Source organism: Callospermophilus lateralis, chromosome 10 (genome assembly GCF_048772815.1).
Source record: "Callospermophilus lateralis isolate mCalLat2 chromosome 10, mCalLat2.hap1, whole genome shotgun sequence".
NCBI lineage: Eukaryota > Metazoa > Chordata > Mammalia > Rodentia > Sciuridae > Callospermophilus > Callospermophilus lateralis.
The window spans coordinates 94,519,931-94,592,019 of record NC_135314.1 but is presented as its reverse complement, the minus strand read 5'-3'; the positions used below and the strand labels follow the sequence as shown (position 1 = coordinate 94,592,019).

The 72,089-nt window shown below is 37.9% G+C and overlaps 2 protein-coding genes and 1 non-coding gene across 3 annotated transcripts in view; 2 read left to right on the top strand and 1 right to left on the bottom strand.

Annotated features, from left to right (window-relative positions):
- The first annotated feature begins 33,130 nt into the window (after nucleotides 1-33,130).
- On the top strand, nucleotides 33,131-53,695 carry Skil (SKI like proto-oncogene). Its single transcript, XM_076868239.2, has 6 exons — nucleotides 33,131-34,404; nucleotides 42,738-42,835; nucleotides 44,447-44,679; nucleotides 47,633-47,853; nucleotides 48,378-48,602; nucleotides 49,363-53,695. The coding sequence occupies exons 1-6, from the start codon at nucleotides 33,307-33,309 to the stop codon at nucleotides 49,519-49,521; spliced, it is 2,034 nt and encodes a 677-aa protein (XP_076724354.1). The 5' UTR covers nucleotides 33,131-33,306; the 3' UTR covers nucleotides 49,522-53,695.
- A 306-nt stretch (nucleotides 53,696-54,001) lies between these two features.
- Trnav-cac (transfer RNA valine (anticodon CAC)) lies at nucleotides 54,002-54,074 on the bottom strand. Its single transcript has one exon. It is a non-coding gene; the product is annotated as a tRNA-Val (tRNA).
- A 16,021-nt stretch (nucleotides 54,075-70,095) lies between these two features.
- Cldn11 (claudin 11) overlaps nucleotides 70,096-72,089 on the top strand; it is a 14,436-nt gene continuing 12,442 nt past the window's right edge. The window contains exon 1 of the mRNA XM_076868719.2: nucleotides 70,096-70,321. Within this exon, the coding sequence (XP_076724834.1) occupies nucleotides 70,096-70,321 (226 nt within the window). The remainder of the gene's footprint in view (nucleotides 70,322-72,089) is intronic.

Below are 72,089 nucleotides of genomic sequence, written 5' to 3'. Positions count from 1 at the left end.
AGACTCCTAGAAGTAGATGGTACTACTGCACCTGGCTTACAGAAAATTTTTTAAGTGAATTTTTTCTAGTTCCTAAATTTTTATTTAAAAATTTATGGATCACTAAAGGTTGTGCATTTGTAAACAGTTTGACTCAACTTTACTCAGTTTAAAGCTGTTAATTTACTGATAGATCTGAATCAGTGTGCCAAAGACTTGATATTTTTCTAAATTATTTTTTCTTTTTTTATTGGCACATTATAATTATACATGACGGTGGGGTTTGTTATAATATATTCATACATGCACACAATAAAACCTAAATTGTTCTTACTTTTTTTCAAACATGTTTATAGGGGGATTTTCGATTTGTCTAACACTGATAATTTTGTAGGATCTGGAAAAGTGCCATCTTAAGGAATTTTTTTTCCATAATACCTTTATTTTATTTATTTATTTTTATGTGGTGCTGAGGATTGAACCCAGTGCCTCACATGTACTAGGTAAGCACTCCACCACTAAGCCATAACCCAGCCCAAGGAATTTTTTAATGTATATAAAAAGTAATAAATGTATTCCAGAAAAGTTGGCTTAAATTTAAAAAAAGATCCTCTGTGTGTATCATTCCTTTATGTAGGAGACATTTCCTATGATTAAAATAAAAATGTTCTTTCCCCAGTAGTGTTGTCTGGGTGAGTGAGCAGTAGGTGGGGGCAGACAGCAGTAGGCCTGGTTCTCTCATAAGGGTGATTCTCTGCTTCACTACCACCAGGGGCCACTCTTACTGTAATGAAGGTCATAGTTACCAGCATCTTAGCCCACTGGAGGAGCCAGATATTCACTGTAGATACAAATACCAAGAAGTTCCTGGATTTTATCAGTGCTGATGATGTATATTTTTATTTTACAGAACTACTACAAGTCAATGTGCCATTCGAATTGCTCTTTAGAAGGAAATCACTGTTATCTGGAAGTCCAGCAAGTCTTTTAATAAAATTGCTTTGCCCTCTAGCCATTTTGAAAATTATAACTTTCATATTGCTCAACACAAATGAGAGCCTACTATGTGCCAGACACTGGGGATATAGGAAGCCAGAGTATAACCATGTCATGTTCTATCTTTGAAGAATACATTTAGTTGAATGTAGAGTTGATTTTGATCATTTAAACATGAAGAAATTTGATTAAAACAAAATTTAAAAATTATCCACATTTAATTGTGAACGTTCCATATGTTGCATAGCACTAAATTAGTGTCATTTTCAGATTTAACCCATGACTTTGTAGACTGTCATATTATTCATTAAAAACATGATTTTGGAAGAGTTTTAACTGTGTTACTATTTCATAAACATTGAACACTGTTGTCCTGGAAGTAAATAGTGAAAATCATCTGTTTGCCAAGAAAAGACATCTTTCCTTATAATCCTGTTGAAACTTCCACCATTCCTTAATTCCAGGTAGTTATTTACTTCACTGCCCAAAATAACTGACTGTACAACATGCCATAAATTGCATTAAATAACCTCACACCTTCTCCTTCACAAGTTTTTCATCAACAAGTTTTTTAGGTTTGTTGTGTTGTTGACACCACTTTATAATCCATGCATTGTCACTTTGTAGTAAGAGTAACTAGTAAACATGAAATCTGTTCACTTACGAAGTATTCTTGGAAGTATAAGGATTTTTCTCTTTTGGATTTTAAAATAGTAATAGCTGTAATGAGTCCTGATGTTTTTAACTTCTGTTTGATTTTTAGAAATGCTAAAGGCATTTAAGTTTCCCAAAGGAAATTGCTCCCCATGTCAGGTCTACCCAAATAGGATTATTATTTATGGGTTGTCATAGGTAGCCGGGCCAGCACAATCTAAATATTTTGTACATATTTCATTTAATCCCAATGATCCTGACAATGTTTTCATGCCAGAACTATTGAAGTATTAGAAGGTAGGACTGAGGCCTAGTATCTCAGGCTAGTCTCAAGTTAAATTTCAAGAGCCATAAGCCGCATTAACATTTACTATTATGCCCATTCAACAGATGGAGGAGCAGGGGGAAGATGTAAGGAAGTTAGGTAACTTACTCAAAGTCTAATATGGCTCCAGGGGGCCTATTACTCCCCAAGACAGCATATAAAATCTGCTCTAAAATTTCAGTCTCCCTCTGAGAAAGTATATACACAAAACTGGTGCACTGTTTTCTGTTTTTTGTTTTTTTAACTGGAGCTTTATAGTTACACATAGTAGTTGGATTCATTCCAACAAATTCCTACATTCATGGAATTTGATTTCAGTTCATGACCGCCCCCCTTTACCTATCGCCCTCCTTCCCCACCCCCTGGTACCTGTTTTTTAACTCCATCTTGCTTACTGCTTGATGGCCATCTCTGTGAGTCTTTTTAAGGTCTTTCTCCATAATTGTCTACATTGACTCAACCCTCCCAGCCACTTCAACCCTGCTGTATCTTTCAGTGCTTTGAGCTTCCTTTGTCAGATATATATGAAATACACATTCTTGGACAGCTCAGGGCCCCTTTCTCTCAAGCACTCAGAACTTTGTGCTAGCCCATCAGAAACTGTTCCCATGTCCAACAGATGGTACAAAACCACACAACAAAATAGTCCCATTGCTGACCTCCACATCCAACTATGCCCTCCTGGGCTAGAGAAGTCTACTAATTTCTGGGAAGCCAGGGAGTGCCCCCGGAAATACACATACATACCTCAGATCCACTAGGTGATTGTTGGCATTAGTTCCCTTAGACACCTTGGAGGGATTGTACCCTTATGCCGGTTGTCCATGGTGACCGTCTAACCTCCCTGGGGCCCTACTTCCTAAATCAATGTTCTCAGCTTGTTGGTTGGGCTTTCCTTCCCCTCTGACTGTCCCCTGAGAGCACTGCCCTGGAGAAGAAGCTGCTCCTTCTCCTGATGCTCCCCAGGGTGCAGTCTTCTTGTTCCTTCCTGCTGCTTACCTACCCTGACTCCTCCACCTTTGTGTAAAAGCCCCACTTCTGTGGGGTTCCTGCTTTGTGGCTCTGCCTCTGTCATACACCACACTCCTGTTTGTTTCATCTCACCGCAATATTTCAGCACCTTATTTATTAACTGCTGTACCCTAAGCTCTTCCATCTTGACAACTTCAGTGTCTACATGAGCTAGGCATCCAACATCCAAACACCTATTCACTTCTTCACAGTCTTTTTCATGCCGCACTCATTCCTGTCTAAGAACCCTAACACATGCAGCCCCTGTACCTGTAATTCTCCCCTCCTTTCTCAGGGGGCGCTGTATAGCCTCAGGTGTGTGGTCACCTCCCCCAGAAAAGCCTACACAAAACCACCTTACCTAGTGGGTCCCTCCTCTATATCACTGCACCTTCACAACATCTTTCACAATGTGGAACGATGTATTTGCTTGTTTGTCCTCTGTCACCTTTGCCACAAGGTCAGGAGCCATATCATTTCATTACTCCTCTAGTCAAGTTCCTAGAATCATATGATTATGCTTAACACTTAGAACCTCCAGATATTTTTTTCCAGAACTGGGTTTTGAACCCAGGGGCTGCTCTACACTAAGCTACATTTCCAGCCTTTTTTATTTTTAAATACGGTCTTGCTAAATTCCCCAGGCTGTTGTCAAACTTGTGATTCTCCCCCTCAGCCTCCCCAGTGGATGGAATTATAGGCGTGTGCCACCATGCCCAGCTTCCCAAAATACTTATAAATGCATAAATAAATTAGTGAATGGGTAAACATTAGTACTGTACTTTGGAAGGAGGGCTCCCATTGTCTCCCTGTTCTGCCTGAGTAAAGGTTGATAGGAAATTTTTCCTTTCTTCAGCTGGGTTGGGGCTAAGGAACCAGCAGTTTTAATAGACCACCCAGATGATTTTGATGCTTTGATAAGGTTTGGAAAAAACTGAAGTAGGGAAAAGCTTTCAGCCACACACTAAATGCTGACCTAGGCTAGAGAAACTGCTGCAGCCAGGAAGGTGATTCATTCTGGGGTTTTGTGGGATTCCCCAGCACTGATGTAAATGGAAGCTTTAGCAAAGGTCCCACTTACGCTGGTAATAAACAGCATCAAGAGAAAGGAGCCTCCTGAAATACTGTAGAAACTGGAAAGCATAGACTAATTTAGTCCATTATTAGTTTTCTGTTTTGCTTTGTAATAAGAATTTAGGAGAGGAGCATTTCAATGGATTGATGGCCTTGGATTCTTTAAACAGGTAATATTACTGAGAATCCTCAATGGCAGCACATTTCATCCTTCAAAGGTAGATGTGCTTCTTGGAAATACTCAAAAGCCACTTAGACTCAAGTTTAATGTGGGTGGCAAACCAGGGGAATGTAGTTCTGGGAATCTGAACCGCAATCCCCCTCTTCTTCCAGGAGCTCCTGGCAGGATGACTTCTCAAGACGATTTCTAAAGGGAAACAGGACATTTTGCTCTTTCTCTTTGGCCCTCAGAGGAGGACTTCAGTTCTACTCAGGGAAGAAGAAATGGTGACCCAGAAAACAGTATTTTATCCAACACAGTGATTCTCAGAATCTGTGCCTTTTGTCTCTGCATTGAGCTCACTAGCCACACCTCAGGTGCCTGCTGTGGCAAAGGGTGTGGAGGGGTCTAGTTCTGAAGTTCTTTTGGCTAATGTGCACAGAGCCCAGAAAAATATTCAACTGATTCTGCACTTCACATTCCTTGAGATACAAAGTCAGAATCATTTTGGGTAATATTTGGAGGGCTGGGGGAGAAATGGGAAATGTGGCACCCGGGTTTAGAATCTTTGTTCCTAGGAGCTTATTGAATTGCAGGGTCCCTTCTGCAGGCCTTTGGGTGTTCTCATGCTGTAACTTTCTAAGATCACAGAGAACGTCCCACGAAGAACCACTTCCTCCCACCACACCCTACCCTCCCTTCTCATTGCCCACCATCGCTATTTTTTCCCTATCTCTAGCCCTGCTACCAGAATAGTAGAGGGGAAAGAGTGGAGATTACAGGTGGGTAGAAAGAAATGGAATTATCTAGCTTTTGTTTTGTTTGTGAATTTTCTTTCAATTTGGTCTCTCTCAAAAAAAAATTTTTTTTTAAATAAAATGGGCTGAGTGTGTAGCTCAGTGATGGAGTTGCCTGCCACATGCAAGATCTTGGTTTGACTCTCAGCATAGCAATGTTAGTAAATAAATAAACAGACAGCAGACATCTTTTGTTGTGAGGAATAATATCCCACATTAGCTATCTCTGGGCTTACAATTAAAATTCGTGTCTCCTACTAGTATGCTTATTGGGCCTTTGGGTCTTTGGACCTTACAAGAGTGTCTATCTCTTTTTAAACCTAGAATAAGTTTACAAAGTCCCCGTCTATTAATTTTGATTTGATGGAAGCAATGTCTGATTATTTTTCCTTCCCAATTTCCTGTTTCCTTCACTCCTAATAGCAGGAAGAGATTTTATAAATGATAGTAGACTACTGAACTGCTGCTTTTGGTATTGTAGGTTAATAAGGTATAGGAGTGAGGACATCACTGTCATTTCTAACACCCTCTACATGGAAAAAGATCTGCTGTGTTCCAAACAAAGGACAAACAAGCAAATTAGTGGACCAAGCATTACCATGGAAACATTCTTTATGTGTGTCTACAAGTGGTTATATACCTAAGACACATAAAGGTGATGACTTGGGACATTTTTCTCTATGATAACCCTCTCGGAGACTTGAAAAATCTCTGGTCACTCTGAGTGGGACTTTGGAGAGTGATTTTGTCAGCTTTCCATTGCTGTGACAAAATACCTGAGACATATTTTTTTTTACTATTTTTTAAGTTGTTGGTAGATCTTTATTTATTAATTTATTTATATGTGGTGCTGAGAATCTAACCCAATACGTCACACATGCCAGGCAAGTGCGCTACTGCTGAGCCACAGCCACAGCCCTGAGACACATAATTTAAAAGGAGGAAAAGTTCATTTGGGCTCATCATTTCAGAGTTTTAGTCCATGGTCATTTGGCTCTAGGTTTTCCTGGATCTGTGATGAGGCAAAGCATCATGGCTGGGAAAAAGTGGAAGAAAGAAGGTACTTACCTCATAGCGGTTGGGAAATGAAAAGAGAGGGAGGGATTCCACCTCTTGGGTCTCCTTCTTCCTCTGGGGAGAAACCTTTTCTACTGTCCTTTAATAAAGCTTCAACTTTCCACTCTAGAAAAAAAAAGAAAAAGAAAAAGAAAAGAGAGGGAAAAAAGAAAGGTGCAGGCATAAGATATGCCCTTGCAAGGCATACCCCCAGTGACCTCCTCCCCCCACCTCCTGACGTTTCCACTCAATAGTCCATTATTTTATGAATTCATCAATGGAATAGTCCATTGATGAGTTTAGAGCCTTCTTGAACTCACTTCCTTCCCAAGTCCCCACCACTGAGCCATGCTGCCACTGTGACAAAGCCTTCAACACAAAAATTTTTCAGGGACATTTTAGATCTAAACCATGAAGGAAGCCTACACTTCTCTAACACATACCTGTCAGGTGATGGAAGTTTATTTCTGCCTCTCCTAACAGTCCAGGACACAGACTTTGCTCCTAGAACTGGGAGAATGGGGCTTTGCTTCGCTCTGACAATTGGCAATGGCTCCACCATCTTCAACACATGGTTTCTGGGAAGTGGAGGGGTGGGGAGGCATCCTAGTGGGGTGGGCAGGGTTTACAGTCCAGGTCTAGAGGTAACTTGCCTCATTTGGGCTCACACTTTGGCTAGAGCTTTTGTTTTATTTGTTTTGTGATCTGGGATAGAACCCAAGGCCTTGCGTATGCTTGATCCCCAGGCCTTTTCTAAGCAAGAGAGGCTGAGGAATGTCAGCTAGCTATGTGCTCAGGATCAGGAGGCAAACAGATGTGGTCCTGCCAGGGGCCTCATGCTGCGGCAGTTTCTCTCAGATTGAGTGGGATCAGAGCAAAAGACCTGCATTGACCCAAGGGTCACTATGCCCCACTTTGACTTCCCTCTTTAGTCGCTGGCTCAGGTGAGCTTCCAGCTCCCTCCTTTGCTCTCCTGTACCCTGCCCCATTCAGCATGGCCCTGCCTCCAGGCTCACACATGCCTTTTGGGGAACATATGATACCCAGGATCCACCAACCAAGTTCCCGCCCCCTTACTAAGCTGCCCACTGGTCTTCTTGACTGTTGGCTCACAGGTCTTATGGAACATATGAACTCACGTGTGTCCCATGTACTCATATGTGGTTCATGAACTCACACAGCTCCCATGGCTTCAGTTCTTCCTAGTGTGGACAACAGTGCTCAGGGGAGTAACCCTGCCATGGCACCCCATGCCCAGTTTGCTGCCCTTATGGCCTTGCTTGGCTTTAGTACTTCTTTTTCCTCTTTCATTTCTCTTACCTCCATCTGACCTCCCTCCTGGATGACTGCTGGTTTCAATTTCTTTAATTAAATTAATCATTTTTTTTTCAGTGCTAGGGATCAAACCCAAGGCCTTGTGCATGGTAGACCTCCACCCTTGATATGACTTTCTTGAGGCTGTTCCCTTTACAATTGAAGACACTCAGTCTCCATCTCACCAGTTAAGTTGAACCCTCTGATAACCTTCTTGGCCTTTAGGGGACATTGAAGACCCAAACCATAATGTATGCTAATGAGATCACTGATGATTGGAGCCCACAGATAGCTTTGGGATGAGGACTGGTTGCCAGAAAGACCAAGGCATATGTCCCCCAAAAGGCATGTGTGGGAAACTCAATCTCCAACACAACAGCGTTGAGAGATGGGGTCTGATGAGAAGCCATTAGACCCTAAGGGCGAAGAGAGTAGACTCATGCCATTATCAAGGAAGTGATTTCATTTATCCTGGCAGTGGCTTCCTTATAGCAAGACAAGTTCAGCAGTCTCTTGACCTCTCTTTTTGACCTTTCCGTGCACTTCCACCATGGATGATGCAGCAAGAAGGTCCTTGCCAGAGGCCAACACCTGACTTGAACTTACTAGCCTACCAGATGGGGAGAAATAAATTTCCGTTCATTATAAATTATTCAGTTTGTGGTGTTCTGTTGCAGCAGCACAAAACAGATGAAGACAACTTGATCGGAGGGTTGTAACTTTCAGCTCCACCCTTCAACCTTGAAGGAAGGAAGTAGGGGTAAAAGTTAAGTTGATTACCTGGTGGCCCATGATGTAATCAATAGTGCCTTGAAATGAAGCCTCCATAAAAACCCCAAAGGGCAGGGTTCAGAGAGCTTCCAGGTTACTAAACGTAGAGATGCCTGGCACACCCAAAGAGGGCATGGAGTTTTCCAGCCTTCCGGTAAGACTTCCCCTTATCTCACAAGAGTTGCCCTCTGCAGTTCTTCCCTCTGACAATTATTTGTATCCTTTGTAATGTCCGTTATAATTCATGGGGAAACTTGAGTGTTTCCTGAGTAGGCCATCCTAGCAAATCAATCAAACTCAAGGAGGTTTGGGAACCCCCCATTGATAGCTAGTCAGACAGAATCATAGGTCACAACCTAGATTTTGCAACTGGCATCTTAAATGGAGCAGTTTGATGGGTCTGGGCCCTAAACCTGTAGGTAGTGTCAGAATTGAGTTAAATTGTAGGACACTCAGTTGGTGTTTGATGGAATATTGATTGATGGTTGGTGAGGAGAAATCACCACACATTTCAGTGACCAGGGGTGAAGTATTTTGTGTTGAGTATTGACTATATATTGACTGTGTGAGACAGTAGAAAAAACATTTTTCCCCCTCTACTTTCAAAGACTATATCACATACTTAAAAGAAGAAAGACAATTTAAAGACTATATTCAGTAGAAAAGAGAAAGTGGGATATTTTCTATTCTGAAGCTTGCTTTATCAATTTTCTTTTTTTAAAAAAAAATCTTTTAGTTATAGATGGACACAATACCTTTATTTAATTTATTTATTTTTATGTGGTGCTGAGGATTGAACCCAGTGCCTCACATGTGCCAGGCAAGCACTCTGCCACTAAGCAATAACCCCAGCCCCTCAAATTTCTTTTTAAATTTTATTTTATCAGTCCTGGGGATGGAACCCAGGGCCTCATTCATGCTAGGAGAGTGTTCTACTAGTGAGTGACACCTCCAGCCCTTGCCACTGAATTTATTCATATTTTTAATAACATGTTAAACTACATTTGGAAATGAGAATCTGTCTTGATAAAAATATGGAATATATAAAGCAAAAGTTGGCCCGATCAAAAAATTCTTTAGAGATTTATTTGTGTCTTCTGACCAAGTGAACTTAGAGAACGAATTGTAAGTTACAGAATGATCGTTCAAATTTGAAAGGAGGAATCTGCTAAGTAAGAAACAAATTCTTCTTTACAGAACCCAACTCATTTAAAATGAGAGGCAAAACTGATAGATGGTTTAAAAGGAAGTTTGACTGAAGCCTGCCTCCTGTACCCATAGCTACCTGCCCACAAGAATGTGGCTCCCTGGTGACAGCTGCACTAATTATAGAAAAATGAGTGGAAGATGAATTATGTAAATTTACATTGACTGAGGATCCTGCTGGAGCATTTAGGAATTTTGATTATTAAAATAAACTGAGGATTTTCTTACATTGAAAAGCAATTAAAAGATGAAGAATAATTTGCTATGGGCTTAGAATGAAATTTGAATCAGCTAAAATAACATTTGCTAACATTACTGTAAATTATATGCAGGTAACAGCCATTTTGTGGATTTGAGAGGAAAAATCATGTGACTTTCAGGTGGAAAATTTATCTGTATTTTGTTTATTAAAAAAAGACACTAAAAAAAATCACATTTTTCATAACTTTTAAGTAAAATAAGAACCTACAACTTTCCCTGCTATATTTCAAGTAGTTTTCTTATTTTTTAAAAAATATTTTTTAGTTGTTGATAGATCTTTGCTTTTTAATTTATTTACACGTGGTACTGAGAATCGAACCCAGTGCCTCACAAGTAGTTTTCTTATTTTAAAATATTCTCCTCGCTTAAAAATTGAGGATTAGAAAACAGGAAGTGGGAAAGAATGCAGAGTCAATCTTCTGCAAGAAAACTTTTTGTGTGTGTTTATAAAGAGGAGCTATTGAAATAAGATACATTCATGAGGATGCTTAAACTGATTTTTAAAACTCATTTAGAAATTTGATAAGCTTAACTTTAGTGAAGATGTTAGTAAAAGAAAATGAAACCTGTATTTAAGATTTTTCTTAGTGGAACGTTATTCAACACTTAATTTAACATGCTGTAATTTTAAATGAATCTTTTTAGCTGGAAATACAGCTAAATTGTTTCAGTCACCCACTCACTAAAGAACAAACAAAACAAAACAAAATCCCAACCATATATTACTTGCTACATGTCAGAAAGGCTAAGGATCTACTCCAAGAGCAGTACGATTCATTCTCTGCATCAGCAAAGAAAACACTGTAACATCAGAGTCAGAAAATCATGTTAATACATGATTTTATTGTCATTCTCAGCCCCCAAATATGTATACTTCAGTAATGTGCAGCCTAGGGGGGAGTTCCCAAGCCTTTTTCCAAAGGCAACTCTCTCAGGACTGATTTGTATTGTACCAATGCGGACAGACAAAGGACAGCTTGAGGATCCCCTAGTGTTCACATTTAGCACTGACAGCACTTTCATCTGTAACGTGCCTTACAAACAGTAACTAATTAAGAGGAGCAACACCCCTGCAAGGTATTTAGCAGGATGTAAAAATGAAAATCCACAAGCAAGACAGCCAGGATGATGCATAAATGATGAAGTGTTAAATCATCATGACCTGAAAACCAGCAGGACTCCCTCCCTCCCTCTTTTCTTGCCATGGTGTCTTTGGGGAAAAGTAAGAAGTTAGGTTTTATGCCAAGTGGGGGAGGGGCTGATGTCTGGGTAGGGGGAGGTGAGAGGTTGGTGATAATTCCAAGTATCACATTTGCAAAGGGGAAATGTTCTACGAACACAGAGAAGGGGCTTCAAGACTCTAGCCCTTTTAGAAGTACCCCTAGAGAATACAAAATCAATACAGAGTTTAATTAATCTACTACAGATTGACTTCGCATATCGAAGCCCCAGGTAGGAAAGTGCCATGCTGAGAAGCCAGACAGTGCACAGTTATAGACTGTGAGAGGGAAATAGGAAGGACTGTAGAACCTGCATTTTTGTTCTCTCAGGTGGAGGAGGGCACTGTCACTGCCCAGGGTCTGACTGCACAGACTTTGCTGTCTTCTTCTTCTTTTCATTTTTTTCTTCTTTAATTCCTTCCTTCAATTCTTTTTCTTTTTCTGTACTGGGAATTGAATCCAGGGCTTTGAGCTCTTTATCACTGACCTACATCTCATCCCTTTTTATTTTGAGTCAGGCTCTCTCTCGATAAATTGCTGAGGCTGACCTCAAACCTGTGATCCTCCTGCCTCAGCCTCCCAAATAGCTAGGATTACAGGTGTGCACCACCACACCCAGCTTTGCTGGCTTTTTCTATGAAAGTGTTCTCAACAGGTTAACAGCATTACACAACCTTGAGTGAAATGAGTTCAGTAGCTTTCAGAGCAGGCAATGGAGCTTCACTGCAGAAGAATCTGCAGTTCAGGGCTCTGAATGAAGAATTTAAAATTGTTTATCACCTGAGCCTCCATTTCTTCATCTTTGATAGGGTCTAATAATTTCTCCCTGAAAGGGGGTGCTTGAAAGTTAAATGAGATGGATGTAAAAGTGCATATGTAAAAGTATATGCTTGATGAATTGTAATTCTTTTTGTCTAATTTGCCTGAGTGTGCTGCAGAGATGAGGCAGGGATATTCGGTCTCAGTCCCAGGAAGGCTGCCATTGTTAGAAGCAGTGCCAGACTTAGGACTTGCCAATGATGCGCTCTCATGTCAGGAGCTATGTTGCCCAGAACAGTGTCCACAAGCAACATGTGCTATTGAACACTTTCAGTGTGCTAGTCCAAACTGAGATGGGTTGGCATTGGAGATGATGAATTCAATTTTGAAGTCTTAGTTTAAAAAAAAATAAAATATTTTACAAATAATTTCACATTAACCATATGTGGAAATTAGAATATTTTGGACAAATTGAGTTAAATAAAATATATTATTTAAATTGATTTTGTCTCTCTTTTAGTATATTTGGCTTTAGAACACTTCAGGTTGTATATGAAGCTTTCGTTGTGACTCACTCACATTGTTTTTGTTGGATAGCATTGTCCTAATATATTTAATCAGTTAAAAAAAAACAGTTTGAGGCTTAGGTATGACGCTGGCAAGGAAACCAAGAGGTAGCTAGGACAAGGGTCAGGATTTTGCTCGTTGCTGTGAGACACGAAGGGCCTCGTGGGCTATGGGATAGCCTGCTTCTTTGATCACTGAAGCCACATCAGTGGTCAGAGCTGGTGCCTGCAGTAGGTAGGGATGAACACCAAGTGACTGTTGCTGGAGGGTAGACACAGGGTGACTATAGGACGAGGATTTAGTGTCACACACCAACTGGTATCAGAAATTTTCCCTCTAATGATTTCTCACAACCACTGTGTCTTGAAGCAGAATCCTGAGGGTCAGTGGACAATTATGGACAGCAAGACAAGGCTACAGATAGGAAGAAATTTGGTGAGTCAAAGACAGTTTTGTGATTGCTCCTTCTACCGTGACTGCGTGAGTGTCAGCTGAGAGAGTCTCACACTCTCGGTAGCATTCATTCAAGCCGAAACACTGAGGAAGAAAGCCACACTGAAGACACAAGAAAAACAAGTCAATCCAGTCTAGAGAACGACATTCAGGGAAACGGTACCAACACCTTCTTAGAACATGGAAATGAAAAATAACTCCATCAGCGCTCCCTCGCCAAGCAGCATGTTGAAAGTCCAAAGAACTCTATTCATCAGTGCCTCGGGTCCTGTGGAGCATCTCCATAACTTACCATAAGGAAGCAATGAATTTAAAACTACTTTTATACATCGAAAAGAACATGGATAAAATATAGAGCTCTATAGATAATTGATGAGCATAAACTACTGGAATTGTTACATCTATATGAAGAAAAAAGGGGGGACACTCAATCTCTGTAAGAAGCAGTGGGGAAATGTGTGAGTGGAAAGGGGGGGCAGTTTTGTGAGCGCAGTGGAGTGTGAGTTGGAAGATGCTTGTAGTGAACCAGGCCTGAAGAGCCATCTGTAGGGATAGTAAATGTGGATTCACAGTGTGAAATTCTGAGCATTTTTTCACTCCAGTCAGAATGATTAAAAGCTGTGCATTGTAAATTCTCTAAAGCAAGGCTCAGAGTCCCATAGTTTCTTCGTATACTTGATGATTTACACAGAAAATTAAAAATCCCATATGTGATACCATGACCTCATCAGTACCCACATACCGTATGTAACACAAATGGAGGTGTTGCTGTTCAAACGAGTGACTGATAAACGAGGTGACTGATACTTGGGGAGTGGAGTTCATTGCTGTCCCCTTGTCAGGGGGACACTGTTGGTCTCATTGATCTTCTTGTCATTCACTTCCTTTGGGATGTGAAACCTTCTCTTAGGAAAGCTTCTCTCTATTTCCTTGCCTGCAAACGGTTCTTGACTGACCCAAACAAAGAGTTCTGGGTAGTGAACAATGTGGGAGGCTGGAAGTCCAAACAGTATAGCACCAATTCTAGTGAGGGCCCCCTGACTACAACACATGTTGGTGGATGGTGTCACAGCAGAAGCACCTTCACAACTTTGGAGAGCCCTCACAGCCAGCTGCTACTGTGGGAGTTAGTGTCTTGGAGGAACACTGTTTTAGTCTGCTTTCTCTTTGCTGTTACCAAAACATCTTAAACATGAATTAGAGTTCCCATCTATTTGTGCCTGTGGGAAGTCCTCGCACATTCTGCTGGTCTGGAGATAGAGAAAAAGAGCCTAACGTGTCCTCTCAAGTCAAGGTGGTAGTCACTTTACCCAGGGGTGCTTAACTACCAAGCCACAGTGCTTTTCATTTTTATTTTTAAATTTTGAGACAGATTCTTACTAAATTGCTTAGGGCCTTGCTAAATTGCTGAGGCTGGTCTTGAACTTGCGATCTTCCTACCTCAGCTTCCCGCGTCACTGGGATTACAGGCATGTACCACCCAGCCCTGCTAACTTTTTTAAAAAAAACCTTATGATTGTGACAGTGAAATATGTACTTTGTGATTATTCATTTAGTTGTACATTTATGATTTGTGCATTTTATGTGTACAATGTTTTGCTTTCCTTACTTATCTTTAAAAAGGATGAAAATGTACTCTCAAATATGTAAATTTTTTATTTATATACTTCATATACATTAGAAAACCTACAAAATGAAAAGCAAGAAAGAATGACAGAAAACATGACTAGAAGCCCTAATCCCTTCCTCCCACACCCAGCGATCATGCATACCCCTGGGATGTGCACATGCCTCTTTGAAGATTGTTACCTTAGAAGTGGCTCTTGTCACACTCCTGAGGAACTACACTGAGAGGAACTCAGTGATTATAATTGAAGAGAAACAAAATTACAACAAAAATTGCAACAGTACACAGATTAGCCATATGCAACCAAAGTGAAATATTACAAATGTAACAAGTAAGAAGAAAAGGCTGATTTCAGCTGCCCCCAGCTACAGCATTTTGTTATGAGTCAGGGCAACTATTTTTCCATTCTGAGCAGGAGGATGGGAGTCCCATTCCACGTAGGGGCTCCCAGAGGTGACAAGACCAGCCTTTCTGCCTTCCTTTCCTATTTCCTGACTTCCTTCTATGGTCAGCTATGTTGCCCAGGCTGGTCTTGAACTCAAGATCCTTCTGCCTGAGCCCCCAAGCAGCTGAGATTACAGGCATATGTCATCATACCTGGCTAAATATACATCATCTTTCTGATGAGACTTGTTGGGACACTCCTGTTACCAAGCTTGAAGAGACCATTGACTTGAGCAATGTGTCGAGACTACGTGCCCTGGAGACTAGAAGGTCTGCCCTGCATATTCTAGACTAAATGAGACCAACTGGGACTCTTGCATGACTTTAGAGAGGGTGAAAACCCCATTAATTTCTTGGCAGCAGAATTATTTGAATTAGAAGCACACAAAAATGTGACAAGTTTTTAATTAAAAAAATGTCTTAATTAATAAATGTATATAGTTACATAATTAAAAATGTCAAATAAAAATAAAAAGCACCTTGCTCCATCTCTACACTGCAGATTCCCACCTCCCTGAAATGATTACCTTCAATGTTTTTAGTTATTGCTTCTAACTTTGCCTCTGTATTTCTTTTTTGGGGGGGCTGGGGGGAGGCTTACTGGGGATTGAACTCAGGGGCACTCAACCACTGAGCCACATTGCCAGCCCTATTTTGTATTTTTATTTAGAGACAGAGTTTTACTGAGTTGCTTAGAGCCTTGCTGTTGCTGTTGCTGAGGTTAAATTTTAACTCGCGATCCTCCTGCCTCAGCCTCCTGAGCTGCTAGGATTACAGGCATGCGCTACCATGCCTGGCCATATTTCTAAATAATGTATTTGAGTGGCCTTTTCTGAAGTTTTTGTGCTTTGACAATTTATCAAAAGAATCCTTACTATGGAAGATGAAAATTCAACTCTCTCTCTCTCTTTTTTTCACACACACACACACACACACACACACACCCATTACCTTCCCTCCTTTTAATCAATATGGTTATATCACAGTTGTTCATTATCAATAGAGTGTTTGCATTAATATGATTATGTAAGATGCACAGCAGAGCTAGGTAATGTTACTATAATTTTCCTTTCTTGAATAATGTTTTATTTTATTTTTTAGAGTTAGTAGTACCTTTTGATAACATTGCTTTGTTTTCTATTTGCCTAGTTATCACCCATTCATCTTCAAACCTTCTCATTAAACAATATTTCCCTCTCAATATGTCCAAACATTAGGAAATCTATCATTTTCGGTCATTTTGTATCCTCTTATACTAATCTGGATATATATATATGGTTGTCATTCTGGGGTTCCCCTCCTCTATCACTCTTGCATTTCCATTTGTCCTTATCTCTTTCCTTCCTTCCTTTCAGTGGGGGTTTATGGTTATTTTATTCATTTACTCCTTTTTGATGAGGATTCAGCAACGTGCAGGTGCTACTTTTTAAATCATTATTATTTAAAGGGAGACTTAGCAAGTACTGGGAATGTGACAATTGCTAGCCTGAGATAATTCCAACTATCTGCATGATGGTGGGACTTCATAGAGGAAAGTACAGTTGTCCTCATAGTCTTTTTTTTTTTTTTTTTTTAAACTGGGGATTGAACCTGGGGGCACTTAACCACTGTGCCACATCCCCAGACCTTTTAAAATATTTTATTTAGAGACAGGGTCTTGCTGAGTTGCTTAGGGCCTCATTAAGTTGCTGTGGCTGGTTCTGAACTTGATGTCCTCCTGCCTCAGCCTCCCAAACCACTGGGATTACAGATGTGCACCACCTTGCCCAGCCCTCATAGTCTTTAGTAACACATTAAATTTCAGTCTACAAACATCAAATTTAAGTTACTCATTTTTGTAAGTTCTGGAAAGTAGCTCTTAATCTTATAGGAAAGTGACTGCTTATGTGATTATAGGTCATTCATCTTTAAGAACCAAAGGATTCTACAAACAGGATGTTTTAAACTATAAAGAACTGAGACACATAAAATATGCTAAAAAAAAATCTATGAGGTCATAAGGAACCCCCCCCAAAAAAAAAAAAAAAAACATCTTGACCATCATTGGAGGATATTCACTGTTGTGAAAATTGGCAAATAAAAAGAAATAATAAAATATCCTGCCCTACCACCAAAAAAAAAAAAAAAAAAAAAGAAAAAAAGAAAAAGAAAAGAAAGAAAGAAAAAGGAAAAAGATGCCTGAATATAACAAACAGAATTTGAGAGTGATCTAGTATGTATGACCTCTGTCACCCCACTGCTCACTAGGGCTGATCTGGCTGGCTAGGTGGGTGTGTCCCCTTCCTCCTTCACTGCTCCACATGTCCCTCCCGAAGCGAAGCTGTGCACTCTGTCCAAAAGGACAACCTTCCAGATAGGGGAGGACTGTTCTTCCCTCAAGGGTAAATGAGAATCTGTGCTCACCTGCCTGAACCTCCAAACAAGCTCTCAAGATAACCAACAGATGATAAGGGAACGTTTCCTTTAAAGAACATTTCCAGTGAATAATGCAGAAGGAAGAAATGATATTTAACCATCCTTAAAGAAACAGTGGATGCAAGCAATGATTATGGCACAGCTCTAGGCCATATCTCTGGTCCAACCCGTGACCCCTGCCTTAGAACAAACCTTGTTCTTGAGCGAGACCCATACTTTTCTTGGAAGCACGACTTTTGTGCACGTTTGTTCCTTTGATCGTCAGTGGAAAACTCTAGTGTCTAGCCAGGGTGGAATGAGAAATATTACGCTTATCAGACTGACCAAGTAAGAACGGGTAGGAAACGCTCTACCAGGAAGACGGCAGTCACTTGGGGAGACTATGTTGATTTAATGATAAGAATCTGTACACTAAGGGTGTCAGCCAGCACAGGAAGTCCGTACTGGTGGAGAGTCACAAGTGCCCCAGTCAGGACAGCCTGCGGCCACATAGACCAAAAACTCCAAAGGGCATTCCTTAAACACAGGCAAAGGGCAGCATGTCTAGACTTCTCTGTGTCAGGAGACTTTTCCCGTCACTGAAAGGGAGTGAAGGGTGGGGATTAAGGGCCTGAGAAAGAGGCTGAAACCCTGCCTCTTCTTTCATCCCTGTGATTGGTTGATTTTATTCGATTTTAAAATAATTCTGAGAATCTTCCTAAAACACCAGAGAAACATCAGAATGTGGGAGAAAATAATCATTAAAAAATAGATTTTTTTTTTCTGTGTTTCCATGACTTGCTCATTGAGTAGGATTATTTTTATTTGGTAGGTTAGTGGAAAAGTTCACTGTTTAACTTTGGCTTTGTCAAGATCAAATACTGATAGTACCATAGAAAGGAACCACATCAAGCCCTGGGGACGGGGGTGGGGGTGCACAGATATGTAGAAGATGAAAATGTAGTTTCTGCCCTGCAAGATCATACATTGTAGAAGATCTAAGTATTACATAAAATAAACATCGAAGACACTGTAACACATGATGTGGTAGTTCTTGTTTTTGTTTTTTCCCTCATAGTGCTAAAGTTTGAACCCAGGGCCTCCCACATGCTAGGTAAGGACTCTACCACTGACCCACATCTGCAGCCCTGGGCAGTCATGTTTTTAATGCTCATGACCTCTTGTTCCAGTAGGTTAGGCAAGAGGTGACCAACTGGCTGTCAGCCCTGGCATGGTCTGACCAGTGTGGTCTGGCATAGAAAGACATTCTGAGCCAATGAAAGTCTCAGCGACAATTAAATGCAGGAACATGGGAACAACTCAAGTTGAAGGATTCCATATGAAAGTCAAAGTTATAAAGAAAAGAAGGTGATGCTGGGCTGCCTAGGATCCTAAGGACTTTCTATTTCCAGTTATAGGTCCCTTTATAAACGCCCCCTCCATCCCCCAGTGATTTGAAGTAAATGGAATGGATTTCTGTTCCTTTGTCAAGATGATCTGATTAAATTTTAAGGACAGGCTGAGTGTGGTGGCTGACTACTGTAATCCCAACAACCTGGGAGACTGAAGCAGAAGGATCAAAAATTTGAAGCTAACCTCAGCAAGTTAGTGAGACCATTTCAAAATAAAAAATAAAAAGGGCTGGGGGATGTAGCTCAGTGGTAAAGTGCCATGAGTTCAATTCCCAGTACAAAAAAAAAAAAAAAAATTACGGACAGAATAAATGGAAATAATAGTAAGGTTTTAGTTTTTTTCCTCTCTCTCTCTCTCTCTCAGTTCTGAGACTCTCTTGGTACAAGACTTCTCTGGAAGATCTTGAGAGACCCCCTCCTGAAAGTCATCTTTATATTTATCAGGTGGGTGTTGCCCTTATTATATTTGTATTTAAGAGGAACAAACGAATCATATATTAACTAGAACTACTAGTTTTTTTTCTCTCTTACTGTGGGCTTTTCCCTCCTTCTGTCCTTCCCTTCTGTCTTCCCTGTCTCCTATATGAAATGAGAGTAATGAGAAATTTAAGGGGGGAAATAAAATCAATCCAGCGGTAGTGTCAGCACATCAGTGTATCTGGGAGGTAGTCCACAGTTGGGATTCTGACATTCTAAGAGGCTGGGGCAATACATGAATAATAACAACCATTAGAGTATTTGAAAGACAGAAGCAAAATAGTTGATCCTCAAGAGAAACTTATCCCAAGGGTTCTCATAAAAGGAACACTGAGTCATCCTCAACTAACAAATTATAGGTGGTTCTTTCTCAGAAAATCCCTGTACAGAGAGATGGAGAATATAATGCCAAAAGTCCTCCTCAGGAAGGGAACTCTTTTGTGTTTTGAGTATGAACATTTCTGATGGCCTGATTTGATTCAAGGGGGAAAAACCCACAAGGAAAGCTATAACATGCTTAGAAAAGCGGATAGCCTTACAGTCCATCAGGCTACCTTTGATGAATACCATTTTTCACAATCATGCTTTCATGTGTCTAAAAAGCAGAGAGCCTGCAACCTGAAGTGCAGACGTTTAACACAGTTGATTAACAGCAGTTGCACAATTCTGATATTTGAACAATCAGTGGAGCAAAGGTTATGGTCAGAATCATTTTCTGGAAGCAAGGAGCCAAAGCTGGAGAGGCAGCATGAGAGTATCTTCCAGTTTAGGTAGAAATCTCAACTGAACATCCAAGCAGGTGTGGTCCTGCCCTCAGGGTCAGAGAGGTCTGCGGGAGACTGGGACTCTTATTTCTTATTTGTTTTGGCTCACTGTGAGCACTTTCATAGATGGTTTAGGCTCCCATCTCTGTGTCAATGATTGTTTACAACTAAATCATTTTTAACATTTATTAGCAAGTTGTTCTCCACTTTCCTAAAATTAGTGTAGTGCAGTATTTGTCTTAACTATTTTTGAATGTGTAAAATATTTGAATATTGAATACTGAATGCCTAGTCCTTGTCCATCCAGGAGATGGTGACTAAAGCATTTAAGAAAAATACTACAAAAAACTTTTATTTGACAAGCTATTTATTTAAAAATCAATAATGTGACTGATGGAACTTCAGGTATTAATTTCATATTTATTCTACCTAATTAGAATAAGTTACACTCCATGTGAGTATAATATGTCAAAATACACTCTACTGTCATGTATATCTAAAAAGAACAAAAAAAGTTGATCATGCAGTCTCGGGTCACCATTAGAAAGTCACACTAAAGTCATTAATAAACGAGTCCAATTACACAAATTAATTAATAAATAATTTCATAACATTGTTCAAAGTAAACCACTGTAATATAAATGAAGAAACCTAAATCATACCTGTAATAAACTAAATTAACATGCAAAAAGATTTCAATTTATCCTAACCTTAATGAGCCCATATGGTTTGTTTTTTTCTTTTAAACCTTTATTTTATTTATTTATTTTTTATGTGGTGCTGAGGATTGAACCCAGGGCCTCACACACACTAGGCAAACACTCTACCGCTGAGCCACGACCTCAGCCCCACCATGTTTTTTTTTGTTTTTTTTTTTAAGATCCATATTACGGGGGCTGGGAATGTGGCTCAAGCGGTAGCGCGCTCGCCTGGCATGCATGCGGCCCGGGTTCGATTCTCAGCACCACATACAAACAAAGATGTTGTGTCTGCCAAATACTAAAAAATAAATATTAAAATTCTCTCTCTCTCTCTCCTCTTTCTCTCCCTCTCTCTTAAAAAAAAAAAAAAGATCCATATTACCTATGTAAAGAAACCTATTTATTAGAAATTCAGTGTCTGATTTGAGTAACAGAACCAATATTTATTTCCCACAGATACCAGTTCTAGTGAGTTTAAGAATTCAAGACAGGTAATTTTGTGAATGTAAGACTTTTCTATTAACAGGTATTTCCCATGTTGTCAATTGAAAGAATATGTTGGGCACCTTCTGTAACAAATTTAAGTAATGATCAAGACATTAATAAAATGACAGCATTATTAATATTTTTCTCAGTAACTTTTTAAATTTATATTAAGCATATTTGAAAACAATCATTTTATTGCCTGAGGTTTTCATATGTAACTTATTTATAAAGGAAAATATGTACATCAATTCCAATGACTGTCTTTTTTTTTTTTTTTTTTAAGTTTTAGAAGGAAAAGTCTAATTGGCATAATAAATCACTATCTGCCCTCTGGGCCAGGCTTTTGGGTTAGATTATGTGTAGGTCATTGGCCAGTCTGTGGTTCTGGTCTCTGCTCCTGATCCTTTAAGTGATCATCACTCTTTGCTCAAGGGATGCCCTGAGGCTGCAGCAAGGGACCACGATAAGGGAGGTTCTGTTAGAAGAGGCTGGAAGAGTTGCATGCATCACAGATGGATGTGTTCCATGTTAGAAAGTTTCTAATTTTTCTCTGACAAACAACAGGATGTGCTTCTTTGTTACACATCTTTTTGCTTTTGTCCATTAACTTTGTTAGGATAAATTTTTGGAAGAGTACCCATTGAATGAAAAGGTATAATAAAATTTCATTTTGATACCTATCCTGCCATGTATTTACCACTACATTTTTCTTGATCTGTTCATATTTCACTTACTGAATATCATTAATATACTACTAAATAACCAAAGTTTCACCTTTTTCTTTTCTTTCTTTCTTTCTTTTTTTTTTTCCAGTGCTGGACATTAAACCCAGCCCCCACCCCATGCATGTTAGGCAAGTATCTTATCACTGAGCTGTATAAAATTTAATTTTTATAATCAACTCACAAACATGTTTGAAACTTATAACCTTTTTCTGTTCCTTGTTTTCCTGTGGAATTGTTTATGAAAGAATTTTAATGTTATTTTGGGAAGTATTCATATCTCCAGAATGTTTTTTACCCCAAGAAAAGATTAGGGCAGATTGACTACTGTGACAGAGGCTAGAATCTGACAGAGGGAGAAGAAATTCTAGGTCCTATTTTTACTTAATTTTGTAAAAATATTGAACAATTGCTGTTGGGGTAGCAGAAGAGCAGGCACATCTGGGAAAGTTGGGCCTGTCCCTTCTCTCAGATAATTCTACATTTGGACTTCGATTCTGTCTGCCCCAGTGGCCATCTGAGTAACCCTGCAGTGGCAAGCAGTCCTTAGTCATAATTCAGGTAGGTCCTTCCTCTACTGTCTCTTTATACTTCATTGGTGAGTGCAGAGAAGCACCTGGTAGCTTAATCTGAAGTGCAGATTCCTTCTAGGAGGTGTGGGCCACATCTGTAATCCCAACTACTTAGGAGGCTGAGGCAGGAGGATTGCAAGTTCCAGGCCAACCTGGGCTACTTAGGGAGACCCTGACTTAAAATAAAAAGGGCCGGTGATGTAGCTCAACGGTAAAATGCCCCTGAGTTCAATCCCCAGTACAGGAAAAACAAACAAAATTGCAGTTTCCTTCATCTTGAGATTCTAATTTGGATGTTCTTGAGATTCTAATTTGGATGTTCAAGAATCCAAACATTTAATAAGATTCTCAGATGATTCTCGTGCAGGACCTTAGTCCCACTTTGAGAAAAATTGTTTTGGGGACTTGATGGGTACTTTTGAATGGGAGGAAATCAAGATGAAATTTCCCTACTTAAAAACATTGGTTGTTAGCTGATGAGGTGGCATGAACTTATAGTTCTTGCTACTCAGGAGGGTGAAGTAGAAGGATCCTTTGAGCGCAGGAGTTCATGGAGAGCCTGAGCAACATAGTGAGACTCCAGTTTTTAAATTATTTATATATTTTTTTGTGGTACTGGGGTTCAAACCCAGGGGCACTTTACCAGTAAACTGCATCCATAGTCCTTTTTATTTTGAGACAAGGTCCCACTAAGTTTCCCAGCCTGGCCTTGAACTCACTACCCTCCTGTCTTAAAATCCTGAGATTACAGGTGTGCACTACCTCATCAGGCTTACTATCACCCTTTAAAAATAACTAATTTCACATAGACTTACGTTCATAAACCCCTCTTATTCCCATGTTCTTACCCAGCTGTGCCAGAATTCCTTAAGAATCTTTAGTTTCTCTTGCTTCCACTTTAGGAACTAATGTTTTGAAGATATGTCCCTGGGACAGGTCATGGAATTGGTGGGGAGGTCATTTGGCAATCTGCCATGGGCCTGACCAGGGCAGTGTTATCTGGGTTAATTAGAACCTGGATCTTTGCCCTGAAGGTTCAGACACCTGATTTTGTCAACAAACAAGATTGGATCTGGTCTGTGAGCCGTTTCACGTTAACCAAACTCATAGCACTGAAAGCACACACCAGCCCGCCATGTATTTGAGTACAGTTAGAAAAGGAACTAGAACATTTGCATTGGCACAGAATCTCCCACATGCAAGCTCCATTATAATCAGAAGGTTGTTCCACGTAAGAAATAAGAACAAGGGAGGTTAAAGACATAATTTGCTTTCTGAATATCTTGGTGCTGATTCATTAATCACAATTCATTTTCACAATTGAGATAACCTTGCTAACCTTGCTGACCAATTATGCCTTCTGAGGGACACATTTGTTTTCCGGATTTGTTAGTACAATCAGTTACATTTCACTGTGAACAGAAAACCACTTTCTCTCTTAAAAGTTACTTTGCTTCACCTTCCCTCCCTTCCCTATTTTATTCATTTCTTTCTTTTTGTTTGTTTTACAGGTGATTCTCAGAGCACCATCTATTTTAGTTCAATTTTCTGTTGCTAAAAACAAAATACCATGAACTGAGTAAGTTATAAAGAAAAGAGGTTTATTTGGGCTCACAATTCTGGTTGAAGGGCAAAGGGCCACATCTGGTTGATAGCCTTTTTGCAGGCAGAGTCCTGAGGCTGTGCCAGGCATCATACATCAAGAGACAGTGTTCTCAGATTTCTCTCTCTTCTCGTAAGAAATCTTCAAACATGAGGGTTCCAACCCTGATGATTTTATCTAATCCTAATCCCCTCCCAAAGGTTCTCTATCCAAATACCACAGTTGGATAGCTGGATTCAGTTTTTACCCTCTTAACACTCAGCATGAGTTTCGGAGGAAATAGACAAATCATATTCAAACCATAGGACCATCTTAATACCTGTTTTTCCAAGTTATTGCATAAAGTGAGAAGTAGGCACTTAGTTTGCATTTACTGGGTCAAGTTCTTCACAGATGTCCCCTGGTGTTACTGCAACATTCACTTCCAGTTTTCTTTTGATTCTCGTTTTGACATTGCAAACCAACTTTACTGTTTGCGTCTTCGTCAACTTTTTCCAGTGCTGGGAGTTAAACCCAGAACACGCCTCACTCTTACCAGGCAAGTGCTCTACCACTGAGCTACATTTCCAGCCCTACTGTGTGATTCTTATCACAGAAGAAACCTTATTTTCAACAATTAGAGAGCTGTGCTGTCCAACAGAGTAGCCACTAGCCACATGTGGCTAAAATTAAATTAATTAGAATAAAATAATCAGTTTCTTAGTTTCAGTAGCCACATTTATGGACTCAACAGTCACATGTAGCTAGTGGCTACACTGGACTGTACAGAGATACTGAACATATCCAGTTATTGCAGAAGGATCTACTGGATAGCATTAGAGACTCCTACATTTATTTATTTTTTAAAATTTTGTGTTTGTTATTTTTAGTTATACCTGGCAGTAGAATGTATTTTGACATATCATACATACGTAGAGTATAACTTCCCATTTTTGTGGTTGTACATGATGTGGAGAGACTCCTGCATTTAAAAGATGTGAGTATCCTTAAATATTTCATATTCTATGCTAAAAGCAAAAGTGTATCATGTTTTGTTTGATTGCTTTGGTTTTTATTTAGGAATCTACTGCTAGCAAAATTTGATATTTATACTTAAATCCAGTAATATATAAAATTGAAGTGAGCAGGCTTTTCTGTACTCCCCCATTCTTACACTTCTTCCTCAGAGCCAGTCTCCCTTCAACTGCTCAGGACTCTAGGTTGCAAATAGCAGAAACTCACTCTGACTAGTTCAAGCCAAGAAGGGAATTCAGTTCAAGGTTGTAGTAGTAGCATTCAAGGACAGGAATTCAGCTCAGCTTCTGGAATAAACTGGAACTGAAGTTTGAGTTTTATCAACACTCCATCTATTCCTCTCTAGGCTCAGGCTCATTTTGCTTTCCCTTTGCAGGCCGGCTCCCTCTGCTTTTCCACTCCACAATACAGCTAGTACAACTGCCAAAAAGTCTTGAGATTATATTTACTCCATTCAATACACCGCCCATGCTGAACCTAGACTCCTTCGGTGTTCATTCCAAACACCTCTGAGAATGTGCTTATTGGTCTAGATTGGCTCAGGTGTCTATGCCTGGTCCAGTTGGCTGTGACAGGGCACAAGGTCAACACAGCAGCATGAAGACCTACTATTTGTGGCCAAGTGGTTCAGAGCTCGGGGCAGGAGCCAGGAAAAGAATTGGGGATTGGTTGGACAACCTGTGGAGGCCACTACAATTCTGCCTCTGTTATTTGGGGACCTGTATTCCCATTTGGTCTTTCACCTGAGTTCTCTTTCTTTGAGCTATATCATGTGTATACTCTATTTCTACTCTTCTTTTAACCAAACTTTCTTTTTTTTTTGTTCTACTGCTATAGGACTCTGCTAGGTGACTAATCTGATGTAGACAAAACACTATAGCAAAGATTTAAGTAAACCCCTGAAATCAGTTTTCTTATTAAGTGGGGATAATATTTTTTAGCTTGAAGTATTATTGTGAGATTTAGAAATAATAATAATAATAATAATAATAATAATTATTATTATTATTATTATTAATTATTATTATTATTATTCCTTCCAAATAACACATTTTTAGTTTAACCTGGATATTAATGGAAATAAAATGTCTCCTGGGAATTTCAAACAATATGTCATAATGCAGTAAGTGAGATAGAATCTTTTGTCATATAATATAAACTTTCATATCCTTTTTTTTAAACATCAAAATTGAACCTGCTTAGAAATCAGATTTGAAAATCAAGCATAAATCTTTCTCATATTCCAAGGGTAAGAATTTATCAAGTTGTGTGATCTTGGGCACAACTCTACGCCAGTTTTGGGGGTAATAACAGCCTCTACTTCATAAGGTCAATAGTAGTAAATGAGTTATTGTATGTAGAGGGCTTAGAAAAGAGCCTAGCAAAATTAAACACTATATGAATATTAACACGGGCTATTCTTTCAGTCATTGTTTCTTTCTCTTTCTTTCCCCTCCCCCTTCTTTCCTTTCTTTCTTCTTTTCTTTTCAGTATTGGGGATTGAATCCAGGTCCTTGCAAATGCTAGGCAAGTGCTCTACTGTTAGGGTCCATACCCTGCCAACCCTCACCTTTTAAATTTAATTTAATTTTTAATTTTGAGACAACGTCTTGCTAAGTTGTCTAGGCTGGCCTTGAACTATCTATTCAACTGACTAAGCTTTCCAAGTATCTGGCTTTACATATGTGCATCACCACACTCGGCAATTCATTAGTTCTTAAACTTCTGATTGCAAAATGTTCCTAGTGGATTGAAATACAAAGAAACAGAATAGAATAAAACATTGTGCATAGTAAGGGTAAATATTATTGTGGATTGTGATATATGTACCCAACCTATGAGTTTCGATCTTTGTTCTTTTTGAGTAATTTGAATCAGAACTTATTGCTTACTTGTATGCACCCCAAGCAGAGAGAGGACATGAAGAATGGAAACTCCATTGATGTTGGTTAAGTGCACTTGGTTCTACTGTTTTTCTACTGATGATCAATGTGGCTTGGCAGGTGACCTAAACACTGCTTCAACTTCCCTTTCGTTAAAGGAGTGAATTTCTAGTACATATAAGAATATGTGAAACACTGAGCTTTTTAGAGTCCAGTACTACTAATTAGATAACATCTCTCAACTTGAAGGTTGCAAATAATAGCTTGACAACATCATGGGGTTAATTATGACTCCTCTCACTTTCTTTTTCAGATAAAAAGTCCAAAAGTCTGATTTACAATAAATCAAAATTGGCCAAACTTCCTAAAGACTAATGAAATTCCTAGAATTGACAATGAAATACACTTATTATGATTGTTATATTAATTTCAGATTTATTTAAAATATTTAAAAATAGTTTTTAGTTATACATGGACACAATATATTTATTTTATTTATTTATTTTTATGTGGCGCTGAGGATCGAACTCAGGGTCTCACATGTGCTGAGCCACAACTCCAGCCCCTATTTAAAATTTAAACATTAAAAATTTGAGAATTTTTAACACAGCCTTTCCTATTTTTACCCTTTGTGGCTATTCCTTTTTGTTTTCTTCCTTCTTTTACAATTTAATTAAGTCTAAGTTAAAACCTGAGGATGGGGGGAAGTGTAGTGTGACACTCACTATTCAGGGAGAGGAAGTTAAGTTTTTAAACATCTGGTGTTCATCTTTTTTAAGGCATGAAAATGGGAATTGGGAATTTGTTGAACCATCAATGAATTGGCAGATAAGAGGAAAGAGCAGTCCAGGGAGAAAACCTAGTCAAATGAGAAGGAACTTTGCACCAGCAAGGGCTGAAGCACTAATGCAATATGGGAGAGTGAAGGGCAAAAGCATAGGGGGAAAAAGATTAAAGTGCTGTGAAGAAGTTAAAGACAGTTATCATTATCATCCTAATAAGCAGAAATACATGAAAAGCAGCAGGAAAAAAAATGAGATGGAAAAGGAAAAGACTGACGTTCTTTTGTAAAGCTGACAGATTTCCCAGCATTTGATTTGTTGCCAAAAAACCATAACCAAAAAAACTCAAAAAAATTTTTTTTCAAATTCTATTATTGCGTCAATCAGGGCAGAATGAAGACCACTCAAAAGGACCCCTAGGCTACCGCTAGTTTCTCCTCTTTGAAAAGAGCAGAGGTGTAAAACAGAAACCAGTTTTGTATTGCTCAATTAACATGGTTTCTTCCCCCTCCTTTAAGGAAAAAAAAGTATGTTGCACTTTCACTTTTCCCTATGCTTTCCCAATTTCATATTCCTTGTAATTAATAGATAATTATCAATGGATCAGTAAATGGAGACAAAAGGAAAACATTTGCCCCAAACTATAATTGGGTCACAGAGCAGAAGTGGCCTTCAAATTTGTAACCTCTAAATTTCTATTATTACCAGACAGCCATTACCACTAAAGAAGAAATTCTAGACTGCCTAGTAGCAGTTACTTTGGATCCTTTATGTACTTAATACTACATACTATTTCGTGGAAGAGGATGAAACAATGGGTAAATCCTTGTGCAAACCCTTTGGAGCTCTTAGATGCATTCAGGCACATTCATGGTGGTCTTGATCAGCTCTTCCTGTTGGCAGCCAAGAAGGTGAGCTAGGAGGCCACATGAAATCCATTTAATACCTATTTACTGACCAATACTAACACTGAATTTTCACTATTGATGAAGACCATTAGTATGTAGAACTACACCATTCATTACTTCACAGCACCTATTTGTTTCTGAAGCCTGTACTTTTGTACCTGTTCAATTCTGTTTCTGGATTTAAGAACCATCCTCATTTGCTTTTAGTGTTTTAAATTTTATATCATACAATAAATTTTATTGATACTCTGAAAATCCTCAGTAAGCCTGCAAAAAATATGTCTTAGAACCTCCCTATCAGCATAAGATCTATGTAATGCAGTCTGCTTGGTTTCACATGCGTTCAAATCTATATCTCTGAGGCTAAGACTTTGGGAATTCAAGGGCAAAGTGAATTTTAATTTCGTACATTTTGTACCTTGATGAACAGTGGGGAAAAGATGCCCTTAGTTTGACTGGTTCTAGCCACAGTTTCCTGTCACTCTTTCTCAAACCATTACACATAAAATCAGAGGCACAAAAGATCCTTCCCTCAAGATTAGATTCCTGTGGAAAGCAAATCACAAGAACAGTGGAAAATAATAATGTAGTTGATTTCTGAAAAGTCTACTTACTGTCCAATATGTTTTGGTTCTCAGGTCTTTACTAAAAAGCAAGTAATCACTTTTTATGGCTGATAAAATGACTATCAAACATTTATCATTATTTACAGCTCTAGAATCACTTTTTTATATATCAGTTATCTTGGTTTCTAAAAATTCTTTCTTCTTGCTAGACACAGAAGCCAGGGGCTGAAAGCTGACCGGGTGCCAAGTCTCAGGACTGTCCCAGCCTTCCACCTCAGCTCTGCAGCCGGGCCTTCTGAATATTCTCGCAGTTGGAAAATCTATTCCCCCAGACTCGCAGATGCTGTTCTCCCCCCACTGGCTCTGCACAGAACATCATTATCTTTGCCGAGCTTCTGTCTCTATGGCAATAACAGATGGGAAGTGCTGTGGAATTATTCATGTTCAGAAAAGGAGGCAGTCAAGGAAGGGAAAGTGGGGGGTGGGAGAGGGGGCACGACCTATGGGGGCGTAGGGAAGGGAACCTAGATGGGGGTGGGGGCGAGGTTGGCTGAGGACAAGAGGCTTGTGAGTCTTTGGTGGGCCTGTGGAAAGGAAAAGAGGGGAATAAAACTACGAGTACCAGTCGCAGACTCCAAATGTGGACCCCCACCATAGGAGCAGCCCCGAAACAGCGAAACAAGAAATTGAACGAAAATGAGCGGAAAAAAAAAAAAGAAAGAAAGAAAGAAAGAAAGGTCAAAGCTCGAGTCCCTCCTGAAGTCAGCCTACTGCTACTCGGTGGACTATTTCAGTTCCTGATCTTGCGGTGGGGTGGAGAAAAGGGGATTTCTTGGTGTTTCGAAATGTGACGGAGCAGCTCGGCAGAGTTGAGTCTGCTAACTGGCTACCCCCACCGCACACGGCCCTGAGGGTCGCGGCCGAGAGCTGTTAGTCGTTGTCTTTCCCCACCTCGTCTTCTCTCTCAAAAACAAAAACCCCAAGTCCAAACCCCTTCGGTAAACACTGCAAAAACATGTAATTTATAGCTCCCTGTAGGAACCGAGAAGGGGTGGGAGGCTGACAAGCGGGGGACAGAAATGTTTCCCCTCGGTTTTGCCGGAACTTTGGCCACCCCGCCCGCCTGGCCCGATGGCGGATGGAGGTCAGCCGGGGGAAGGCGTCTGGGTGGAGGCCGCCGGGGCGGGGCGGAGCGCCGGCAGCTGGCAGGGCGGCCCTCGGGCAGGAGGCCCCGCGGGGGCGAGGGCAGCCGGGTGGGAGGCCCCGCGAGGCGGGCCCGGGGGAGCGAGGCCAACACCGGGCGCGCTGCAGGGCGGCTGCCGCCCGGCTACCTCCGGGGCGGGGCGGCCCAGCTGCGGTCCGCGGGGGGAGGGTCGCCCGCGCCTGACCTCGGGCAGCGGCGCTCTGCCTCAGCCCGGCCGGCTGCTGGGGTCGCGCACAGTGCACCCAGCGGCCGCCCTGCCCCCTCCCTCCCTGTCGCGCGACGGCCGAGCGGCCTGGGCGCCCCCGGGTCTGGCTCGTCACCACAGAGCCGCGGGTGGGGCGGGGGTGGGGCTGTGGCGGCCCCAGACAGCCGGCTGGGCGACTCGAGGAAGGAAGGAGGGAGGGCGGCGGTGGGGGTGGGGCGGGGAGGGAACATCCTGTCTGCGCCGGGTGCACCGCAGACAGCGCCGCGCGCCAGCCGCCCAGACGGCGCGCTGGGCCAGGAGCGCCGGGCGCGCGCCTGAGGGGGGGCGCGCGGGGGGGGGGCAGAGCGGGGAGGGGGGATCCCTGAGGAGCCACAATAGGCCAGACGGCGCGCGCGTCCCCGAAGGGACTCGGAGCCGCGAGGGGGCGGCGACGCCGGCGGGCTCGCGCGCGCGGGGCCGCCGCTGGCTCCGTTCCCTCCCCCTCCCCCTCCCCGCCGCCCTCGCTCTCCCCCGGGCGGCCGGAGACGGCGGCGGCGTCTGCGGGAAGCCGTGTGTCTCCGCAGTGACGTGGGCGGGCCGAGGGCACGGTGACGTCAGAGGGCTGTGTGTAGCGATGTGTGTGGGGTTCGGAGCGGCGCCGGCACAGCCGAAGGGAGCGGGCGAGCGGCGACGGCGGCGGCGGGCACAGGTGCGGCCCCAGCTCGCGGGGGAACGCGGCGGAGGCGGCGGGAGGCCAGGGGCGCGCAACCTCCAGGGAGCCCGACGGCGGCGACTGGGGTGGTGGGAGTTAACAAAGCTGGTGGAGCTTCCCGGGGCGCGGAGACCAGAGTCCGGGGTTCGGATGCGCAGGTCCGGGCGGGGTCGTGGCCAGAGGGGTCGCGGGGCGGGCGTCCCACGGTGGATCAAGCCTGGTAGATCCCGGGCGGTGAGCGCAGGCAGGGGAGGGTGTTGCACTTGACCAGAGACGCCTGGACCCCGGAGACCTGGACGCCGGTCACCGCCCCCACACCCGCCCGTCTGCGCACCGCGGGGATGCCCGGGGCTCGACCTGGCTGGTCAGCCCGAGCGGCAAGGGATCTGGGCTGGGCGGCCAACCTGCTCGCGGTCCCCAGTTGGGTCTGGCTCAGGGCCGGCGGGGGGAGGTGTAGCCCTAGGGGCGCTGGGGTAACACCGGAGAACTTCCCGGGGAGAGGGTGCGCGGGGGATTTCCATCGTTCACCCCGCGGCCCCGTAGTGGGCGATGTGGGGAGGACACTTGGGGTGATCCCCGGCTCGCGGGTGGGGGTTGGGGGACTCCTCACTCTACTTCCCTCCACCCCTTTTCACACCCCCCGGAGGTCCCAGCACTCTAAGCTCCTTGTCTTCCCCATTTCGGGTGAAAGATGGGTGGGTGGCTTTGCGTGGGCGGAGCGCTTCAGGGTTTAGGGGCGCCCCCATTCTAGGTCATGTCTCCTGCCCTCTTCCTTGGCCTGCATTGGATGAGGTGTCCTTATGGTGGCGAAAGTCAGTAGGATGGCTAGTGACTTTCGTCCTTAATCCTTTGGGTTTGTTTTAAGGTAAACTGCTAGGAGTTTGGAGAGCAAAAATTTCTATTCATTGGATTTCTTTTGGGTATTCTTTAAAGGAGGAAGTGGAAGAATCTTTTCTTTTTCTCTCTTCCTCCATTTGCATTCTTTGTGAGGTCTGTCTGCCTTGTGTTTTTTGTCCCGGATTAATCTTGTTCAAGGATGGAGATTCCCAGGCAGAGAGTCTTATAGCTTTTGGCTTCCATTAAGCAAAATTACTAACCTTTTAAAGGGAAAGTTAATTTTTGCCTACAGTCATTTTAGAAAGATAGCATACGTTGATTAGATGAATCAATGCACTTGAGACTGTAACTTAGTTACTTACATTAACTCCTATGTTTTTTGGGGGGAGATGAATGAAATTATGTTTTTTAAAAAAATTAGATGAAATAATGTGTTATATTTTAGTTATAGTTGTGTAACTGAGAAAGCCTCTGGTACTGAGTTTCGGTTGAGATCATCTGTTTAAGATTTTTCATATTCTGAATTTGAGTAGCGTTACTCTTTTTGAGGGATATTTTTGCTCCCTTTGCCCACCTTCCTATTTAAATGAAGCTTCTTCTAGTTACTTGGTGTTAGATTTGAAGAAATCATTCAAGTGTCACCTTTGGTAAAGTGAACTTAGTTTAAGATTAAGAATCTGGTTTCAAACTGACCCTTTGGCCTCTGGAGCAAATTCAAATGTAACTCTTCCTCCATCCCCTTTCTCTTCTTCCAGATTAATTTAAAGAAGAATGAAGTGTAATTCTTGAAGACAATTGGGCAATTTTTTTGTTAAGTATCATTTTTGATTGTAGAAGTTCAAGTGAAGCTAGAGGCCCTTATTGGTGAAGATTTATACAAGGCTTTAATTTGTCAACACAGACCAACCAACCATTTTTAGAGGGGATACTCCCCCTCTCCTTTTTTGGTATCTTGGTAGTAAAAATTAAATTTGTTTGCATTATTTTGACTGGTGTCAGAGTCTACGTTTTATGAAACATCAATGGCATAAACTTTACACATGCTTTGCTTAAAAAAAAAAAAAAAAGATTAACCAAACCATTGCATTGAAGCTGGACCTCTTGAATTGAGAAATTGGTAATGTTATTTTACATATATATGAAGAATCCAAGGAAAGCCTCCTCAGAAGTGTACCTCTTAAGATTATATTTATTACTAGAAGCAAAAAGAGACATTTTGTAGTATTTGCAGTGAAATTATACAGAACCAAAACAAAGTTGCAAAATCTATTGGGTAAGAAGATTTCCTTTTGGAAATTTATAATTTTTTATGAATAGGTTAAAAGTATTTGATACAGTTACTCTTCTTCAAATAAGCAACTAAATAAAAATGCAAATCTCAGACTTAATTATTTAATACAATAGCATAGCAATGGAAAACCTACAGGCAAATTTCTCTTTAGTTCAGGGCTCAAATAAAAAACTGAATGGGATGGGAGATGATGGCAGCCCACCAGTGAAAAAAATGATGACAGACATTCATGCAAATGGAAAAATGATAAACAAGGTACCAACGGTAAAGAAGGAACACTTGGATGACTATGGAGAAGCACCTATGGAAACTGATGGAGAGCCTGTCAAGCGGACCTGTACTTCTGTGCATGAACCTTTAAATTTAAATCCCAGTTTGAAACATACATTGGCACAATTCCATTTAAGTAGTCAGAGCTCTTTGGGTGGACCAGCAGCATTTTCTGCTCGGTATTCCCAAGAAAGCATGTCACCTACTGTATTTTTGCCTCTTCCATCTCCTCAGGTTCTTCCTGGCCCACTGCTCATCCCTTCTGATAGCTCCACAGAGCTCACCCAGACTGTTTTGGAAGGGGAATCTATTTCTTGTTTTCAAGTTGGAGGAGAAAAGAGACTCTGTTTGCCCCAAGTCTTAAATTCTGTTCTCCGAGAATTTTCACTTCAGCAAATAAATACAGTATGTGATGAGTTATATATATATTGTTCAAGGTGTACTTCAGACCAGCTTCATATCTTAAAGGTCCTGGGAATACTTCCTTTCAATGCTCCATCCTGTGGGCTGATCACATTAACTGATGCACAAAGACTGTGTAATGCTTTATTGCGGCCACGAACTTTTCCTCAAAATGGTAGTGTACTTCCTGCTAAAAACTCATTGGCCCAGTTAAAGGAAACTGGCAGTGCCTTTGAAGTGGAACATGAATGCTTGGGCAAATGTCAGGGTCTCTTTGCACCTCAGTTTTATGTTCAGCCCGATGCTCCGTGTATTCAGTGTCTGGAGTGCTGTGGAATGTTTGCACCCCAGACATTTGTGATGCATTCTCACAGATCACCTGACAAAAGAACTTGCCACTGGGGCTTTGAATCAGCCAAATGGCATTGTTATCTTCATGTGAACCAAAAATACTTGGGGACACCTGAAGAAAAGAAACTGAAGATAATTTTAGAAGAAATGAAGGAGAAGTTTAGTGTGAGAAATGGAAAGAGAACTCAATCCAAGGCAAGTAGCAATTTTGAACAAGGGTAATAGTTTACTTTGAAATCAAAATTTTATATTTAGAGTATAATTTACACGTTGTTAAGAAAGATACTGCTTATGCAACAACATGACACAAATCAATGTCATATTACATCTGTATTATAATTTTTAGGCTATAAAGTATTTTCCTATTTAACCTTCCAAACAACCTTGTGGATTATAGGATTATTCCCATTTCACAGAAAAAATGAGGTTGAGATGAGTGGCAGAGTTTGAGATGAGTGGCAGAGTTTGAGATGAGTGGCAGTTCCCAAAATTGTATAGTCAGGGAATGGAAGAGTTGGGCTTTGTTTTGGTCCTATTGTCATTTTCACACATCCTGCTTCTTGATGACTAAATCTATTGTTTTCTTAGGACTCAAGATAATTTACACTTTGGTATTATGGTGTTATCTTCATTTGCAAATGAAACAATGACTAGCCAAAACATTTCTTATGTGGGCCCAAAATAGCATTTTTCAAAGGCATGGCTATGTTTATGTTTAAACCTGATGTTTATATGGTTGAATATTCAGGCTTGATCAATGTTGGAAACAAATAGAAAAAAAACATTTATCTGAAGTATTTGTGATTCTAGTAACCAAGGTATTTATTTTTGGTACAGGGAATTGAATCCTAGGGAGATTTACCACTGAGCTACCTCTCCAGTCCTTTTTATTTTTTATATTGAGATAGAGTTTCACTGAGTTGCTGGGGTTCTTCCTGTTTCTGAGGCTGGACTTGAACTTGGGATGCTCCTGCCTCAGCCTTCTGAGTTGCTGGGACAGACATGTACTATTGTGCCTAGCCCAAGATATTTTTTTTAAAGTAAGGAATAATTTTTAAAATTTATGACACAACTAGAATGAAGAAGTTTATTTTACATTAATAAAGTATTAATATGACAAGCTATTAGCAAAAAGATCTGAAACTTACTATTCTTTTCACTGCATTATTTGATGGGCTAAGTTAATATCTTCATTCTAATTAAGACTTTGAATGCCTGGTAATAGATGATTTGAATTATTAAGTACTGTTTGATCTTGTTATTGTATGTATCTTCCTACTTGATTTTAAATTGATATATAGTAACAATACCAAACACTTCATGGTTTAAAATGTAGCATGCATTGCTCCTGAGCACTTTTATATGTATGATTTACTTAATTCTTATAACAAAAGGCTGGCATGTTTTGTTTAAAACTTTAAACTTTTTCACTATTAGTTTTTATTGCTTGTCCTTATCTCTGTCTTGTTTTATAGAAGAAATGAATGAGCATATTAGATGGCTGACCCAAATTTGTTCATAGCAAAGTTAGGGCTGAATTAGAATTTAAAATTAGATGTCTTGTGCTTTATCATCGTACTCTTTGAGATTTTCAGGGAAATTTACTTAGCATAGTTTTAAGACAATGTTTTGCTTCTGAAACTCAATGAAGATGGTAGACTTTTAGACTCATTTAGAGTAGTTTGTTGCTTCCCAAAAGGTTAGTACTTTAAATTCCTTGCCAGTGGCTACTAGATTGAGGTATAGTTATTAACTAGTTTTAAAGCTCTACTGACTTCAAGCCAGTACTCAAAAGTTTGAAACTTGATTACAGCTGTATTTCTGCAATACTGAAGTTTGTGCTCAGAGGTCATCTGTTTTCACAATGTGAAATGACCCTTTTTGATACTTATGTTATCTTTGCCCCCAAACTTTAAGTAGAGACTCTATGCTTATATTTTTGTAGGTGGTCATATTATTTGTCAGATATTCTTTTTTGAATCTTTGTTATTCTTGACATAAGTATTTTTTGGATAAACCACCTTGCCTCTATTCCTAGTCTGTGTTTGTGTAAAAAAAACAGAACCATGGTAAAGGGTTGAGTGGGGGAAAAAGATAGTGGACAAATTAACTGAAACTGAATGTGGTGAGATTTGCTTAAAATTGAATCCATCCTTTATCTGGGAAGTAGTCCATTATTGTCCCAGAATTTATTAATTTGAATACACTTTTGATTTTGGGAGAGAGAGTGAGGTTTTTTTTTCTCCTATCTCTTTGCCATATTATATTTTGCATTTTTTGCAAATTTTCTTTCTTTCTTTCTTTTTTCTTTTTTTTTTGTGCACTGGGGCAAACCCAGGGGCATTCTATCACTGAGCTACAACCCTATCCTAATTATTTTTTATTTTGAGACAGGATCTCACTAAGTTGAACTTGTGATTCTCCTGCTTCAGCCTCCTGACTTGATGGGATTACAGATGTGCATCACCACCCCTGGCTAGCAGTTTGCTTTGTTATATTTTAACATTGCTTCCAATTTTATGTGAATCAAAGGAATTTAAGAAAATTTTCAACAATCAGATCTTAAGTCTTTTTGGTTCATGTTTAATATATACTTGATTTTTTTAATAAAGTTATGCTTGCCCCACTGCACATTTTAAAAAATTTACTATTCAAAACTTTGTGAGGTAGTATTTTGAAGGTCTGTTGTGGGGAAAGCAAGTTGGAATATTTCTTCCTCTCATATGAGAAATCAGTCTCAGATGTAACATGTTCCTGGCTATATAGCTGATAGATGGTAGAATCAGGAGTTGAATTCAGGATCTTATGTCTTGAAGTCTGGTAATTTTCCCTTCTTCTTGAAGCAAATGTAGTAGCAGAAACAAAATTTTGAGGAACATTAACTTTTCTTATCAACTTACCTTAGTATAATGGTTCTAAAATTCTGTATTAGCTTACACATATCAACATAGACTAAGATATATAACTGGGAAAGGGGACAAGGAAATAGTCCTTGATTAGGGAACCTTTTTTTCATTATCTTCTGTGTGTCAGTGAGTTGGTGACCAAACAGTTGACCAGAGGGAGCTCATTTTATAAAGTAAGACCAGGCCTTTTTTTTTTTTTTTTTTTTTTTTTTTTTTTTAAATACTATGCTAAATCAAATAGCCTGTTACATAAAGGGCCTTATGTTTAGTGTGAATACTAGTGTAATTTGATATGCTTATATAGTTTATATAGTCAAAGTACTGTTTTTGGATTTAAAAAAAACCTGAAAATAGATGATTGATTGAAGAGTAGCAACTTAATTATTTTAAGGATGAAAATTATATTAGCAATGACCAACAAAGTACTTACTTGCATAGCTAATAACTGTTTAATTTGCATAGGAGCTATATTTAGTTGGGAGGAATAAGTTGTGTAAGGTCAGTGCTCTAAGTAAGGAACTGAATTTACTTTTTGAGGAAACTAAGGGTATATTATGAACTCTTTCTCATTCAGGTTGTAAAAAATATACTTGATTTTAGACCTGCCTAGGTTGCTCTGCATATCTTACTGTTTGAAATGAGCTTTTTGTGATTTTGTTAGAAAAATGGATATTGTATCTTATAGTGCACAAATATATGGGAAAATATCATTCCTAATTCTTTTTCACATTATCAGTGGGTATTCAAACAAATCAGAATTAGATCAAATTAATTTTTGTCATGGAATAAAGGTTGCTAAGCAAATTGATCATTTGTAAATAAAATTTGAAGGGTGATATTTCTTTAAGATTATTTTCAAGCCTGTTAGACCATTTATAGTCAATTAATAAAAAAATTATAGGTGATGCTTCACAGTTAATAGCATATGGCTAGCAATTTCCACTTTACTAAATGAAGGATGATATATATACCCTTATAAATGTATTAGAACTTAGATTTATAGTACTCAGACTGGACTACTGTTAGTATATTTTTTACTTTATAGTTAGGGAAAAATATAGGTTATTTTTGTTGCAAATAGAATTCTTAAAAAAATTTCCCCTGATTGGGAGGATAGTTCAGTGATAGAACATAAGCTTAGCATATACAGGGTCCTGGGTTTGATCTCTATTGCGCGCGTGTGCGCGCACACACACACACACACACACACACAAAAGAAAGAAAAAGGGGGGGGGGCGGGGGGGGGGAAGAAGCCAAGACAAACTTTCCTGAAAGCTTATTAGTTGTTTTCCTGCCTTTAGTTTTGCATTTACATTTCAATTCTTCATTTCTGCAGAGGTTTTTGAGTACAGAAATCTCAAATTACAGTACAAAAATCTCTCCCTTCTTGCAAGCTGTTGTACAATTGCTTAGGAAATGTGTTTCTTAGTATGAATTTAAATGAGGTCAGGACAACTACAGAGAGTTGTGATAAGACAAAATGTGTTCTAGTAGTTATTATGGTAGGTTTCATGGTAATTTGTTACTTCAGTGGTATAGTTTGCATTTTGTGATTAGCACAAATTTTGATCAATTGGAGATAAGGTCAGAGTCAGGTGAAGTAATTGTGCTCCTATGAGGAATGACTGTGAATATTGTCTAACTTTTTGGAGTTAATGACTGTCTTTATGAGTTTAGAGATTAACTGCCTTGCCCCACAAACTACTTTAGATCCTGGCATGTCAGAGGCTCTCAATGGATTCTTAATTTTTTTTAACTGAGTAATTTTTTTCTTAAACAACACTAACTATATTTTAAAGTATTGGGATTTTTAAAAAATGGTTTAACCTTTAAGTACATATATTTTACACATAGACTATTAATGTAACTCATTAAATGAGAGAATGAATCTGAAAGTATTTGGAAGTTAAAAGTCTTTACTATAGAAATGTAGGATGGCCAGGCACCTGTGTAATTCCAGGGACTCAGAAGGATGAGGCAGGAGGATTGCAAGTTCAATTTAGTGAGATTCTGTCTCAAAATAAAGAATAAAAAGGGCTGGGGCTGTAGCCCAGTGGTAGAGCCCCCATGATGGGTTCAATCCCCAGTACCCCATACACACACAAAAAAAATTTAGGATGGTATTTCAATGAATATTGAAGTATGCATATTTATTTGGGGATTCCTTCTTCCCCCAATCATATTCAGCTTTCCTAGAATTATGTGAAGATATTTCTAAGACAAATAAGATAACCGTATACTGGGTTCATATGTATCTCTCACTTAGTTGTTTGTACACAGTACACTAGTTGGATATTTATTTACCAAAATGAAGTATACAGGATGAAAGTGTGAAATAGGATTTTTATAAGAAATAGAAACATTTTTCAAACATTTTTATTATTTTAGATTTACAACCTGAGAAGGTACATTGATTGGTTCTCATGGAGATAGTGCCTGTTCCATGAGATCACTTTGAAGTTTTAAATGATAGAGACCCCACAGTCCATTTGGATTAGATAAGAATTTCATTTAGAATATCTTTCTATTTTCTTCCTGAGCCTTTGTATTGAGTTTAGAGTAATTAAGTTTTGGAGCTCTTCCTGTTAATAGCAGGTTTTGTAGATCCTCCCTTTTCCTGACATTTTATTGGATATCTTTAGAATAGTGGCATTGAGAATAGTGCCTCTCTTTTCAGAAATGCAGAATCTGTATTCATTTTTAGCATTTAAAATAGAATCGTTAGCATTTTTTAAAAAACATTTTTTAGTTGTAGATGGACACAATACTTTTATTTTGTTTAGCTTTTTTTATGTGGTGCTGGGAATCGAACCCAGTGACTCACTTGTTCTGGGCAAGCACTCTACCATTGAACCGAAATCCCAGCCCTCTTCAGCATTTTGTAGACTTGTGATAAAAAAAAAAAACATATATATATTTTCTTAGGTCTGAGTTTCTTTTCGAACTGTAGTTTTTCAAGCCTTTCTTGTCTGGGGTTCTATGAGGGGAGCAGTAAGTCCTACAGGATATGTGATTTGAGTGAGGTCAGGTTCTCTTGAGGATGGTACTTAGTACCATTCTACATGCACCATTCTACATGGTTGGAGAGAAATTGATTCACTACATACAAAGAATGCCTTGGGGCATTTCTAATTCTGTTGAGAACCCAGTTGAAAAGGGTCAGGAGGGTCATGAAATCAATTTAATGGGTCACCTGCATTTAAAAAAAACCATGAAATAGAATAAAATAGAAAAATAGAGAATATCACATATAGTAAGATTAATTAATCTCCATTCATTTTGATGTTGCCAGTTAACATTGTTTGAAGGCCCAGATAATCTGGGGTCATAATTTTTTAAAAATCATACCTACTAAGATGAGAAAAAAGTAAAGTCTTGTACTTATTCAGATTAAAAGTTTTGACATTTCAGTGAAAATACATTTATGACATTGAGGATTCTACATAGTTGCATATTAAATGTTTTGAACACCACAGAATTCCTGTGTGTGTGTGAGAGAGAGAGAGAGAGAGAGAGAAAGAAATATATATATATATATATATTTTTTTTTTTTTTTTTTTTTTTTAAGTCCTGGGAATTAACAGGATTTTTATCAGCTTTTTCCTTTTAAGTTATGAGGGGACTGACAGACTAACAGTTTCACATGAAGAATGTAAGATAATAGTTGGACATTTATTTTTAAGAACACGATCCTTTGCTTTTCCTGTGAGTATTTTTAAGCACTTCAAACCTAAAATCGGCTTTGTGAGGTAGGTGGTATGATCTTTCAGTCTGTGGGAACAGCAGGCATTGCTGTGACTCCTGAAAATCCATTTTTGATAAGTTAGTGCAGATGCTTAGATCATATTGTCCCAGTTTTGCATTAGGTTGATTAATTCTAATGATTACAATGAAGTGAGGCTCAAGACTAAGCCTTAAAATCTCATAAGTAGCTATTTGTACCTTGTAACACTATGCCGTTTCAGTTGTTGAGACACTCATTCACAACATGTTGGAAGTATTGAAACTTGATGCTGTACAGAGGGATTTGGTTTCTTCAGTAAGAGTTGTTGGCAGCTGTCTAGTAGGGTGTCTTTTTTATACTTCTGAAAATCATTTATTGGACACTTGAATGGCTTGTGTATTAAAAAGACCTGACATATATATTCACTTTGTACCCAAAGAATTATTTCCTATGTATGTATCCAGTCATGTGTTTGGTAAGCTTGATAATGATTTATGTTGGGCTAGTATAAAGTAATATGCACTATATTCTACTTCTTACATAATCATTCCATTAGGATGATAGACTGTTAAATTTATGAACCTATTTACTGTCTTAGGGATACAAAAATTAATCTTCATGATTTTTAGTGCCTTTTAAATTATTTTAGTAAATAATTTCCATATATTTTTTTAAAAAGCTTTATTCTTTGGAAATTCCTTCAGTATTTTGAAGCATTTTGTCTTTAGGACTTTGAGATTATATTATTTACCTGGATGCCATAATGAAAAACTAGAGTGTCTATCCAAAAACAAAGTTTATTATTGAGCATTTGTCTAGGACTTCTAAAGGTTTTGGTTTATTTTTGTTGGTACAGATTGGAATATTTTTATGAGAACAGTGGTTCTGAGTGGGTGGAATTGCTTTTGTATTTAAAAAGTAGTGACTTTTTTGTAAATAAGTCAAGTGCTCTAAATTATTTATTATTATGAGACTAATGTGCATTATATTACCAAAATACAATGTTTTTTTTAACTAGAAAATCCAATTATCAGAGAGTCATGTGTATAAAGACCTTAATAAGATGCAGAAGTTTAGAGAAACTTTTGTAAAACACATTTTCTAAAGTTTTTTAATTACTAAAATTTTTACTTATTAAAAATTAACTGTACCTCACATTCTACCATCATTGCTAACCCCCTGCCCCCTCTCCTCCCCTCCCCACCCCTCTGCCCTATCTAGAGTTTGTCTATTCCTCCCATGCTTCCCCTCCCTACCCCACTATGAGTCAGTCACCTTATATCAGAGAAAACATTCAGCATTTGTTTTTTTGGGATTGGCTAACTACATTTAGCATTATAATCTCCAACTCCACCCATTTACCTGCAAATGCCATGATTTTATTCTCTTTTATTGCTGAGTAATATTCCATTGTGTATATATGCTACATTTTTTAATCCATTCATCTACTGAAGGGCATAGGTTAGTTCCAAAGTACATGTATGAAGACATGAATTGGTGTGAACATAGTTTATATACAATAGATATGAAACATTATGCTTTATATGTGTAATAAGAATTGAAATACATTCCGCTGTCATGTATTTAAAAAAATAAAATCAATTAAAAATAAATAAATAAATATTAAAGACAAAATTAAAAAAAATAACTGTACATTTAAGGATTGTTTAAATTTTGCTTTCCTAGCTATTATTTAGAGTTTTATATATATATATATGAGAGAGTGTGTGTGTGTGTGTGTGGTGTGTATTTGGATTGTGAATAAAACTTAAACAAATTTATGTGTGTGTGTATATATACATACACATATATTATGTATACATGTATATATATAATCTCAAATAAATAAATAAATAAATTTGCCTTCAATAAACTTTCCTTTCAACATCTTTCTGCAGACAGATACAACACCAGGAATGGAATTACAATCATGGTATCCTGTTATAAAACAGGAAGGTGACCATGTTTCTCAGACACACTCTTTTTTACATCCCAGGTGAGTGGCATTTATTTATTAGTTGTTCATTCATCCATTTATTCATTAAATAGATGTCTGCCAGTTACTATTCTGGGAACTAGGAATTTACTGTATGATATTAGGCTTTCTTGTTAATGGGTTATCTTCAAAAATTCAAAATTGTTTTTAAGAAGGTACACTTGTATAAAATCACTGTTAAACCTATTGCATTCAATGAAGGTCTTTTGGGTACTATTAAATCTATTTGTGAATTTTTTTTTTTTTTAGCAGAATACTGAGTTTTCAGATGTAGTGTTCATGAAATTGGTAAAGAGGAACAATGTAGATGTCCTATACAATGAAAATGAGGTATAAGAGAGCATCTGAGGTTTAGGGGATAAAGTATTAGTTAAATGGTTGTATCTTTTCACTAAAGTTTATTTAGATTATAGTTAAAATATAGTTAAATATCTAGCTCAAATTTATCTATGAGCCTTGCAGATAATAGACTAAGCAATTTTATGTGAGCTGTGACCCAAAGTAATAGTTATTCTTTTAATCTTAATTTTTGAGATTTTTTATTCTGTTTTATCAAATAAGTAGGAAGTACTAGTCTTTTAAGTACTACTAAGATTGATCTGTGGAGTTTGCTACAAGGAGATTTCCTAGTACCTGGGCAGAATACATGGTCCCTGTTCTCTCTTTCTGAACTATAGAAGAAGGACCCTGGGAGCTCTTCACTGGACTAACATGGATTATGTCAGTCATGGAATGGGTGACTAAAGCAGCCCCACTCTAGCAAAGAGCAAGGGTTTGGGATGGTTGGTGGGCAAGTAGTGTATTAGTCAGCTTTTTCACCTCTGTGACAAAAATACCTGATAAGAACAGTTTATAGGAGGAAAATTTTATTTTGAGTGCACAGTTTCAGATGTTCATTTCAGTCCATGGTCTTTGGACTCCATTGCTCTGGGCCCCAGTGAGACAGAACAGCATGGTAGAAGCTCTAGTGGAGGGAAGCTTTCAGGTCATGGCAGCTACAAAGAAGACAGAGAGTGGGGAGCCAGGGGACAACCCCCAAGGGTATTCCTCCAATAGCCCATTTCTTCTAGCCATGTCTCTCTTGCCTATAGTTACCACCCAATTAATCCTTTGAAATTATTAATGCATTCAGTGAACCACCCACTTATTAGGTTATGGCTCTCATAATCTAAGCATTTCACATCTGAACATTCCTGCATTAACACAGGAGCTTTTCTGGGGATACCTCATATCCAAACTCCAAGAAGTAGCATATAGTCTGTTCTCTTTCTGGAGTAAACCTCACTTGCTACTCAGAACTATTCTGCAGCTCTGTGAAGTGCGGCATGCTTTTAGTTCTCCAGTGGTTTTAAGGGAAGGGGAAAAGACTTTTTTTTTCCCCCAGTAAGTATCTCTTTAGTGTAAGAAATTACTTGCAGAATAACAAAACTTCCTTATAATTTGATTTTAATGCCTAAAATACTGATTTTTACCCAAGAAATCTTTTTTTTAATGTGACCTGTTTTCTGAGTTGTTATATTGTATATTTTGGTAAAAAAAAGAAATTGATTTTGACTTGTACCTAAATGTAATATGTAATATGTGTCTTATCTTGGTTTTCTTTATTTTCAGCTACTACTTATACATGTGTGATAAAGTGGTTGCTCCAAATGTCTCGCTTACTTCTGCTGTATCCCAGTCTAAAGAGGTCACAAAGACAGAGGCAAGTAAGTCCTTTTCAAGACAGCCAGAGAAGCCTCACATTAATAATAAACACCAAAAAACAGTGTCTTACCCAGATGTCTCACTTGAGGAACAGGAGAAAATGGATTTAAAAATAAATAGAGAATTATACAGTCGATTAGGTGAGTATTCAGGAATTATATTTAAAAATCAGATATCTAAAAAATGTATGCTTTTTACAGATAATTGAAACTTTTACCTTAAAAATGTCACCTTTCAAAACTCAGGGTGATTTCTGTACTTTTTTAGGATGAGTATAGCTACGGAAGCTAATGAGATAGATAGGCTATATAGTTTCATATTGCAAGTGATTTTTGTCATTTTTTTCATTCCTGCCTTTTCTTGCCATCAGATTCTTTAGTAGGTTTTTTGTTTGTTTGTTTTGGTATAGGGGATTGATCTCAGAGGTACTCAACCACTGAGCAACGCTCCTAGCCCCTTTTTGTATTTTATTTAGAAGTAGTGTCTCACTGAGTTGCTTAGTGTCTCATTAAGCTGCTGAGGCTGGCTTTGGACTCACAATCCTCCTGTTTCAGCCTCCCAAGCTTCTGGGATGACAGGTGTATGCCACCGTGCCTGGCTTTCCCCCTCCCCTTAACTTATTATGAACTTAGAAACCATTTAATGAACTTTCAGAAATAATACATAAGTAACAGTGGTTAGATACAGAGCCCAGAGAAACATAAGTCATGGAATAAAGCAAGGATTGAAAGTTATGGGAGCCAGCCAGATGGCATAAATGCAGAATGCTAACTGGTTATCTAAAAGAAAAAAAAAAACCACTTTTTATCCACCATGCCTTTTAAAATACTGTGGACTAGGGCTGGGGTCGTGGCTCAGTGGTAGAGCGCTCGCATGGTGTGTGCGGGGCCCTGGGTTCGATCCTTAGCACCACATTAAAATAAAGGTATTGTGTCCAACTACAACTAAAAAATAAATATTTTTTTAAAAACACTATGGACTAAATGAGACATGTCTACTCAAATACTACCTGTGTTACATTCCATGTAGAAGCGCAGCTTTGCTTAGTGCTTAGGCGGTGTGACAGTTATTTTAGCTGCTTTGGAACAGTTGGAGAGGCCTCATTTAACTGTTTTCACAGAGAATTGAGATTCTTGAGAAATTTCTATACTTTAATACTTTGAGGTGTTTTTTTTAAAAATGGTACTGGGGATTGAAATATGCATTTTGTGCTTGCTTACTACTGAGTTACATACCCAGCCCTCATTTTGAGAGTTTCAAAACTTAGTTTTCTTTGCATTATAATGCAAATTAAATTAATTAATTAATTAATTATATTTCTTAAATTCTAGTAATTTTTTAGAAACTAGTTGAAATATAATTTCCATACTAAGGTTTACCCCTTTAAAGTGTTCAGTTTAGTGGTTTTTAGTAAATCACAAAGTTTTGCAGCCATCACAACTATTTAATTCCAGAACATTTTCATCACTCTAAAAGGAAATTCTATAATCCTTTAGCAGTCACACACAATTCTTTTATCCTGTAGTCTTTGGCAGTCACTAATTTGTTTCTGTCGTATGGATTTGCCTATTCTAGACATTTCACACTAAAATAATCATACAATGTGGCTTTGTGTTTGACTTCTTCCACTATTTTTTCAGAATGTGTTGCATGTATCAGTAATTTTCTTTTTATGGCTTAATATTCCATTTTATGGAGATATCATATTTTATTTATCCTTTCAGTTAATTGATAGTTGCATTTTGTCTAGTTTTAAGTTATTATGAATAATGCTATTGTGCAAACTGTGTACAAGTTGTAGTGTGGACATGTTTTCAATTCTTTTGAGTAAACATGTAGGAGTAGAATTGCTGGATCATGTGGTCAAATATGTTTACATATTCAGGGACAGTCAAACTTTTCCAAGCACCTGTATTATTTTATATTCCTGTTAGTAGCTTGTGAGGGTTTTAATTTCTGCACATCTTTTTGTCAGTACTTGTTTTTGTCTGTCTTTCAATTAAGCCATTGTAGGTTGTGAAGTGGTATTTCATTGTGGTTTTGATTTGTAATTCACCTACTACTAATGATGTTGAGTATCTTTGTATTTTTCTGGACATTGCGTATTTTCTTTGGAGAAAAGTCTTTTCAAATTCTTTGCTTATTTTTAGATTGGGTTATCTCTTCACTATTGAGTTGTAAGAGTTCTTTACGTATTTAGGATACTAGATCCTTATCGAATATATAATTTGCTATTTTGTAAGTTTTCTTTTTGCTTTCTTGTTAGTGACCCTTGAAGCATAGCAGTTTTTAGTTTTTGTGAAGTCCAATTTATTTTCTTTGGTTACTTGCTTTAGGTTTCATATATAAAAAAACCATTGCCTAATCCAGGGTTAGGAAGATTTACATTTAAGAGTTGTAGCTCTTACAGTTAGGTCTTCATTCCATGTTAATTTTTATATATGGTGTGAGGTCCAGTCCTATTCATTTGCAAGGGAATACAGTTTCACATTTGTTGAAAAGACTATGTTTGCTTGATAACATTGTCTTTGGCACCCTAGTCAAAAAATGATTGCCTACAAAAGTATGGATGTGTTTATTTCTGGACTCAGAATTTTTTTCCTACTAATTTGTCTGTTTTTAGGCCAGTATTTCCAACAATCTTCGTTTTTGTAACTTGAGCTTTGAAATGGGGAGTTGAGTCCTCCAACTTTATTATTATTTTTAGGATTGTTTTGGCTATTTTGGATTCCTTGAATTTCCATGCGAATCTTAAAATATACTTGACAATTTCTACAAAACAAAAACAAAAACACAACTTGAATGTTTTGATAGGGGTGCATGAGTCAGTCAATTTAGAGAGTACTGCTATTTTAATATTAAGGTCTTCAGTCACGAACATGGGATATCTTCCCATGTATTCAGATTTTTTATTTCTTTAGGTGATGGTTCATAAGTCATTGTACAAATCTTTCTTGTGTTAAATTTATTAAGTGTTTTGTTCTTTTGATTTGTAAATAAGCTTGTTTTTCTTAATTTGATTTATGGATTGTTCTATCAACTTTTAAAACAGTGATATTCATACCTTATTTGATTTTTTTTGTCCTCTCAAAGATCCATTGGTCTCACATAATTCTACAAGTAAAAAGAAATCAGAGTCTGCTACTTGCGCAAGAGACACAAGCAAGCATGATGAAGCTTCATCTTCATTTCTTGTCAAAGATGTTATTTGTGAGGATGATAAGGGGAAAATCATGGAAGAAGTAATGAGAACTTATGTAAAACAACAGGAGAAGCTGAACTCAATTTTGCAAAAGAAGCAACAACTTCAGATGGTAAAATTATTATCTAAGATAATTAAATTATTATCTAATTATTATTTTCACAATGGTACATTGTGAAAAAAATACTTTTGCATATTATTAATAAGGAAAGTGAAGATGGGGTATTGCAAATGTACTTAAGATCGTTCAGAGTTGACACCGATAAGCAATTTTAACATACTTTAAATTTTTTAAAGAAAATAGATTTTCAAGAGAATTCTATATAGAGCTAATAAGATAGTTGGAATTTAGATTTGTTTTTCTTTCTTTCTTTTTTTTTTTTGGTGGTACTAGGGATTGAACTCAAGGCCCTTTACCACTACCTATATCTTCAGCCCTTCCAATTTTTAATTTTGAGACAGGGTCTCACTAAATTGCTGAGGCTGACCTCAAACTTGTGATCCTCCTGCCTCAGCATCCTAAATAGCTGGAATTAGAGACATGTGCTACCATGCCCAGCTTAAATATTTTCTGAACTGAAATTTTAAAATGATAGAAATAAAGTAAAAATTATATTGTGATTGTTTATGTTATAGGAGGTGGAAATGTTGAGTAGTTCAAAAGCTATGAAGGAACTCACTGAAGAACAACAGAATTTGCAGAAAGAGCTTGAATCTTTGCAGAATGAACATGCTCAACGAATGGAAGAATTTTATGTTGAACAGAAAGACTTGGAGAAAAAATTGGAGCAGGTAATGAAGCAAAAATGTACCTGTGACTCAAATTTAGAAAAAGACAAAGAGGCTGAATATGCAGCACAGGTAAGAATTATTCAGTTTGTATGAAGATGCTCTTTCAGCATGGAAGTGGAAACTATCTGTATTAAAGGAATTCCTTTTTGTTAAGTTCATTTTGCTAGGCTAGATTTCAAAATAGATAATTCTGCTAAGTGCAACTTCATGCTGTTATTGTCTCAAGATAGTTTTTGACCTTTGTTACTTTCTTACTTTAAACTTTTATTATCTTTCTGTAAATTTAATTACCTAAATCATTAATCTCAAGTTCTCTGAATATAAAATTTTATATTATTTTGGACTGGGATGTAGCCCAGTGATAGAGCACCCACTCAGCATGCCTGAGGCCCTGGGTTTGATCCAAAGCACCATAAAATTAATAAACAAACATCTTAATGTAGTATTTGGACTTTCAAGTCAACAAATTAATAAGCTTTAACTGTTTCCTAGTATATTCAGAAGCACTGGAGGCAAAAAATAAATAAATTTTTTTTGTTAATAGTAGCTAACAATACAGGGAAGATGAACAATCATGTTGTGATAGGGAGATATAGTAAAGTGTAGGGCATTTTGCAAGTACTATGAAGGTGTTCTTTCCTTTTGATCCTTTGCTTTTTCCTCAATGTTGTGTCAAATTAAAAGTATTAGATATTCAAGGGGATTGTGACATGTATGAACTGGTTAACTTTTAAAAAAGTAATTTGAAAATAGGTTTTTACCATGATAGAAAGATTAAATTGAAAAATAAAACTGAATGAAAACTGACAAAGCCTTTTAAATCACACAGTTGGCAGAGCTGAGACAGAGATTGGACCATGCTGAGGCTGATAGGCAAGAACTCCAAGATGAACTCAGACAGGAACGGGAGGCAAGACAGAAGTTAGAGATGATGATAAAAGAGCTAAAGCTGCAAATTTTGAAATCATCAAAGACTGCTAAAGAATAGAAACCATAAAAGAGATTCATTTGTGTATTACTGACAGGGTTTTTTGTTTGTTGCTTGCTTTGGTGATTGAATCCTGAACATCTTATCTGCATGAAGATAAATAGGCTTTCTGTCCATTTGTAGATCAGAGAAAGTGATTATATATTAGTACATAAATTTTTACATTTTCCAAATGAATGAAATGTATGTTTCTTTGTACTTTTTTTTTTTCACTCAGCTTGTTAACAGTAGTATATGGTTTCAACTAGTAGATAATTACCTATATTTCTAATGCAAAATTAATAATTGTATACTTTTTAAAAGCTGCATTATGTGATGGAAAATAGTAATCAATTTTGTTTATCCATATTTCAAACTCAACTTTAGATACAATGGTGGTATTATAATTCAAATATGTAATATAGAACTACTTGAGGAGTTGAGTCTCCATTTTTCTCACCAACACAAACTCCTTTCTGAATTGATACAGTACATTCATTATTATATGCAAAATTTGCTTTTACTTTGTTCAGATTGTGGAACTGAATTTCCACCAGTTTTCTTTTTGGTGTCTTCTAAGAGGAATTTCATTGATGAAGTTATAGCCCACCCTTGTACACAATGGGCAAAGATAACATGCTTTGTTAGTTATGCTTTGCTGCTAAACAAAAGAAGCGTTGTAATTTGTCTTTCAATTTAAATGTGATTATATTTAGAATTTTTTTGTAGTGACTTCAGAAAAATAATTTCTGAGCTTTTTAATGGTGTTAATAGTGGTGTGAAAATATTAATGTTCTTGAGAAAACTGATTCCATTAATGTACATTGGTTTCTATACAATCCATAATCCTGTACAGTTTTTATATGTAGTTATGAGTCTTTACTAAAATTTATATAATGGATTTGTTTTTCTTTAAATTATAAAATATTAAACACCTTGAAGGTTATTTTGGACTTTTGTATGTTTAAATGTTCTTACCAAATTTGCACGAATGGACCATTTTCAATTGCTCTTTGATATCAAAATCAGGAATTTACAGTAAACTGCTAGTATCTGGTAGGTTAATATAGGTCAGTTTAGTTATCTGCTACTGAAAGGTTCCTGGATAATTTTTAGATGGCAAAGGAGTTTCATATTTTGGGGAAGGGCAACATCTGCACTTTTTTTTGCACAAGAAGTCTAAAAAATGTTTTTGATAGCAAATCTCACAGTAGTTAGTTTTTTTGTTGTTAAAGTTATTAAGTAAAATTCTCAATATTAAGTTTTCTGAAGGAAGATTGATTACTATTCCATGAGTTTTTTGTTTTTCATGTTCTCATAAGGTACTATATGAAATTACTGAAGAGATCTAAATTTATTTTAAAAATAAAACAGCTAGAGTTAAAGTTACATACTATTTTCAGCACAGAAGGCTTATACTCTAATGGTATAGAATTTCAAAAATTTACTAGGTTATCATTTAACTAGTTATTTTCATATTTTGCTTAATGGTACTCATATATCCAAAAAGAACTTTTGTACTTCACAAAATGTAGTTTATTTTCTATATAATGTGTGATTTTAATTTGAGCTTTACTGTGTTAACCCTATAGCTTAATTGGTTGATTCTTGAAATCTCCTCAAGGAGGAACAATGTGAAAATGACAAGCAGAAATATGTTAAAAAATGACGTATCCTCCCAGTGCCATTGATTTAGATCTGGAGAAAGAAGAATCACAAACATTTATAATATAGTTTTATTTTACCTGTGAATTACTTTTGTCATAACTCAGCTTTTTGGTAGATATACTCAAGCACCTATAATTTCATTTATTTTTTTTAATTCCCTCAAAACCTTTCTGCTTATGTTACTTAGTAAATTATAAGCTTAACCTAAGTTTCAACCCAAAACTTCTAAAATAAATTGCTTAATCTTTGAAATGGGTTACTTTAGAATTCTAAGTGGTAACACCATTAAATTATTTATAAATTCTTGATTTAAAATTGAGTAAAGAAATATTTTTTATAGTCCTTCATGTAATAAAACTTGCCATGTGACATATAGTCTGTTTTCCAGAAGATTCATTGATGTGCCATACGTTTCTTTCTAACTTCCTTGAAAATAGTTTTCTAGTCAATTGTAAATATACCTGTTATTGTTAAAAGTAACTTTAAGTTAAATTGCACCATATAGCTTGAAAACAATGTAGAAGTTTTTGTAATACTTTTAAAAGTGACCTCTGCTGAAGTATCTTATCCATATAAAACTTATTATTCTATGCTTTGCATGCTTTTGTGTGCTGATTGCTAGCTTAGTTTGTTTTGGTGTTAGTTTTTGTGTGCCAAGTTAACTTGCAAGCAGATTTTTCCTCAGATTTCATAATATTATTCTTTTTAGGAGAAATAAAAATGTTTAAAAAGCTGTGTTAAAAGATCAGCCTATAAAGAATTTTGGTAGAGCATCTTTAGAAGGAAAAAAGACAATTTTAGCTTACTGGGTGATGAGTGATTTTTAATTTGAGTAGTGATGGCATATCTATAATCTAAACTTTATGAAAAAAATGTACCAAATCTATAAAGATATTAAATGGAAAACCTCCTGCTGTCAATAAGGAAGCTCTTAAGCTACCCTAATTTCAAAAATGGCAACTTCTAACACTATGAAAAGTTTGACCAACCAACGTAAGTTTGACTTGTGCTTTAATTTTTGTAAAGCATATTCTTTTGCTTAAATTTCTGTGTCCAGGAAAATAAGGATGTTTTATTCTTCTTGAACTAATTTTATAGCATATTTAATATATTACCAGTTTAGATAAAATCATTTGTACATATTGAATTATAAAACACGTAAAGTAGGTAAAATAGACCAAGTACTATGATATTTGCAGGTTATCCATATCTTTTAGAAGAGATGACAGAACAACCAATTTGTTTGCACATTTGTGGCTTCTGTTTGAAGGAAAGTAAAAGGACAAGGAAACTCAAGTAATATATAAAACAGGCTCAAAGTATTTCCCTAGAATTAATTGCAAAGCTAATACTGAAGATTTTGCTCAGCTTCTGAAATTTTCTTCTTAATGATAAAATGTTCTGATTACTTAGGGAAGAATGCTCACTTTTTTATTTGCCCTTTATGCATTTAATCCACATGACAGGACATTAAAATTACTATAATGAAAAATTGTGCTCATACTGTACATCTATTCCTGTGCTTGGAACTACTTGTTAATAGTTTTTATTGAAGCTATCAGCAATAAGGGACTTACAGCTGCTGTATTATATGTTGGTAAATTGAATAAACTGCTTAAAATTTTCTTTTTCTAGTATAGAATACTTAAGCCTTTCCACTATTGGAAGAAAAGCATATGGGTATTTTATAATGCATCTTCTTTAAAAGGACAGTCTTTTTCTTTTTTTGTAAAATCTTTCCACTTAACTGGCTTCTAAACAATATAATGCAGTTTGAAGCCTGCTTAGGAATAGAATTAAATGTCTTATGTAGTGCTACTGTTTTTCAATTAGAAATGTAAAAAAAAAAAAAAATTTAAAAATGAAGCCCAGAAAACAAAGTAGTTTAATATAAAATGAATTTATAAGATTTTTTTTTCTTCCATAGAGATACCTCACTTGAAAATAAAGCACAGCATACTTAAAGTAGTTCTAGTAAAAGCATCCTACTAAATTAATTGCTAAGTCTAGGACATTTTTTGGGGAAATTAGAATTTGTGAAAAATAAAATATACTTGCTTTTAACTATCTTGTTAGGAGTATTTGTTTATCCTGATAATTTTATGCCAAAATAGTAGTCTTAAATTATTTCTGAAATTTTAACCTGTGAAGGCAGTAAATGAATTAACTGTTCTGCAACTGTTGAAACAAATTGTTAAATATATTGACCATAATTCAATTTATAATTTTGCCAATGATGTACAGTTTTATGATTAAAATTGCTGTGGTTGGTTGCATTACATGACACACAAAACTGTCCTCTACCTCACGTGAAATAAATATTTTATATGGTTTTACTAAAAAAATGACTCATCTATCTGGTCACTTAGTTTACAAATTTTGAATTATATTTATTGAAACATGACATACTGTGCTCTTAGCTTATACCTCAATTGTATTTTGTGCTGTTTTCCATTTTCATGTCTTGTAAATAACTTGTATAGATTGTGGATCAAATTCCAAATAAAAACTTTTAATGCCAATGAAATTTGATTCAAGTCATCTCAGTATCCTGTGTTAAATAAGCTACCTTGTGTTCTATAATTGATATTCTTTTTCTTTTTTTTTTTTAAACAGGGAGAGAGAGAGAATTTTAATATTTTTTTTTTTTTTTAGTTTTCGGCAGACACAACATCTTTCTTTGTATGTGGTGCTGAGGATCGAACCCGGGCTGCACACATGCCCGGCGAGCGCGCTACCGCTTGAGCCACATCCCCAGCCCAATATTATTTTTCTTTACAGTCTGTTATTACACACTGATTAACTTGAAAACCATTTTTTTTTTTTTTTTTTTTGGTGGTGCTGGGGATTGAACCCAGGGCCTTGTGCATGTGAGGCAAGCACTCTACCAACTGAGCTATATCCCCAGCCAGCTTGAAAGCCTTTTTAAAAATAAAATGAAATTTTATATAATATTTCAGGTGGTGAAATAACCAGCAATTTGTCATCATTCTATTTCATGATACTTGAACTCTTCACCTTAGCATCTTTTTTCCTCACCCCAGGTATAAATTATTGCTACATTAACAGATCACCCTCAAATTTAGCAGCTTAAAGCAATAAGTGTCATAGAGTATCTGAGAGTCAGAAATATAAAGCCTAGCTCTTTATATGGATGTTACCTGGGGCTAAAATCATTTGAAAACTGGATTGTGCTTAAGGACCTGCTTCTAAGCTCTCATGTGCTGTTGATAGGCACTCAGTTCCTGACTGTGGATGTGTCCATACAGCTCTTCAGGACACGGTGTTCGACTTACCCAAATGAGTGATCCAAAAGAAAGCAGTGCCACAATTTATGACCCGAAATGGCACATACTGTCCTCCCCCTCCTTTTATTTTATTTTATTTTTTTGCGTTATCCTGTTAGAAGTGGGTCACTGAGTCCAGCATATATTCCATAGGAGAGTGTTATACAAAGGTACATATAGCTAGAGGCAGGGACCATTTGGGGCCACTTAAAATGTAGCTACAAAACCTTCCACATTTTTAACTCTTTTTGGTGATATATAAACAAAACCATTTTAACCATTTTTTACTGTACAATTCAGTATCATTGAGTACATTTGCAATGTTGTGCAACTATCATCAAACATTTTCATCATTCCAAACAAATTCTATACCAGTAACTGAATCTTCAGCATCTGATACATGTTTATTCTACTTTCTGTTCCTGAATTTGCCTATTCTGGGCACAAGTGGAATAAAAATATTTGTCCTTTGTGTCTACCTTATTTCATTTAGCATGATGTTTTCAAGTTATATCATGTTGTTGCATGTGTTAGAATTTCATTTAATGACTAATATGCCATTGTATGTTTGTACTCCATATCTATTCATCTGTTGATGGACACTGGATTGTTCCCACTTTTTAACAGTGTGAATGATGTTGCTATAAATATTGGTATACAAACATCTACAGTAGTTAAGTTCCTGCTTTTTGAGTATAGACCCAGGAGTGGAATTACTGTATCCAATAGTAATCCTTTTTTAAAAAAAATATTTATTCTAATTTGTTATACATCACAGCAGAATGCATTTCAATTCATAGTACACATATAGAGCACAATTTTTCATTTCTTTGGTTGTACACAAAGTAGAGTCACACCATTTGTGTCTTCATATATGTACTTAGGGTCATGTTTATCTCATTCTACCATCTTTCCTATCCCCTACCCGCTCCCTTCCCCTCTCTCCCCTTTACCCTATCTAAAATTCCTTCATTCTTCCCATATTCCTCCACCCATCCCCATTATGGATCAGCATCTCTATACTGCTTTCCAGATTGGTTGCATCAATTTGCAGTCCCACCAGCAATTCATGAGTGTGCCTTTCCCCCCACATTCTCTCCAACGTTTATTATTGTTTGTATTCTCGATAGCTGCCATTCTGACTGGAGTGAGATAAAATCTTAGAGTAATTTTGATTTGCATTTCTCTAATTGCTAGAGATGTTGAACATTTTTTTATGTTTGTTGATTGATTGTATATTCTCTTCCAAGAAGTGTCTGTTCAGTTCCTTGGCCCATTTATTGATTGGGTGATTTGTTTTTTTGGTGTTAAGATTTTTGAGTTCTTTATATATCTACAGATTAGAGCTCTATCTCATGTATGTGTGGTAAGATTTGCTCCCATTCTGTAGGCTCTCTATTCAACTCACTGATTGTTTCAACATTGTAAAAGCTATGTATGCTAAGCCCAAGGCCAACATCATTCTAAATGGAGAAAAATTGAAAGCATTCCCTCTAGAAACTGGAACCAGACAGGGGTGCCCTGTTTTACCACTTCTATTTAACATAGTCCTTAAAACTCTAGCCAGAGCAATTAGATGAACGAAATTAAAGGGATACAGCTAGGAAAAGAAGAACTCAAACTATCACTATTTGCTGACAACATGATTCTATACCTAGAGGATCCAAAACATTCCACCAGAAAGCTTCAAGAACTAATGAATGAACAAGGGAGAGAAATGAATTACAGTAGATGGGGTAGAGAGAGAAGATGGGAGGGAAGGGGAGGGGAGGGGGGATAGTAGAGGATAGGAAAGGCAACAGAATACAACAGACACTAGTATGGCAGTATGTAAAAACGTGGATGTGTAACTGATGTGATTCTGCAATCTGTATATGGGGTAAAAATGGGAGTTCATAACCCACTTGAATCAAATGTATGAAATATGATATGTCAAGAGCTATGTAATGTTTTGAACAACTAATAATAAAAAAGAACTAATGAATAAATTTAGCCAAGTAGCAGGACATAAAATCAACATCCATAAATCAAAGGCATTTCTATACATCAGCGACAAATCTTTTGAAAGAGAAACAAGGAAAACTACCCCATTTACAATAGCCTCAAAACAAAAACAAAAACAAAAAACTTGGGAATCAACAAAAGAGGTGAAAGACCTCTACAATGAAAACTGCAGAACACTAAAGGAAGAAATGAAAGAAGACCTCAGAAGATGGAAAAATCTCCTTTGTTCTTGGATAGGCAGAATTAATATTGTCAAAATGACCATACTATCCAAAGCTCTATACAGATTTAATGCAATTTCAATCCAAATCCCAATGACATTCCTCATAGAAATAGAAAAAGCAGTCATGAGATTTATCTGGAAAAATAAGAGACCCAGAATAGCTAAAGCAATCTTCAGCAAGAAGAGTGAAGCAGGTGGCATCACTATACCAGATCTTAAACTATACTACAGAGCAATAGTGACAAAAATGGCATGATAGTGGCACCAAAATAGACTTGTAGACCAATGATACAGAATAGAGGACACAGAGACTAATCCATATAAATACAGTTATCTCATATTAGGCAAAGGCACCAAAATATATATTGGAGGAAAGATATCCTCTTCAACAAATGGGGTTGGGAAAACTGGAAATCTATATGCAGCAAAATGAAATTAAGCCCCTATCTCTCACCATACACAAAGCTCAACCCCTGGATCAAGGACCTAGGAATTAAATCAGAGACCCTGCACCTAATAGATGAAAAAGTAAACCCAAATCTTCCTCATGTTGGATTAGGCCCTGACTTCTTTAATAAGACTCCTATAGTGCAAGAAATAAAATCAAGAATCAATAAAGGGATGAATTCAAATTAAAAAGCTTTTTCTCAGCAAAAGAAACAATCAAATGGTAATTCTACATTTAACTTTTTTTGGGAACTGTCAAACTGCTCCATAGGACTGTATCATTTCACATACCTATGAATGCAGGAGGGGTCCAGTTTCTTCACATCTTTGCTAGCATGTGTTGTTTTCCCCATTTGATCAATAATTATGCAAAGTGCTATTTTCATTGTGGTTTGACTTCCACTTTTGTGGTCACTAGTGATGTTGAACATGTTTTCATGTGTTTATTGATCATTTGTAAACCTTCTTTGGAGAGATATCTATTCAATTTCCTTTGCCCATTTTAAAACATGGGTTGTATTTTTTTTTAGTTGTGTGAGTGAGTTCTTTATGCTTGATTTTTTTCTGGGGGTGGGGGGTTCCTAGGGATTGAACCCAGAGCCTCATGAGTGCTAAGCATGCACTACTACTCAGCTATACCCCTTCCCTTATTCTGGATATTAATCCTGTATCAATATAAATTGCAAACACTTTTTGCCATTCTATGATCTGTTTTTCACTCTTTGTAGTGTTTTTTGATGCATAGAAGTTTATTCTAATCTTTTGGTTCTAGGGATGGAACCCAGGGGTTCTTTGCCACTATATCCCGAGCCTTTTTTATGTTTTATTTTGAGACAGGGCCTTGATAAGATCCTGAGGCTGGCCTTGAACTTGCAATCCTGCCTCAGCTTCCCAAATTGCTGGGTTTAACAGGCATGTACCACCACCCTGGCTTTGATACACAGAATTTTGAATGTTGAGAGAGTCCACAGTTTTTCCTTTGTTGCTTATGCTTTCGATGTCATATTCAAGAAACTATTCCCAAATTAATCTGAAGTTTGTTCCAATAATTTCATAGTTTTAGGTCTTTGATCCATTTTGATTTAATTTTTGTATATGGTGCAAGATAAGGATACAACTTCATTTTTTTGACACATGAATATTCAGTTTTCCCAGCACCATTTGTTGAAATTTCCTTTCCTCCCATTGAATGGTCTTGGAACCCTTCTTGAAAATAAGTTGGCTATTTATGCAATAGTTTATTTCTGGACTTGCTTTTCCATTGATCTATATGTCTGTACTTTTACCCCTACCAACCTGTTTTGATTCCTGTAGTTTTGTAGTAAGTTTTGAAATAAGGAGTATAATTCTTCCAAATTTGTTCTTCTTTTTCAAGATTGTTTTGATGATTTGGAGTTTTTTGAGATCCCATATTAATTTTATGATGATTTTCTATTTCTGTAAAAAGTGCTATTGGGATTTTCATTGGGATCATGCTAAATTTGTGGATTGCTTTGAATGGTATTTTCATTTTAACAATACTAAATTTTCCAGTCTATGAACTTGGGATGTCTTTCCAGTATTTATGTTTTCTTAAAATTTCTTTCAGCAATGTTTGTAGTTTTTAGCACACAAATCTTTGTTCTTCTTAAATTTGTTACTAAATAATTTGTTCTTTTTGATGCATTGTAAAGGGAATTATTTCCTTACTCTCCATTTTGGATTTTTTTTAGTATATAGAAATGTAATTGACTTTTGCATGTTGATTTTGTTTGCTGAAACTTTGATGAATTCATTTATTAGATATTCTGCTGTGTGGGGAGAGAAGGAGATATCTTTGGATTTTCTACATATCAGATCATGTCATCTGTGAATAGAGAGTTTTACTTTCTTTAAAATGTGGATGTCTTTAATTTCTTTTTTCTTGCCTAATTACTCTGGCTAGAACTTCTACTACTATGTTGAAGTGTTGAAAGCGAGTATCTATGTCTTATTCTTGAACTTAGAAGAAAACTAAGTTAAAACTAACTTAAGAAAAACTTAGCCTTTTACTATTGAGTATGATGTATCTGTGGATTTTCATGTATGAGTATATGTATACTCATGAGGAAGTTCTTTCTTTTGTATTTTATTGGTGTTTTTATGATGATCAAGTATTAATTTGTCAAGTGCTTTTTCAGTATCAATTGATAATCACGGGTTTCCCTCCTTTATTAATATGGCATATGATGTTGCTTGATTTTCATACATTTAGCTATAACTTTGCAATTTGGAAACAAATCCCATTGGTTATGGTATATAATTGTTTTTGTATTGAGGATTGAACTCAGGGGCACTTAACCACTGAGCCACATCCCCAGCTCTTTTTTGTTTTTTATTTTGAGATAGGATCTTACTAAGTTACTTAGGGCCTCACTAAGTTGCTGATTGCTTTGAATTTGCAATCCTCCTGTATCAGCCTCCTGAGCCACTGGGATTACAGGTGTGCACCACCATACCTAGCTAATCCTTTTAATATACTGCTGAATTTGGTGTGGTAGGATTTTTGTATCAATATTCATAAAAATATTGGTCTGTAGTTTTGTTTTTTCTTGTGTCTTTGCCTGGTTTTGGTGTCAGGATAATGCTGGCTTCCATTGAATCAGAAAGTACTCTCTCCTATTTGATTGGAAGAATTGTCACTAGTTCTTTAAATGCTTGGTAGAAGTCATGAGTGGAGCCATCAGTTCTCAATGGACTTTCCTTTGTTGGGAGATTTTTGATGACTGATTTAATCTTCTTACTAGTTTTAGGTTTATTCAGATATTCTAGCTTTTCATGATTCAGTTTTGGTAGATTGGGTGTTTCTAGGTAATTGCCCATTTCATCTAGGTTATCTAATTTGGTGACATTGTTCATAGTGTTCTCTTAAAATCTTTTTTATTTTTGTGAAATTGATAGTAATATGCCTATTTTATTTCTGATCTTAGTAATTTGAGTCTTCTTTCTCTTTTTTTCTTAGTTGATCTAACTAAAGTATTGTTAATTTTGTTGCTTTTTCCAAAGAACCAACTTTTGGTTTCATTGATTCCCCGCCCCCATTGTTTTCTAGCTTGTATTTTATTTAGCTCTGCACTAATCTGGATTATTTCATTCTACCTAGTTTTGAGTTTGTTTTCTTCTTCTTTTTATAGTTCCTGAAGGTATACAATTTGGTTATTGGATTGGTATCTATCTTCTTTGTTAGTATATGCTTCATGACTACATTTTTATGTTAGCACTTTTCTTGCTTCATCCTATAAGTTTTAGTATTTCATTTAGTTCAAAGTATTTTTTAATTTCCTTTGTAGGGTCTCACACATGCAAGGCAAATGCTCAACCCCAGCCCCCTTTGTAGTTTTTTTATTGATCCATTGGTTGTTTGAAGATTATATTGTTGATTTTCCACTTCTAATATTGATTTCTAGTTTCTATTGTGGTTGGAAAAGACACTTGTAGGATTTCAGTCTTTTAAAATTTATCAAGACTTGCTTAATGATCTATTTTGGAGACTCCTGTGTGTATTTGAGAAGAAGTATATTCTGTTGTTGGGTAGAATGTTCTGTATGTCTGTGGGGTCTGATTGGTTGATTGTGTTAAGTCCTCTATTTCTTTCGTGTTCTTTTGTTGGCTTCTATATCCATTCTTGAAAGTGGGATGTTACAGTCCCCAACTATTGTAGAGCCATCTATTTTTCTTTTTAATTCTGTCAATGTTTGCTTCATATGTTTTGCGGTTCTGTGGCTGATGCACATGTTTATGATTCTTATATATTGTTTTTTGGGGGTTACTGGGGATTGAACTTAGGGGCTTGACCACTGAGCCACATTTCCAGCCCTATTTTGTGTTTTATTTAGAGACAGAGTCTCACGGGGTTGCTTAGTGCCTGGCTTTGAACTCTCAATCCTCCTGCCTCAGCCTTGTGAGCTGCTGGGATTACAGGTGTGTGCCACCATGCTCAGCAATTCTTATATATTCTTGATGAATTGATCCTTTTATTAATAAACAATATCCTTTGTCTCTTGTAATAGATTTTGAATGAATCTTATATTACTATAGCCACCTTAGTTCTCTTTTGATTACTATTTTCATAGAATATATTTTCCCATCCTTTGACTTTTACATCATCATCCCACTTCCGCCCAATCTTTTATTTGTAGTATTGGAGTCAGATCCAGGGCCTTGCACATGTCAGGCAAGCACCTACCATTGAACTGCATTGTCCATCCTTTTGATTGATTGTTTTAAGATAGGGTATCATCAAATTGGCCATCCTTCTGCCTCAGCCTCCTGGGTAGCTGGAATTACAGGTGTGTACACCCATGCCTGGCAGACTTTTATCATATTTGTGTTTTTAGATTTGAAAATGAGTTTCTTGAGTTAGCATACATTTAGTTGGATTATTTTTTAAAAAATCCATTCTAGCCAAGTGTGACAGTACACAGGTATAGTCCCAGCTCTTTGGGAAACTGGGGTAGAAGGATCCTAGGAGTTTGTGGCCAGCCTGGGCAATATAGCAAGACCCTGTCTCTTGAAAGAATCACTCAGCCAAGTGTGGTAGCATATACCTAAAATCCCAGCTATTCAGGAGGCTAAGGCCGGAGGATTCCAAGTTCTACTTAATGAGATCCTATCTCAAAATAAAATAAAAAGGGCTGGGTATGTAGCTCAGTGATTGGCCATTTGCCTAGCATGTATGAAGCCCTGAGTTTAATCCCCAGCATAGAATAAACAACAACATATACACAAAAACCTAAGCAAACCCCCCTTATTTTCACTACACCAAGGAATTTTTTAACATTTCAGTATATATTTTTTCAAATATGTTTATACATATTCAGGAAAACCAGCCTCCAATTATACAGATTTTTTTTTGGCATGAAACTTAGCAATTTGTGTCTTGAAATAAATATTTTATAACATCATATTTACTTATTTATTGTTGATATTTGTTCTTTTTAGTTCTACATGACAGAAGGATATATTTTGATGTATTATATATACATGGAGTATATCTTCCCATTCTGTGGTTGTACATGATATGGAGTTACACTGGTTATGTATTCATATATGAGCATAGAAAAGTTATGTTTTATTCATTCTACTGTCTTTCCTATTCTCATGCCCCTTCATCCCTGCTCCCTTCCCTTCATTCCTCTTTGTCTAATCCAATGAACTTCTATTCTCTCCATCTCCATTGTGTGTTAGCATCTGCATATCAGAGAGAATGTTTGGCCTTTGGTTTTGGGGATTGGCTTATTTCACTTATCATGATAGTCTCCAATTCCATCCATTTACTTGCAAATGCCATAATTTCATCTTTCTTTATGGCGGAATGATATTTTATTATGTATATGTATCACATTTTCTTTTTTATTCATCTATTGAAGGGCACCTAGTTTGGTTCCATTGCTTAGGTATTGTAAATTAAGCTGCTGTGAACATTAATGTGGCCTCATCACTGTAGTATGTTGATTTTAAGTCCTTTGGGTATATACAGAGGAGTCGGATAACTGGGTCAAGTGGTTCCATTCCAACTTTCTAAGGAAACTCCATACTGCTTTCCAGAGAGGTTTCACCAATTTGCAGCAATGTATGAGTATACCTTTTCCCCCCACATCCTTGCCAACATTTATTGTTACTTGTATTCTTGATAATTGCAATTCTGTCTGGAGTAAGATGAAATTTCAGTGTAGTTTTAATTTGCATTTGTCTAATTGCTAAAGATGCTGAACACTTTTTTCATGACAAGGAACACAAATGAAATGTAAATTGAAAACTTTCAAAATAATTTTCTTAAAACTTTAGAACTGGCTCACAACAAATATATTTTAAAAATCCTTTGCTATTTATTTCCAGATTACTCTTGAAAAGGGATATGTCAATGGTGTTGTTGGTATTTTTAAATTTTTTTCTTTGTTCTTTTTAGTTATTCATGACAGTAGAACGTATTTTGACATACCATATATACATGGAATATAACTTCCCATTCTTGTGGTTGTACACAATGTGGAGTTACACTGGTCATAAATTCATATATGAACATAGGAAAGTTATGTCCGATTCATTCTACTGTTTTTTGCTGATTATATTTTGTGATATTTATTCTTTGTGTTATTTTTAATAAATCACTTTTATCTAGTGTAATTGGGAGTCTGCTAGAGCCCTCTAGTGGCTGAGATAATTTTTGCAACAATATCTTCAGTGGAATTGAAAGGAATCCTATCTAGTTTTAATCTTTAAGGGAAGAGTGTGGGGGCGGTGTGCTGGAATTATCTTGCCTGATAAGAAGTCCTTATCTTGCTGTTAGAGAAGAAATGTCATTTCTCTCTTTTCAAATTCTCATTCAGATGATCCCTGATAATAAAGGGGTTTGAATTTCATTGCTGTTATATGAAGGTTAAGATTTTGTTTACAAACACGCTTATGACCAACTGATTAACTAGTTTTGGCATAGGAACTATTATTTATTGAATTCTTACTGTGTTTTAGGCAATGATACAAGCACTTTATATGAACAACATCTTTAACTTTCACAGCTATTAGGAAATAGTTACTATTTCAATACCATTTCACTGACAAGAAATAGAATATTAATCACTTAATACAGTTACCTAACAAAAAAAGGTTAAATAATTGGCAAAGATTATACAACTAGTAAGTGATGGAACTGGAGTTCATCTGAATGCTCATAGTTACCTGCTCTAATGTCCTCTTGGGTCATGGTACCCAAGAATGTTCCCATGCAGGATGATGAAATAGAATTGTTATTTATGTAAGAAACAGTTGGCATGATTACAACATAGACTTTTCAACATTTTTAATGGAAAATTATATATAGTGTTGATAACATATGATTTTTATAATGTATTGAAAAGAAAATACCTGCTTGTTTTGACTATTTTGTAGTACCTATGTTTTCAGTACAAAACTTAAAATTTGACAAATTGCTTTTTATTTCAATGTACTAAGTAGCTAAATGGAAACACCTGCTCTGTGTTTTTAAGCTGGAGAATTTAATAGTGTGGAGCTTTAGTTAGATTGTTTTCTCATTTTTCCATTTGATACACACATTTTTTATTACTATTATATTTTAAGAAAATGCAATTTCTAGTTTGGGCTTAAAATGAGGTCCTCTTTCGTCTTCAGAAAGCATTATCTCATAAGTTGAGTTAGACATGATATCATCCAATGTATTCTGAGACTTCTGGAAGAGAAGTGGATAAATAGAATTGGCTGTTTGAAGACAGAAGAGAGTACTCAAACCTAAAACACCAGTTATTTCATTTTTTCATTATTTTGGTTTAAGTTGAAGAACGACTAATTAGGAATAAAATGCCTTCTGAAAGAATGGTATTATGGTATTATAATTGTGTGATAAAGGCCACGAAATAGGACTTTGAAAAGGCATTTTTTCCCCCTTGTAGCTGATTATTTTTATTTTTATTTTTTTTGTGAGGTATTGCTCTACTGCCCAGGCTAGTCTTGAAGTCCTGGGTTTAAGTGATCCTCCTGGGGCTGAGATTGTGACTCAGCGGTAGAGCACTCCCTTAGCACGTGCAAGGCCCTAGGTTTGATCCTCAGCAACACATTAAAAATAAAATAAAATAAAGATATTTGTCCAACTACAACTAAAAAAAATAAATTAAAAAAAGTGATCCTCCTGCATCAGCCTTCCAAGTAGCTGGAACTAAAGGCACATGCCATCACACCCAGCTTAGTAGCTGAATTTGAAGTTCTAGATGGAAGTAGTGTGTGAAGGTGCAGCTCTTCTTGGATGGAAACATATTGGTTGAGGCCAGCATCTCTAGGTAACTGGAGACTTTTTTGGATTCAGAGCTGAGCAGTACATATCTCTTCTATTGGTGAAGGTTCTATTTTCTTAGAGACCACAAAGGGTCTTGCCCACTCTAGCTTTCATCCTTCCTGGTTTATTCTGTACCATATCTTCAGATTCCCATCCTAGTGAAACTTAGGAGGCTTGCAAATTCAGTTTCTCTGTCTCTCTATCTGGTTCTGTCTCTATTTCTGTCTCTCTTTCCCTTCTATTCAGCTCCATTCAGCTGATATGTATTGAGTGTTAGGCATGTACAACATTCTGAGGTTTTAGTGATGAACAAAATAGTCAAAAATCCCAAAATTCACAGGGCATTTCATTTTTAAACCCTGCTTTGATACACTTGTTTGCACTATAAATTTATATTATGATATTTCTAAAATGATGTTATGTGGGATTTCTGCATTATCAAATACTTAAAATCTACCAGAGGAATCTATCTGTTGAAAAGAAATCCTTTGGGGAATGGGGTTATATATCAATGGTAGAGCACTTGCCCACCATGCAAAAGGCCCTAGGTTTGGTACCAAACACCGAAAAAATTCTATGAAAAACACATGACATTTATGTATGTATGTATGTATGTACATACATACCAGGCATTGAACCTGGTACCAAAAGGGGTGCTTAACCACTGAGCCACATCCCCAGCCCCCGCTTTATGTTTCATTTTGAGACAGGATCTCACTAATTTGCTGAGGCTGGTTTTTTAAAAAATATTTTTTAGTTATACATAGGCACAGTATCTTTATTTTGTTTGTTTATTTTTATGTGGTGCTGAGGATTGAACCCAGTGCCTCACATGTGCGAGGCAAGCGCTCTACCACTGAGCCACAATCGAGGCAAACGCTCTACCTCCCAGCCCCCTGAGGCTGGTTTTTAATTTGTGATTCTCCTTCCTCAGCTTTCCAAGATGCTGGGATTGTAGACATGTGATACCGTGCCTGGCTAAAAGTACCTGATTTTTAAAAGAATAATCTTACCTAAGTAATTTCATGTACATCCTGTGTTTTTATGTTTGGTTACTAAAGAGATGCATATTTTTTAATATATAAAGAAACCTGTCACAAAGAAATTCATATTCTAGTTAAGCCTAATTATCACTATTTAGCATGTGTGAAATTGAGGTTAATCATGTTTTTCTACAAATCACAGCTCCCTTTACACAGAAAACTTTTTTTTTTTTTTACAGGTATGCAATGCTAGAAGATAACCAGTAGTAGGCGCTGAGAGCATACTCCTTTGGCTCAAGCTTTGCTTTCAGGGTGGCTTTTGCTGCTTTCAAAAGCTATTTGGCTTGAACATGAGTTAATGTTCTAATTGAATTGCACTTTAGTTTGGTTGACTATTTTTAGATGAAAATGATAGAACATTTAACCTGGTCATTTCTTTTGTTCAGTACACATCTGTGTTTTAGGGCATTCATGCAGTGATCCTCTAATCCTGCCCTTCAAATATCTGGAGAAAAAGAATAAAATCAAGTTTCTTTTGCTTGAGCCATAGGAAAGACTCTTCTTACATTTTTCATAATGGAAAGAATATTGGGCTGAAATTAAGTGTCATCTGCATCTTTCTAGTACTGTTTGTATATTGTAGAAATGTGAAGAGGTGGCGTGATGGAGTTTTCCAAGAGAAAATTAACTAAGAAGGCCTTTGTCTGGATGGTCTGGGGTCCCACTGTTGACTCTTGTCTGGGTTGTTTAGGCCCCAAGGGACTCACTCTCACAACTTAAAGGACCCTGGACCAGGAATGTCAGTTTAAATCATGCTACGTGGGAAGTTAGAAGCATCGTAAGGAGAGCTTCAGGAATAAGTCACAATTAAGGAACGTGGATGAGGGTGCAAGACCTCAGCTAAGGCAATTCAAGGGACTTCCCCACGATTCAGCAAGCCTTGCCATGGGGTTGCGTACTGAATCTGTGGGCCACAAGACCATCTCCTGTGGACAGGAAATCCTATGGATTCTCACAGCTTCTGTCTGACTTGTGGCTCCCAGTTTTCAGTGCTTCAGTGTGGTTCTGACTTCCGTTTGAATGGATATGCCCTCTGTTTACTTATGGCTAATTTATTCCAACTAATTATAAACTGGCCTTCCATGGGTGGCTTTTTGTATATCTTTGTTGGGATTGTTTAGACACTGATAATCTCTCGCATTAGCTGCTGCTGCTGCTGCTGCTGATGATGATGATAATAACCTGATTATTTAGCTTTCGACTCTATCAAACGTGTATTACCAATAAATAATACAAATAGTAGCTAACATGAATGAATGTCCATCAGTCCTAGGCACTGTGCTAAATACTTTGTGTAAGTTAGCTTGCTTAATCCTCCCATTGCTATTCTCACTCTAGAGTGAAGAATCTGAGAATCACATAGGTTAAGGAACAACCTGAGGGGTGAAGATAGAAATATGAACCCAGGAAGTTCCACTCCACGACAGCAATCTCAACAATTTGCAACTCACTTTACCACTTAGTGCCTGAGTTCTGAAATCTGGCTTTACAAAAACATCTATGCTGTGTGTAACTTATCAGTTACCTGGGCATTGCTAGATATGATTGGTTGAATTTTCATGAATATAAAATGTTAATAAAATCATAAGAGTACATATTTTATCAGTCATTTTGTGATGAATTGATGTTGCTTGGGTTTTATATTTTATCTTGTACTTAGTACGAAAGCTATTTTTGAATGTTATAAGGAAATATCTGGAAGCATCCAGATTAATAGGTGAAGAAATACTCCCCAAACCCAATGGCTCACTATCAAAAAGGAGATATCTATCTATAAAATAGTTGCCACAAATCGAACTTGAATAAATGTAGGGAGAATACATAGGTACAAATTCAAGAGTTTTGAAGCATCATATTATATTTAGAATAGCCCAGGATTATTGAGGATTTATCTTGTAGCAGACATTATTATAAGCTCTGTCTGGATAAAAACTTACATAATCATTAAGAAAATTATGAGGTAGGCACTAGTTTGACCCCCATTTTACAAATGAGTAAAGAAGACCAAAAACCAAACAACAACAAACCTCAAAAGTGAAGTAATTTGATCTCACAGCCAGTAAGTAGTATAGTCAGGATTTGAACTCAGCAGCCTGGCCTATGTTTGTAGTCCTGTTTTCTGGGTGATCATTCTGGCCTTTGCACTAGGCATCTATTATAGAGCCATTTCAGTTTGTGCAGTTGATTTCTTTGTGGTCACCACAGAAATGCAATTGTCTCTTAAGGACAGACTTTCCTAGAAAATATGGTGACTTGCAATGATACCAGCATTAGGAACGACTATGGGAAGCTCAGTACCTGTAATTTGTGATCCATGTCTGTTATTTTTTCATTATTTAGACAATATGATTATTCCAAAGAATATAATCCGTAATAAATCCTAAGTATCTGAGATTCTGGAATACTTGAGCAGGAAGTTTTTGTGTTTGCCAAAATCCTTCACACTTCCATTTATTTATTTTTTTAGTGCCACTCTGCCATTTTTTTAAAAAATTGTTCTTTTTAGATATACATGACAGTAAAGTATATTTTGATACATTATACATACATGGAGTATAACATTCTAATTAGGATCCTATTCTTGTGGTTGTACATGATGAGTTTCACTGGTTGTGTACTCAAATATGAACCTAGGAGAGTTATGTCTGATTCATTCTACTGTACTTCACACCTTTAAATTGCATAATTGATGAGGAGGCTGTGGTCCAAATGAATGGATCAAGAGATACAACAAAATAAGTCAAACATTTCAGAGAGAGAGAGAGAGTTAAAACTGTTTAAACTAAACACAGTTCAAGGAGAACTTTGCTTCGAGATACAATGCACAAGTAAGGGGCCTTATTTGAATGTAGGAGAGAAGGTGGCTGTTTGCTGGTGATGACTAGGACTGTGTGGCTTACACTTTGTACACTCAGTCTGGTAAAGGCAGTTTTCTCTATGGAGTACAGATAATAACTTTTCCACAGTGAACTGAAGTGTTCAGTTTTTAATGTATCAGAAATGGGACACTTGAGTCTTTTAGAAATTCTCAGTAGTTTACTGCCCCTGAGTTCAATCTCAGGGAGAGAGAGAGAGAGAGAGAGAGAGAGAGAGAGAGAGAGAATATGAATACATAAATAAAAAAGAAATTAATTAATTAATTCTCAGAAACTGATGATTCTTCCCAGGAATGGTTAGTAAGGGAGGTGAGATGGGACCTTGGAGTCTTCTTGCTAGCGGGGTGAACTTGGGCCACTTAGCCTTCAACTCGTGCTTTCTTCTATGTGTAATTGACAATTTTTTTTTTAACCACAAAGGTTTTGTGAGAATAAATGAGCTAAAATATGTAAAATGCATGTACATATATATGTGCATATATATAATATGTATAAAATTATATGTATATAATATACATATAATATGTTTATATTTCCCCCTCCCCCACTATACCCATAGAATGCTGAATTTGTCACCTCTGAACTTTTGGGTAGTTATCAGTTACGATCCTGGGCCATGGGAGAACTGTACTTGGGACCTGGGGTGTACTCACAGCTGAGTGGGTAGAAGGTGAGGAGGGATGGAGCGAAACGGAGACCCAGAGAGATGAGAGAGGGGTGGCAAGAAGAGAAACAATTCGCAGCAGAACAGAAAGAGCCCTCTTTGCGCTCTCCACGTCTCAGACCAGGATGGAATTATTTTACTTTCCTACACGGATCCAGTGTCACTCGGGCGAGGAGACGCCCCCCCTCCCTTTACCCGGCTCCCTTGCACACCCTGCTTTGGACCCCGCCCGGCGATTGGCGGGCTCGACCCCGGGCGGTCGCGGATTGGCGCTCGTCGGTCTAGGCCACGGGGTTTAAAGAGGGGGGCGGGGGCGCGCCACCCAGCAGCTCTGCTGTCCCAGCAGTTCGTCCGTCGCTGTCTCAGCTGTGCGCCCGCCGCCGCCGCGTCGTCCGTGCTGGGCTCGCAGTCTCCAGCGGCCCACTCCACCTCGAGGGTCCGGCCTCGGGCGATCGCCAGCAAGCTAGGGCTAGCCAGTGCAGCACAGGGAGTACGTACCTACCAGGGCAGGCGCTGTCCAGCCCGGAGTCCGGGCGCAGTCAGTGAGGGTCGAGGCGCGTGGACGTCGAGGTGGCCACCATGGTGGCCACGTGCCTGCAGGTGGTGGGCTTCGTCACGAGCTTCGTGGGCTGGATCGGCATTATCGTCACCACATCCACCAATGACTGGGTGGTGACCTGTGGCTACACCATCCCTACCTGCCGCAAGCTGGACGAACTGGGTTCCAAGGGACTGTGGGCTGACTGCGTCATGGCCACGGGGCTGTACCACTGCAAGCCCCTTGTGGACATCCTCATCTTGCCGGGTAAGGACCCCCACTGTGCAAGCGCTGCTTTCTAAGCTCACATTCTCTGCGTAGACCAGAGAGCGGGCAGTAGACAGAGTTCACAGAAACATTTGGGGGCTCAAGGACCTTTGGGCACATTTTTTACATCCCCAATTCCCACCCTGATGTAGAATTAGGCAATTCTAAACTTAATCCCTCTCGGTCTCAATTTTCTTATCTAGAATTTGGGATAATAATGATAATTTGGCCAGTGGCAACGCTGGTCCAGCCGCTTTAAGAATTTAATGAACTGAGATACAGACACAGAGTAGGGACTCAGACCAAGTGGATTCCCACCGTCCCACCCCTCCACTGCTCCGATGGTCACTTGACCAGAAGTACTTTACTGTCCTGGTCCCAGACTCTTCCCACTGGCTCGGGGCTGCCAGTTAAGATTCTTGCAGAAGCGAGGAGGAAAGAGTGAAACGCATGCACTGGAGAGATTCAAACAGGTGCGGGCTGTTTCTCAGTCCTCCCGGGATGGGTCAGGCGCGCTGGAGAGATTAGGGAGCTCCTAGCTCCACCCGCCCACCCGCCCTGTCGCCAAGTTCACTAAGGATGTCTCTGGGCTGCCCAGTTTAGCAAACCCCAGGTTGATTCTCTCAGTCCCCAGGGTCTATTTTATCTACTCTACCCTATCTCTGCCTCTGCTATGGAGGAGTCGACAGCGACGCTGCGGTGACACCCTCCCCTGCTCCCTACCCTCCAGTTGGATGGGAAGAGTACAGACTACATTGCAAGAGACACTGAGCGCAGCCAAAAGTCATTACTTCTGGCTTGCAGCTGTGCGTGGAGAGCAGGGGGGAAGAACTGACCAGCCTACGCCTCTCCCACTCCCACTGGGGGCCCCATCTTCCTTTGCAGTCCTGTGGGAAAATTCTGGGCAAATTTGAATTTCGATTTAACTACAAGCTAAGTTGAATGAATAGCGAGGCCACGCGCGCGCCCCCTTAAGTTTTCTGCTAGAAATCTGCCCTGCCCTGCGGGCTCATTCTTCACCTGGCCCCTCCACAGTCCCTCGAGCCTTTGTGAATTCTGTGCTGACTTCTTTCAGACTGAGAGAAACCTGACTCTGAAGCGACCCTTCTAGGAGGTTCACTTGTGCCTTTTCCAAGAAGTCTTTGACGTTCAGAAATTCTGCCTCCCCTTAGTACCCCAAGTTGTCCCTATTTCGCAGTCCTGGCAATTGGAATAAATCTCCCTTCTTCTTTGCTGCCCTAATACTTGGCTTATCTTTATAATGTCACTTTTCTGCTTTGTTTTGTTTTTATTGTTGTAAGTTCTCTCCTACCGTCTTTGCATCCTTTCTGGCACATAATAGGTGTGCACAGTGCACATTATGTCTGCCTTTCATTACTCTTTCAGAAAGACTGAAGAGGCCAGCAAACCCTGATCAGGATCCAGCTACAGTTAATGCTGGTTCTGATCCCAACACCCACAATCTGGGTGATTAGAGAAAAGTTGTTAACCTCTTTGAATCCCCATTTGTCATCTTTTAAAAGTTAAAATAAAATCAACTACCTATCTTTTAAGATTGCTTTAGGGATTAAATGAGACAAGAAATGTAAATTTTCTTTTGTGTAATAGATGTTCTATAAAGGGTAGCTATTAAAATCTGGGCATGAAATTTTTAAGGACCTGTGACCGAACGATAAATTTATTCTTCTGCTTCCCCTGGAGTTAAATTTACTGAGCATTCAGTGCCAAGTGGTTTGTTTTCAGAGAACATGGGTCATTCTCCAGGGTG

Excerpts from the sequence above, each read along its gene's own strand:
- Skil (XM_076868239.2), top strand. The coding sequence starts at position 33,307 with ATGGAAAACCTACAGGCAAATTTCTCTTTAGTTCAGGGCTCAAATAAA. Across the intron at positions 34,405-42,737 it reads GAAAGAGAACTCAATCCAAG|ACAGATACAACACCAGGAAT; the intron begins GCAAGTAGCAAT and ends ATCTTTCTGCAG. Across the intron at positions 44,680-47,632 it reads AGAATTATACAGTCGATTAG|ATCCATTGGTCTCACATAAT; the intron begins GTGAGTATTCAG and ends GTCCTCTCAAAG.